The sequence below is a fragment of the Urocitellus parryii genome, chromosome 5 (assembly GCF_045843805.1).
Source record: "Urocitellus parryii isolate mUroPar1 chromosome 5, mUroPar1.hap1, whole genome shotgun sequence".
Classification (NCBI taxonomy): Eukaryota; Metazoa; Chordata; class Mammalia; order Rodentia; family Sciuridae; genus Urocitellus; species Urocitellus parryii.
Genome location: NC_135535.1, coordinates 19,770,211 through 19,831,158, shown reverse-complemented (window position 1 = coordinate 19,831,158; position 60,948 = coordinate 19,770,211). Strand labels below are relative to the sequence as shown.

The 60,948-nt window shown below is 37.3% G+C and overlaps 1 protein-coding gene across 1 annotated transcript; it reads right to left on the bottom strand.

The window, feature by feature from the left end:
- Positions 1 to 1,328: 1,328 nt before the first annotated feature.
- On the bottom strand, positions 1,329 to 43,781 carry Slc5a8 (solute carrier family 5 member 8). Its single transcript, XM_026398365.2, has 15 exons — positions 43,431 to 43,781; positions 38,163 to 38,228; positions 36,151 to 36,202; positions 29,813 to 29,880; positions 28,697 to 28,851; positions 25,690 to 25,830; positions 22,725 to 22,854; positions 19,903 to 19,991; positions 18,914 to 19,026; positions 17,388 to 17,455; positions 10,465 to 10,551; positions 7,594 to 7,799; positions 5,054 to 5,157; positions 1,765 to 1,844; positions 1,329 to 1,454 (listed from the first exon to the last, which is right to left on the bottom strand). Exons 1-15 carry the CDS (start codon positions 43,779 to 43,781, stop codon positions 1,329 to 1,331), a joined length of 1,836 nt encoding a protein of 611 aa, XP_026254150.1.
- Positions 43,782 to 60,948: the final 17,167 nt, after the last annotated feature.

Sequence of the window (60,948 nt, the reverse complement as noted above, 5' to 3'; positions counted from 1 at the left end):
ATCTAAGTATTTCTCTCATTTTTAAAAAAAAATTGAAAAAAAATTAAACTTTTAAACAGTATCTAATATGGGTAATGTAGAAAAAATAAGTTATTGATGAAATCATGTAACCAGACATAGCAAAATAAACAGCTAAGCAAATTTGAAACTTGAAATTTTAAAACATAAAGCAAATGACATATGGTAAATCTAGAACTAGATGGATGAGATTCATAGCTTAGAAATATAGTCATAGTTATCTATAAGTTAGCTTTTTAACTATACACTAGAATTTTGAGATTTCTAAGCATATGTGCCTTCGATCAATTTAATTGACTGCAAATTAGTTGATACTCAAAAATTCAAAACTTAATAGCCTGAAGTGTAATTATCTAACTCCACATAATTTAATCATTTTTAAAAATATAACATTCTCAGATTATCAAATCCCAAAGTACCTATGTCAAATGTACTTTAGTCAGTACCAGGCTCATGGGGGTTTATAATTTATAGGCTAGGACTTTGTGAACTGGGGGCTGGGGTGACATAATTCATGTTAGGTGTCTCAAGATATGTCCAAGCCCAGGACAATAGAGCCAACAGGAATCCAGGAAGGCAGGCACCAGTGACGCCACCAACAAAATCACAGTCAGAGCTTCAGAATCCAAGAGCTATAGTTTAAGAAAAGCAATAGAGAGAAGTAGCCAAAGACCAGGAATCTCAGAAAGAAACCCAAAGGCACAAGAATAGATGCAAGAAGACCTTGATCACTGGGTCCCTGTTCTGTCCCAGACAGGTCACTTCTTGATCACCTTCCTGAGCCAAAATCAGTTCCAAAGCTACTATGAGCTCTGGGCTGAACCAGGATAAAAAGCAAAGATTTAGACAAGACAGATTTATCACTTCATGGCTCTCTACAAATAGAGTGGTAGAAGGGAGAATAGTTCTTTTCAATATTAATTACGACTTTGGTGAATCCAAAGCTTACATGCTAGCACCAAAGGCACGGAAAATATTTTCAATAATGCCCCAAAAACATGCCTTTGGCCAACAAGTAACACAGGTACATGTGTGCATTAGCCTTCCAGCCTATATGTAGTCATAACTTTCACAACCGTATCTTCATTGAAATAAAAGTGAGAAATGCTGATGCTGAAATTCTGGACTCCAGAGTAGCATCAATGAATCAGTATGGAAAGAGAAGAAAGTTAGGACTTCTCTTTAACAAAAATGCATTGCCCCACAACCTGACCGACAAAAGAAGGACAGATAGATCTAAATCTGATCTAAATATCCTAGAAAACATAGAATCGAGGCATCATTTCAAATCTTCTTGCTTTGGAGGTGTTTCACAAGCGAGTCCCATTGACCTTGCCCCGCTGATCTGTGAAGTTCAATTCAATATGGTTGAAGGCAGGATTATCAGTTCCAAGATCCTCCACTGGATGAGATTTATAGCTTATATCATGCTGCTTCTAAAAGAAAATGTTGACATGGTGATTAGGAAAAACAAGAAACTTCATTTGTTTAATGACAAATCATTGTTACTACGGTTTCTATTTCTGTAAACCAGCTTTGTAATCTACCGAGGGAGAGATGTACAACAGATATAAACCAGCAGATGACACAATGACACAGACACACAGAATTGTCAGAGGATAAGATAAATACCTTCCCTGTCCATTTCTGTTAAAAAAAAAAAAAAAAAAAGAGGCTGAGGACTAGTGTTCTATTCAGGGGATAAAGCCCAATTTTCTAATTTAAGGTAAATGAAAGACAACTTACTTTTTTAAAAATATCAAAATTGGATAAAAAGTCCTGTTTGGTTAGTAAGAATCTGGGGTCTAAGTTCTGTTTTCTTCCCCCTAGAGGGAAAACAAAAAACATGATTACATTGCTAAAATGATACCTATAACTACACGTTGATATACCGTCATACAGGCATTTAATTTATATACATTCAACTCTGTGGACTCATAAAAAACATGAAGAGAAAAAGAAACTTTCAAACCATGCTGAAGATTCAGCCCACCGTTCCCCTTCAGTGTCTCACTGTGATAAATATGGGCCTTATAAGGTGAGAGGCTAAGAGAGAGGGAGGGAAAGAGGGAGAGAGAAAGAAATAGATAACTAGCTCTTAAAATCAAGGCAACTGCTTCAGCTAGTGCTCAACAAGAGAGTCATCTGCTCCTATTCTGACAGGAAAACTGGCTTAAAAGTATCCTTCATGATCCACCAATAAAATATCAAACCATCTGTCTCTGCTTGAGCTAGCAGAGCTGCCTTTCCCCAATTTTATGGCTGCAAATACTGATGTGTGAGAAGAAATGCAGGAACAGACTGGGGTTGTGGCTCGGTGGCAGAGCGCTTGCCTAGCATGTGTGAGGCACTGCATTCGATTCTCAGCACCAAGTATCAATAAATAAAAGTCCACTGACAACTACAAAAATATTTTTAAAAAAAAAAGAAATCAGGAAATTATGAACTGTTGAATAATTAACTGAAAATTGATATAATTACTGATGTTTAATTTAAATCCTCTTCCCTAAGGTTTTGCTTCATGAAAAATAATTCTTTATTTGGTATTTTATTTATGGCTCAAGAGGATGCATTTAAAAACTGTCTATGGTTCTCAAATAATCTCTATCCAAATCATCTAGTAGATGTGCTTAATATGCAGATTTCCAGACTCCAGTCTGGACTGACCAAATTAGAACCCCTGTTGCCAGGGCCACTGAATCCTGATTTCTGCCAAGTTTCCAAGATAATTTTTATGCCCTTTAAAGTGTGCGAACCACCACTTTGGTATAAGTACTAGACTTTTAATTATGAGAATCTATATTTTTGGAGATAAGATGAGCTTTAAATTCATCCATTCAACATTACTGAGTACCTACTATGTGCTAAGATTCTACTAGCTGCTGCAGAGACAGAGATGAGTAAGACAATCACTGCCTCCAGGGTTCGTGGGCTATTTACAAAAATATTTGTCCACATTTAACTGATGAACAGTATGTTTTAAAATATATTTCCTAAGGAACTTTAGAATTATATGTTCCCAGGTTTTTCCAAGGTGCTCACTGCTGGTGTTGAGTAGGAATAAGTCATTTATGAAATTAATGAAGGTATTTTTTTATTATTGGATGTCTGCTCACCTGGATAAAGTATTAGCTTTTAAAATAAAATACATACCTGTGTACAGTTATCAATGTATTTAAGGTGAGGAGAGATTCTGTGAACAAAATCAATGTATTTAAGGTGGGGAGGGAATATTCAAAGGGAGTATTCTGATATTCCATTTCCTTTTTTAAAAGTGAGGGTAGACTAAAGTTCAAGGTCAAGTAGTATAAGAAGAGAGATACGTTTATTCCAGGTCTGAATAATTGTAATTAGTAAGAAAAATTTAAAATATGTCTTAATAAATATCAAAAGAGGTAAGGAATAAACCTACTGTGCTAGTGGTTTTTACTTAGAAAAAGCACAATACTTTGGGAAAAGAAAGAGAATACTTTAAAATAATCAAGGAGTAACAAGAAGTAACAAACTTTATAATTAATACAATGTCACAGAAGTTTGAAATATAGTGCTATCCAGGTGTCAAAAAATAACAGTCAATAGTATGTTTTAAAAAGTGGCACAGCATTGGCAGCTTTGTAGCATAAAGCAAGCAAGACATCAGACAGATCTGGACAGAGTATAAGATTTCAGAGTATTTATAACACCTTGATAAAGAAAGCAGTGCAGGCTTCCCCTAATTTGGGTGCTAAGGATGTACATGTGGGTGGGGATGCGGGGAATTAAGGAGCCCATCCCTTTCCAACTACCACCCCAGCCAGAGTCACTGTGATGTCTCACCTGGATTACTGCAATAGCCTCCTGCCTGCCTCATTCCCCACAGACTATTCTCAAAACTGGAACAAGTGTACCTTTGAGAATTACTGGAAAATTAATTGAAAAAATTCCACATAGTAGACCTAAAAGACACAGAGATAGAAAATTGGAGAGAAAAGACAAGAAAATAAGAGGAATTGTCCATCTCAAACATTTGACTAACAGGAGTTTCCAGAAAGAGAAAACAGAAAATGGCAAGAAATTACAAAAGAAATAAGACAAGAAAATACCCCAATTGAAGGACATGGGTCTTCAGATTAAAAGGGCCCTGCTGAGGGCTGAGGGCAAGTGAATAGTTATGAAAATGGGTCACAGGCAAAGGGTCAGAAGTAGTGAGGCATTAGCAAGCCACAGAAGACCAGTCACCTACAAGAAAATTAAGACATTCTCTCAGAACACAGGTGAGTTATTTTCAATTTAGTGGGTTTTTTTTCAGACATGCAAAGTTTCCAAAACCTCTTCTATTGTGCTTATTTAATTAAGGAAGTAAATAAGAATTAGAACTAGTGGGATATAAGCACCAGCGAACCCAACATAGGAGGGAAGCCAAGAGAATTCACACAATGAAGACAAAATAAATTTCCAGGATAAAAGCTCCATAGCAATTTATACTCTGTGTATTATCAGTTGGATTTTTTAAAAAAACATATGTAGTTTTTAAAGTCTATGAACATTTTTTGGAAGCTTTTATACTATGCTTAGGCATAAAGATTATAATTATTATTCCTTCATGTTTATACCTTTTTACAGCTTACAAAGAACTGGTATGGGACAATGAAAAGATTCTGGCATAGGGTTGCTATAAAAATAATGTACAGAATCCTTTTCTTTGTAGTAGCTACTATATAGTTTTCTTCAAACACTTTAGTTTTCTCTCATAGCAATCTGTGAAGTAGCCTGGTTAACTATTATCCTCATTTTGTACATAAGAAAGCTAAGTTTCAAGGTAGTTATGTGACTTGCCTAGGTTCATGCAGCTACTAAGTGAAAGATCCAAAATTCAAACACAAATAGTCTTTCGATTTCAAGTCTGGGCTCTCAAATTTCCCATGAGTAAAACGGAAGAAATAATTAAACTAGTTGTTAGCAAGATCACAATAAGATAACATTAACAGTTATAACACAGATACAGGAAAAACTGATACACAGGCAAATACACGAATACTAATGTTAAGATAATTACCTGTTGATAAACTGATAAGCATCCCCACAATTACCGTTGTCAAAGTTCCAACAGTGCTGAAGTACAGATATGATAAAGAATACCAATTATCCATTAGTGGAGTCCTAAAAGATAGCAAAAGTATATCTGAGGATTTCATGTAGGGCTGGGGATGCAGCTCAGTTGCAGAGCACTTGCCTAGCATGCACAATGATTTTATATAATACTAGTAGTAAAACCTAGTAGGGTTATGGTTGGATATGAGGTGTCCCCCCGGACTGTGCTAATGCAGGGATGTTCAGAGGTGAAGTGATTCAGTTATGAGAGCTGTAACCTAATCAGTCCATTCTATTTGAATGGACTGACTGGGTGGTAACCGTAAGCAGGTAGGCATGGCTGGAGGAGGCAGGTTGCTGGGGGAGTGCCCTAGAAGGGCAATCTTCCCTGTAGCCCCTTTTCTTCTCTTTTTCTCTGATTCCTTCCCTCACCATGAGCTGAGTAGTTTTCTTTCACTGGGCCCTTACCCCCTGATGTTCTGCCTCATCTCTGGCCCAGGGCAATAGAGTCGACCATCTGTGGACTGAGACCTTTGAAACCATGAGCCCCCAATAAACTTTTCCTCCTCTATATAAAAGTGATTATTATGGTACCAGTCACATATTAAGCCTTGGCTGGTTTATTGGTGTCAGTAATCCAAATGACCATTCTGCCTTAGACTTTTAAACTAAAGGAGATACTTACAGAATTGAGGAAAATGCTAAGAGAAATTCAGGATGTCCTCTTCTTTAGCTTCCCGCAGTCTCACTCTCTTTCTGACTCTAGTGATTTTCCCAGCTCCTCCCATTAGTGCTTTCATCCTTGTCCAGACGGCCTCCCAAGTTTTTTGCCTCTGTCCACATAGCACCTCATTTTGACAGCTAGATGTGCCCCAGACTCTGGAAATACCTTTTCTCTATATACATGAAGAGCTTCCCTGCCTTGAACTCCCCTGGTAGTCCCATTAGCAAGCATTCTCATAGCTGAATTCCCTCCATGACAAGAACGGCTTTGCTAATAATGGCTGTGTGGCAACGTTCTTTCTTCCAGGAGTGGGTCCATTTTAAGGAGACACTTTATCTAGACACTTAAGCAATGATTCTCTAATATTGTTATTTTATGCAAGCTGGCACTGTGGCAACACTTTGGGGACGGTGGCCTTATTTTTGCATTCCTCAAAATTATCCACAAGATTTGTGCACTTTAAGCCTGTACTTTTACAAATTCTTGCCCTTACATTGTTGACTATTCAAATAAGACACAGTGTGTATTATTTCATTAAGTGTTCATAGGCTCAAAAATATACTACATACTCAGCGGCTTAGGAGGCAGCGAGTTCAAAGCCAGCCTCAGCAACCGCAAGGGGCTAAGCAACTCAGTGAGACCTTATATCCAAGTAAAATACAAAATAGGGCTCAGGATGTGGCTCACTAGTGCCTCTTAGTTTAATTCCCGGTACCCCCCCCCCAAAAAAATACACACACACCTGCATGCACACACACAACTAAAAACTCCAGCAAGAAGGTCACAGCTGTAACTCATTGGTAGTGTTTTAAAGATTCACAATCTTTCTTTAGTAAGTAGATATTTTAGGCAGCATTTTTGCTACTATGACCAAAAGACCTGATAAAAACAATTAGAAGAGGAAAAGTTTATTTGGTTTCATGGTTTCAGAGGTCTCAGTCCATAGATGGCCAACTTCATTACTCTAAGTCTGAGATAAGGCAGGACATCCTGGTGGAAGGGTGTGGCAGAGGAAAGAGGCTCAGAACATCTTATAAGGAAGCAGAGAAAGACTTCTGCCCTCACCAGAGACAAAATATATACCCCAAAGGTACACTCCAATGACCCACCTTCTCCAGCCACATCCTACCTGCCTACAGTCACCACCCAGTTAAATCCCTATCAGAGGATTAATGTACTGAGTGGTTAAAACTCTCATAATCTAATCACTTCACCTCTAAACTTTCTTTAACTGATTCACACCTGAGCTTTTGGGGGGCAACTATCTAAACCACAACAGTAAAGGATCTATTTCAAAGATGCATAAACAATAATTTTTTTATAATTGAGTTTTTCATTGTAAAGTTTTTCAAAGAGAGATAATTCTTTAACCAGCTAGAGATGGTGTTTGGTAGAGTTTATCCATAATAGAATTTTTAAATTAATTTTCAAGTCTGGGGCTGAGGTTGTGGCTCAGTGGTAGAGTGCTTGCCTCATACATATGAGGAGCTGGGTTTGACCCTCAGCACCAAATTAAAAAAAAAAAATAAACAAAATAAAGTTATTAGAAAAATATTCAAGTCTCTTTTAGATCTTTCAATAAGACAGAAATTGTTGTACAAATAAAGAAAATATCGATTTTTCTTTTGCGATTGCTGAATAACATGTTATAGCCAGAAAGCGACATGGGCTATACCCATTTCAGAATCAGAAAAAAAAACCATGTTACAGGCAAGACAAAAAGCAACTGGAGTTCTCTATTTGTCATTTAAATTTTAAAGACAGATTTTAAAACTTAGTACCTTTCAATGTTGTGTACTTGAAAAGCACTAGTAGAAAATGGCATTGCAGTGGCTGTCATCAAATCTGTCCTATTGTACGTGCTGTTGCAGCCATAGGTTTCAAGAGGTAATGGCAGAGTTCTCTCAGGAAGTGGAGGATAAAGTTGAGCTCCAATTCCAACCCATAAGGAAATGGCAAATCCAGCCAAGAGTCCCAAAAGTGCTCCCTAGAGAAAGAAAATGCTTTTGAAAGAAAAATACAGAGTGCTTTGAAATGGGAATTAACATTAAGAAGTTAAGTTCAACATGATCCAAGCCCAATTCACCAGCTCCCTTTCTAAAACTCGACTTCCTCGCAGGATTGCTGCCTTTTGTCATGGGTACCATTGGCCCCTGGTCCCTCAGTCCAGACCCTTGTAGACTCTGTAACCCCATTCCCTTTTCCATATCACTTTTAACCAATCATGAATTCCTACACATTTTTCTTTTCAAATGTCACATACTTTCATTTTTTCCACTATTCCCATGGCCAGTACTCTTCTCTGGCCTTCTCTTTTTCTCATATCCAAAAAATGAAAATAGTCACATAATTGGCTGCAAGGTAATTGTCACCTGCATTTCATTTAATCTGAGCAAATGGCACTCCACATGTGCAAAAAAGCATATCAGGTTTATCTTTACATTTAACAACATGCATGATTGTTACTGAGCTGTAGGACAACTAGGGAGAAACTAGCAAACAGTTTTTACAAATGACAGTGATAGTGCCTTCAACAAAACCAAGACTTTCTAAAGGTAAATGGAGACAGACAGGTGAGAATTTGGTCAGCTGTGCCCTCTGAAGTTATAAGACTCAGGTATCCCCTTTTCACCAGAAATCCAGTGGTTCTGTTAGCTCTTGAATGATTTACGCTCCAGTTCCAAATGACAGGGTAAAAGTAAACCCTGAGCTGGAAAGACCTTCCCTCTGTAGTGAGATTTAGGAATCATGATCAGTGAGGGTGGCCTGAGCCTTAGGCACTACATGGAGAGGAAAGGCAGGAGCACCTGAAGTTAGGGGAAAAACAAAAGTGAAATCACAGTGTAGGAAACAGAATGGTGTGTTGGTAGGAGAGTGGGAGGGTTGTTGATCAGATCAGGAGATTCATGTTGCGGACAAGGATTTTCATAAGGTCTTTCTTTAATAAGATGAGATTAGCATAGTTGGTGGCCATCTGTGGACAGGCCAGACTTAGCTTACTCTTAGTGGGATACATGGCTTGATGTTATATTTTGGATATAAGGTGTCCCCCCAAAGCACCTGTATTGATGCAGGAATATTCAGAGGTGAGATAATTATATTATGAGAAATATAACCTAATCAGTCCACTCCAGTTTGAATGAATTAAATGAGTGATTAGGCAGGCAGGCCTTGCCTAGAGGAAGTAGGTGTGCTCCAGAAAAGTTTAAATGCCCTACAGTCCCTTCCTATTCTGCTTCCTGGCTTCCATGAACAGAATGGCTCTTCTGCCACACATTTCTGCCATGGAACTTTGCCTCACCTTGGGCCCAGAGGAATGGAATCAGCCATCCATGGACTGAACCCCTGAAACTGTGAGCCAAAATAGACTTTTCCTCCTCTAAGTTATTTTTGTCAGACACTTTGTTCACAGCAATGAATAGCTAACACCCTTGATCAAGGATCCACAAAATTATAAAACTCATGAGGGCAGAAATATCCAGAGCTCTACTCCCAAGATAGTGTTCAGCCAATTAATATTCACTGAATAGGGGAGGGGGCTGGAAGAGAGAGAGAGAGAGAGAGAGAAAGCCTCTCCAAAAAAGGAAGGTGGATAACCTATGGTAAGAAGAGATACTTCTGTAGGAAGAAAAATAGTATGTTATTCTCCCCATCTCCTCCTCAAAAAGGCAAATAGGACCTAGTCATCTACAGCTCTTTTGGAGGACATTTGTGGTAGCAACAAATGTCAAGAACCAAAAGCTGATCTTTCTTTTTTTTTTCTCAGACACTCAACAAACCATTATTCATTTCATAATGCAGAGACTCTTATAAAGCTTCAACTTTCTGAGACAAAATACTCTTTAAAAATTGTGTGAATTTCTACCAAACTAGCTTTTTCATGACACTTCATTGAGAATTTTGTTAAAATTAATAATAGCCCTTATTAATATCTGTCAATTGCCCATGCCTTATAAGGAAAATATAATTCTGTATGTTGAGTCATAGTCCAATAATCACTCTATAAATATCTGCAATAACTACACATACATTCTTATTTTTTTCTTGAACTTCATCATATAGCAGAACTGAGTCAGTGAACTTTCTCCTTTCAGAGAAGTAGCTTTAAGAGAAATAATGTGTATTTTATTTATTCCAAATAAAATTGAGATTTCCAAAGCCCAGATATGACTATGTAGGAGAACAGAGATATTACCTCTTTCTGGATAATATTCCTAATTATAATCACCTCTTATGAGCTAGACACCATGTTTTGATGGTAGTTTTAAATATCAGGTGTACAATCTTCATGGTAAAAGTGGTGAAAATCTTATTACTTCTCTTTCCTGTATTATGGCTACTCACAGGTATCCTCAGTTTTATTGTCCTTAAAACTCTCATGTCTAAGCCTACTGATTTCCTTCCTTAAATCCTATGATTCTTGAAGTTTCCATTCAGCTTTATACACACCAGGTCCCAATGCATAGCCCTTCATTGTACCCTCCATCAAAGCATCAAAGTCAAGTGAGTAATTTAAGTCATCAAGATAAGTAACAAATGACAGATCTCAAAGCAACCATATATTCACAACGGGGGTCCGGTAGAGCAGTATGTAAAACTGCCTCTTTAGTTGGAAAAGTAAACTTTACACATATTCATTTTTTTATACTTACAATTGAGTTGGCAAAGGGAACCAAAATTCCCAAAGAAAACAAGCCCAACAGTGGTCCACCAACCATGCCAAATATGCTGAGCGCTGCCTACAAAAATAATATAAAGTTAGCAATTAGCAGCTTCAAATCCAAACAAAAATGTTTCAAAGTAATTTTATCACGATGAGGATTTGAAGTATTCAACCCCTCCTGAAAATCAGAATCGGATTCACGGCAGCCTTGTCATTGGCAAAAGGTCACTGGGACTTGGAAACTTCTGCTTCTCAATTCAGTTGTCCACCTCTTCCTTCAGGCATCCTCCAAAAAGGCAACAAAAAGCAAGAAGACAGAGTCACGAGACAGTGGGAGCCCTCGAATGGATGCCCAAGTCACAGATTATCCTGTCGTAAGTGGCTTCATCAGAACAGGATGTTCTGATGGCGGGCAGCGGTCGCTTTGCTCTGACAGTCTCAAAATACTCCTCAAAGCAAGACTGTGGATAAGCACTGCTGTTGAGCAGTAATGGGGAGGAAACTCATGTGCCATTCTTCATCTGGTTCCCTAGGGATGGGACTAGAATGAAAAATATGACTAAAACAAAGATGAACCAAATGAGGCAGAAATATATTTAAAATCTGGTTGGATAACTGTAACATTTCCTTTGATGTAGAGATGCTAAAACCGTGAGAGTGAAAAAGATTGACAATGTGAAGCATGACGACATGCAAAAAACTGAAGCTTCCAAGACATACATGTCCCCAATAGTGTTTCTGAGTAGGGGGGAGGGAAGAATAAGGAAAGGTTGGTCAGTAAGCACCAAATTAGAGTTTTATAGGAAAAATAAGTTCTGGCATCCTGTGGCACAGAAAAAGAATGATATGACAATGGACTGTATATTTCCAAAAAGCTTAGAAGAAATGGTAAATACTTGAAAGGATAAATATATTTACCCTCCTTTGAACATTACATAATGTGTACATGTATTGAAACCCCATAAGTAGGTACAACTTTACATATTAATTAGAAATAAAGAATAGACAAGACCATAAAAGGAAGAACTGGGGAAATTTTGGTTTGTTTATAGGAAAGGAGAATTAAAGAAAAAAAAAGACTAAATCAAAGAGAGAAAAATACCAAGTCAAGGAAATGCTAAAAAGATATAGACTGTAGTCTTTGATTAAAGCAAATTTTAAAGACTGTCTTATGAGATAGAGAAAGAAGGGTGGGAAGTGATGAGAGAGAAGTGGTGTTTGTGAGGATATGGACTCAAGGAAGCAATCAGAAATGGGTTCACAGCAGAATCCATTAGGCTGTGAGGCAGACTCCACTGAAGATGCGAAAGATAATCACATAACCCACGAAGCCAGTTATGACAGGATAAAGGCTGATATTTAAATAAGAATCTGATAGAGGAATAAGATGGTGGTTTGCAATGAATTCAGGAAGAACTGGCTTGGAGTTATAATGATTCTGCCACATCATCTCACTGGATACAATCAGGACAGAGCCAAAAGTACTGGAAAAAATGGGCAACGCAATAAGAGCTCACAGCAGTAATGCTGGAGAAAAGCACACTCAGAATCAGTTTATTTCATTATGGTTAGGTGTGCTGATAGGCCTGGAACTTCTGTACCAATTCATTTTCTCATATAATAAGGGACAAAATCAAACTATTTTTGACAACTTGTATGCTCAAAGCAGCAACCAATCAGAACAGACCCTGAGGATTGAAGCAAGATTCTGGAGGGCTCCAACTTTGCTCAGCATTTACCTTTGTTTCTAGATCATAAAGAGGTGCAAAAGTCCCAGAGGAGGAGCCCATAGAGTCAAAAAGTACCCAAGGTGATCAGAAAAGTGGGTCTTTATGTGCCAATAGCTAAATAGGTACATTCTAGCTGAATTTGCTAACTGCCTACTTTTTCCTGGGCACTGCAGTAGGCACCAGATGTCCCATACAATGGTGAATAACAATGATATAATCCTCCCTCTCATGACATTACAGACCACTTAGTAAAACAAACGTCAAATACATACCTGCAATAAAGGATGATAATGGAGATGATAAAGGAATTGCTGGCACTCTGGTCACATTTAGCATAAGCAAACTCAAACTTAGCTGGGTAACAGAAAAGGTCTGTTTGAATAAACAACATTTAAGTTGAAGGATAAATAACACTTAAGCAGTTGAGATAGAAAGGAAGGTTGTTCTAGGCAGAGCAGGGGGCCAGTGCTGGGGCACATGTACTAAAGATGGCAAAGTACACACCAAGCTCACAAAAAAAAATTCCAAAGATCAGCTATCTTCTCCATCCCAACAACTCCCCAGAAGCAGGAGGGAACTTTCCAACCCAAAATAATTCTCCATAAGAATAAAGCTAACAAGGTTGGACTCAGTGGTACATGCCTATAATCCCAGTAGCTCCAGAAGCTGAGGCAGGAGGATTTTGAGTTCAAAGCCAGCCTCATCAAAAGTGAGGTGCTAAGCAACGCAGTGAGTTCTATCTCTAAATAAAATACAAAATGGGGCTGTGGATGTGGCTCAGTGGTTGAGTGTCCCTGAGTTCAATCCCTGGTACCCGCTCCCCGCAAAAAATAAAGGTAACAAATGCTGCAGGAGGAGAGGGACCCTTAGGTTACAACAAAACAACAACAAAAAGGAATATAGGTTTTTTCACTTCCAAGAAGATAGAGTGGACATATTCTTTTCTATTCCACTTGCTAATAAAGCTAAAAATCCTGGACATTATACATAAACTGAACATAAGAAGAAGAACATGAAAGGAATCTGAAAAGTGAGGAAAGGCAGACAGGCTACCTCAGGGTCTGACAAGCAACCTGGTGAATTCTCTGGGTTTTCTTTTTGCTTTATATACCCAGTTTTAGAGCTGAGGAAATCAGCCAACACAGAAAGAAATCTAGGTACAGGGAAAAAAAAAAAAAACTCCAACAAACTCCTGCCCTCTGTAAACACAAGACAAGAAAAGGAATAGCCTAGAAAGAGAAAACTTAGACACCAAGAGCTGCTTTCCATCCAAACACCACAGAATAAACTGTCACCCCACTCACAACCATACCAGTAAAATCCAAGTAGGTTGCCTATAACAGGGTGCTCCTATGTTAAATAATGACACAGATAGCCTAGTGGAGAATCAGGACTTTCACCAGTGACAGCAGGAACAAAGCCAACTCCGTCATGGTTTCAGTGGACACTACCCTAACCTATCATGTTTTGGGGTATTGGATGGTCCTAGTTCACCAGCTTCCCTGAGGCTGACTGCATTGTACATTAAAGATGAGGTTCAGGAGGCTGAGACAGGAGGATTGCAAGTTCAAAGCCAGCCTCAGCAATGCGAGGTGCTAAGCAACTCAGTGAGACCCTGTCTCTAAATAAAATACAAAATAGGACTGGTGATATTGTTCAGTGGTCAAGTGCCCCTGAGCTCAATCCCTGGTGCCCCTCCTCCCACCAAAAAAAAAAAAAAAAAAAGATGAGTCTTAGAAACCACCTCAAGCAGTTCATTCCAGCTGCATTCTTACAAGTTAGGTAATGGGAGCAGGTTGGTATTATAGGACAGAAATATTTAAGGGGTCAGATGATTAATTGACCTAGAGGTTCTCTATCCTGAGACCATTTTCAGAATCTGGGGGATTCTTCTCTCTTTCTTATACAAAATGCATTCAGTATAGTTACTAGGTATTTCTTTCACAGAGGAAGTTGAAGCCATTCTTGCAAAGGTAACCTTTGTTCTAAGGTTTATAAAAGTTGTATTTGCTGAGGGGATTTTGTTTCTTGGAAATCCCCAGGCCAGGTTGCATCATAGTGCTAAGTGACACATAGTGTTAATCCTGCAAGACACTTGAGTGGGCTTATGGTTGTTATTAAGCCACGATAAGTCTCATAGTGTACTACATTCCACCTCCTGACCCTGAAGAGGTCAATAACTTAGAAAGTACCTGAACTTGAAAGTATACTCCATGGCCACTCAAATCTCAAACATATCTGCTGTTAGCACACTGAGGAGGAGTCAGTGGCATCCTCAGAATAATCTGGTAAGAACCAAACTGCATGATCAGCAGAGGGCATAGAGTAGGTCCAGTGTCCAGCTGAACAATTAAGATAAGGAGAGGGGAGTTCAGCTGTAGACCTAGGGCAGACTCGACAATGGTGAGGGAAGTTTGTGGTTCAAAAGTAGTTTCAGGGCGTGCATGAGTGGCAGAAGGCCAGTGAAGTCACATGTAGCAAGCTGAAAGGTTGGCCCCTGTTGGTGACCAAAATGACCCATGGCGGAGGATGACAATAACTTCAATTCCAAGTGATCAATAAACAGTCTGGGAAGGCACAATTAGATATGAAACATCAGACTGCCTGGAACTGGAAAAGGCAGTGGGCACACTGGGGCTTGGAAAAATGGCCACATGAGGACGTAGAAGGAGTTGAACAGACCTAGTAGTAGCAGGCTTGGAACTGCTTCATTACAAAGCAATGGCAAGTGGGAGTGAGTCAGGAGGATTAAGAGGACTTGAAAGCAAGCAGTAAGGTCTGGAGATACTGTGTGTGCTGGGGGTGATATCAAAGATGCTTGATCTTGGGTATGGTCCAAGCCAAAGTTTGAGCCTTGTCCATCTCAAATGGCTGCCAGTCTCAACAGCTGTTTACTTAGGAGTTGGAGGCTATGCAAACAGTGGTGGAGGAGGCTCAAGAGACTACTGGGCAATTACACCAGTAAAGGCCTTTACCAGGTGGCAATGTAGTCAGGGTTGATGGGTTGGTCTGTGCAACCCTCCCAGGTATAAGGCAGCAATGTTATCAGTGAAGTCATCTTCTAGTAGATGGGAAAATTGGTGCTCAGCTGTCTGGGTCGGTGGGTGGATGGACCCTGTCTGCTTAAGTAAAATCAGGAAGAATTCATGAGGTCTGTTGGAGATGAGCCAATCTGGGAGCACCCTTCAACATTTTGCTGCCAAAAGACATTGCTCTGTCCTTATTTCACGTGGCTGGATGGGTCTCCTTCCATGGGCAATGGGCCTGGGGAGGCCTGGAGAGTGGACCCTGGTGTTATAACTCCAGCTTCAAGACATCCTGCTGGCATAAATACCATCCTCCTCTTTGGAGACTGTCTGCCCTTACTAGGGCCAGAGTGGTCTTAGTAACAACAGTGGCAGGTTTTGCCTGGTGGCACTTTCCACAGCAAAGGCATGCACAGGAGGCAGCAACAGACCAGAAAGCAGAATAAAAATCACTCACTGTGAACGTTCCACAGGGTTTCACAGATGTCTTGATCAGAGACAGTACCCAGCTACTCTTTCTTGATTCTCCCATAGAAATGAGTGTTAGTACTCACTGCTCACTTAGTTATTCCATCCTAATTGCCAGTGGGTAGTCCTAGTTAACCCACTTCTTCAAGGGCGAGTTCTCCCCTCCTATTCAATTTGCCTTAAAGATGGGTCTTAAGTACTCTCTTACAGTGCTATTTTTTTTTCTTTTGAGGACTTTTTTACTAGTAGTGAAATTCACCATAATACACATTTCCTGTTTACACAGTCTAATTCTTTTTCATGTATAAATACTAAATTTGAAGTTTGGGCCTCTTTTTAACCTTGTTAGGTAGATAAAATGAAATATGTCACTTACACTATTTTTCAATTGGGATTCTATTGAATAGGAATGTTAAGAATGCACAACTTGATCCCCATGATCTCTTTTGTTTGTGACTTAAATAGTGAAAAGACAAGACAGGTGATGAAGGGTTTTACAGTGCTCTTACAAGACAGCAGGGAAAAAAAAAAAAAAAAAAGCAAAAGCCAGCTAGTGGCATGGGCCAGATACACTCAGGCGTCAGACCAATTGGGAGAGTGTCCATCCAGAGACCCTTCTCAGAGTCTGGGGGATCCTCTCCCCCTTCTTATATCTGTCTTCAGTCTGGATCATTTACTGGGTGTTTCTTTCACGAAGGGAGTTTAAGCTATTCTTGCAAGGGTAAGTTTTTTCCTAAGGTTTAGGAGAGTTGCATCTGTGCTGAGGTAGCCTTGTCTGCTGGAAGTCCCTGAGCCAGGACTGGAAACTCCCAGGGACAGGTTGTATTACACTGTTAAGTGACACATAGTATCCACCCTGCAAGACACTTAAGTGCCTATGGCTATCTTTAATCTTAATGCCACCATATGCGTATGCTTTATGGAGCATACACACCAGCATATCAATGAGCTCCTTCCTGAAGAGCCAACTGGGCCAAGTGGGGAACCTGGACTTCTACCTCCAAGTGGCAATGATGCAGTACTCTCCCTCATGCTACTGAAGTGGTATCAGGGAAAGACAGCTGAGACAGACGTTGTAAGATCCAAAGTCTCATCACATAGTACGAAAATTTCCAGGTTTCTATCAACATTCACTTTTAAGACCAAGAACCAGGAAGATCTCAGAGGATTACAGACAATACGATTTAATTTATACAACATTCTCAACCTAACAAAATTATAGCACTGGAGAACAGAATGGCGATTACTCAAGGTCACGGAGGAAGTGAGATGAGAGAAGTAGGTGTGGCTGTGAAGGTGACCCCTGTTGGAGGGGTCCTTGTGGTGATGGAATTGTTCTGTATCTTCACTGTACCAATGTCACCATCCTGGCTGTGATGTGGTCCAATCAAGAAGTTCCCATTGCAAGATGTTTATGCAAGATATGACCATTGAGGGAAACCCAGTGAAAGATATACGCAATCTCTCTGAATTATTTATTACAATTATATGTGGATCTGCAGGTATCTCAAAATAAAAAGTTCAATTTCAATTTTTTTATTAAATAATTTAGTCATCTCTATCCCTGGATACATCCATGTGTAGATATATATTTGGAGAAAAGTCTGGAAAGATGAACACATGAACATTTAAAAAAAAAAAAAAGAATTTAGTGATTAAGATTTTAACCTTTGGGGATCAGCTCTTACCTGTAACAAAGTTCCCATGAGTGAAGCCAGAGCAGCCATTCCAATACACAGAGCTCCATACAGCACACCTAGATGCATGATTTAAGAGGCAGGGTAAAATTTCGACCCAGATAACTTGAATTGTCAATAAAATAGGCTACTGCATTTCTGAATCAAAGTGAACAATAAGACTAAGGAAAGATGGGCCACACGCCTTGGATCCAGCAAAACAAGGAAAGAGGTATTTTCCTACAAGATCAGCAGGGTACAAACAGGACCAATAAAGCCCTTCTATTGTGTCTCAGGATTAGGATTATATCAGTAGATTACATAAGAAAAGAATCCCTAGAATTAACTACAGGGATTTTAAAACTAAGAACTATTGTGTTATTTATTTAATCCTCCATAAACATTTGTCTATAAAGAAAGGCTCAGGTTTCTGTGTTCAGCCTGCCAGATCTCTGATCCAGACAATAAGGCAGGAGAGGAGACTCATAAAACATCAGAAATTGGACTCTGCCGACCTTCGGCATTCATTTCTCCTGGGAAGGGGCAATACACACCAGGGGATTGAAATCTTAGGCCCCTATAATCTCCATTAGCATCCCCAAGATTTTCTTGTTAAACTTGCAAAGCAAGGTCACTTCAAGAAAAATATATTTCCTCTTCGACCAACTTATTTTTATCTAAACTTCTTTATGGAAATTCTCCAGCCACCACCAGTTGCGTCAGACTGTGTAGACCATGGGATTTTTTTGTTCTTATTTTGATTTTTGGTATTTTCCATATTTTCTCCAGGTACATCTGTTGCTTTGAGAACTAGGAAACTATTATTCCCTCAAATTTCTTATTTTGAAAAATCCATCCAGCAAAAATTACCTGAAATTACCATATAATTTCCCATGCTCAAATTCAAAATATAGAAAAAAATGAATGGGAAATTTCTTATCATGTAAAATGAATACATTCCTTATGTTTTGTTATCCTATCTTATTTATACTAGTACCCACTCCTTTGCTAAGTACATTAATTATCTGAAAAGAGTTTCTATTGCAATGATTTTTCAGTGCCTCTCAGTCCTGATATAAATAGTATTTCCAATATGTTTAGCTTTATTCTTCTCCATTTGATAGGTTATGAACAGTCACCATTATGGTCAAAATTATTGAAAAAACATTCAAATTATCTGTCCTGTTCTTGTTTATGATGTCCTTAAAGCTTATTACCAACATAATAAGTTCATAAAACCATTAAAAATGAATGTTTGAAAATCTGACATATGTTAGCAAGCTGATTTGTTATTAATCATCATCAAGGACAGCCAAATAGATCCCTGGGAATTGTTCTGGATGATCCACCAACAATTAAACCTTTGAAGTATCTCCCAAATCTTGGTTACAAATATGGTCATGTCTTCATTAAGCCATAGGAAATACACACACACACACACACTCAGAGGTACTATATTTCTTCAGAGGAAAAGAATTTCTAATACCTCAAAAAAGTCATCTCTGAGCTACAATGGAATTGTGAATATAAAAACTTACTCATTCCTTGGGAAATCCAAGACAGAGACCTTTCTGAGAGTGACCGGAAGTGAGGCTTGATCAGATCTTCCACAGTTACGGCTGCTAAGGCATTAATACTGGAAGACACTGTGCTGAAAGGGGAAAAAAAACCTTTTAAGTCATAATATTTTAATTTTGAAAAATACTTTTGGTGGGAATAAAAAAGAAGGAAGCAAATTGACACTTCTTAAATGTAACCAGATTGCCAAGTTATCTTCAGTGATCACAGCATCCTCTTTCTGGAAGCTGTTATCATCCAAGAATGATTCAAACAACAACCACAGGCTAAAGAGTAAAAGAGAAAGGATAAGTTAATGTTTCCTCTACTTTCCTGTTAACCCTCTGTCTATAAAAAGAATTGACATATATCACTCAGTTTTATCTTATAACAATATTAACATATATTTTTGTACATAGAAAAGACTGTCCTCAATCCTCAGTAATATATGCCGTAAATATCAATCTTATTAATTTATTAACATATACTGTACATGTTGATGATAACAATCCCCTGGAGCAAACATAAGAAGAAAGTGCAATTAGTAAGTTCAATAACAAAACACAAGAGTATATATACAGTGAATATTACTCAACATGTGAGTAAGAAATCTAATTCTAATTTGTTAGTTGACTATGCTTCAGCCACATGCATGTTTTAAACATGACTATAGGCACCCATATTTGATGATCAGTGAAAGGAACCTTCAAGTGATCATTTCTGTGACCCTATAGGATATGCTACGGTATATTAGAGATCAGAAGCCGGGTTGGAAGTGGGGTCTGATGACAAAGGGTGCTACTCCACAGAGATAAGAGAGTCAGACCAACAAGAGAGGATACGTGGAGAAGTTTGCCTGTTTGGGGTCATCTGTGTCATGTCTAGAATGAAGCTTTTTCACCCAAAGTAACCGACAAGAAAAGAAAGATGCCTATAGGAAATAACATGCTCACAGGGTTATAGTTCATACCTCAGTGTTCCACTGTAAGCACAGGCCACAAAAAGTCCAGGAACTCCCGGATAATCTTGCAGAATATCCAGTACCAGATATGGCATGAGCTGAAAAATTCCAAAATTTATGCCTACAAATTATTTGTTATTGAATAAAATCAATGAATATCTGATATATCTGTGTTTTTTTCATAAATAGAAGGAGCTACTTCACATAACAAAAATTTTCAAACACATAAAACTTTAATAGCTTTAATTGCTAACACTTAAAGAAACAAAAGACAATAGTTAAGTACACAAGCTATGGAGTCAGATAGACATGGTTTGGGTTACTTAATTTCTCCGAACCTAGGTTCCGCCATTTCTAAAAAGGGTAATATCATAATAACGCATAGAGATACTGTAAAAGGTAAGTTACATAATCTAGGTAGATCTTTTAGAATAGAACATGGAATATAATAAATGCTCAATAAAAGCAGCTCTTAGTTTATGAAATAGTAAGAGACATTCTTAAGGAAACATTTTACACATGTCTGTGTTTAAGAAAGTAGCATCCTCTTTGTTTGATACCTCAAGGCTATTTAATGAACTTCAATCACTGCTCAAGACTAAAGACAAAATTTGACTTGCACATAGTGATGGGTAGAGTGTGACCTCGAAAATCTCTGAAACGTGTTCTTTACAGAAAGTTCTTGATACCAAGTGCTTTCTGATAATGTAAATGTTTAAAATAAATATTAAATAAGGATGAACAGGTATGTGACTTTAGGACTATATTTATTACTTGGTCATCTTTCTGAAAAATTACTTTTTTAATCAAAAGAGTCCTAAGTGGACAATTTGATAGAAAGTATCCTTCATTTGCATTGAGCCTTTATTGATTACTTGTCCCACAGTGCAGAATAGAAGTCATGCTCTATCTTATCAGCTTTTACAGCCTCTATGGTTTCTTTTAGCAACAGTGTATGGATGGGATATGGAAGACCTTTCTCCACTATTGAAAAGATCTCTGTTATTTTAGGAATACTTTCTTCACCTTCTCCAAAGCTTATAAATTCTTTATTCTCAAAAAAAAAAAAGAAAGAAAGAAAGAACTTCTTCCCAAATGAAATCAAGACCCAATTTTCCCAAGATACTCTTAAAAGTTTAACTTTAATGAGTTTTACTCATTAGCAAAAGTAAAATATCTATCATTAGTATCATAATGAGGTCCAAAATTTTTTACCTTATGATCAATTTTCCCCAAAAAATTATCAGTATGATCCCTTCATACTCTGAATGACTCCCTCAGGTATAGGTAGAATCGATGAGATAAGGTTGCTAGGCAAGAAAATAGTAAAATTAAATCTAGGCACTAGCTGTGCTTGCCCAGGCTGTGGACCATCAGCGTAGTGGAGACATATCTTTGCACTTCTGAGGATAACATTGATCTGATCATCCACTGACTCTGTCTAATTAGTATTGTGTCCTCAGTGAATGTCCTAGTTGAATTCATTCTTAACTAATAACACAGTACTAGAAGCATCTATTGTGGTGTTGGTGGTGGGAGAGGTGGTCTCATCAAGAGTTCTCTAGATGAAACAAGCAAGATGCTTTGAATACAGTGCACAACAAGGAGTCTCAAAGGTAAGGTGTTTTGGAGTTTTTTGTTTGTTTGTTTTTGTTTTGTTTTGTTTTGTTTTGTCCCAGGGTAAGGGAAATGCATATTGAAAACATTCTTTAAATCCTTGTTTGTCTTCGTGATATAAACCATAGATGATAAATACTGACAAAAATCAAAAAGTTCTTGATTTGAAAGAACATAACAAAAAAGTGCCTCCATCTTCAGGGTATATGAGAACTTCAGAGGGAATGTTTACCAAACAGGTCAAGTTAAAATGGGGTTGAGACATGCAGCTTCAAGAGGCTGTCATTTAATCATCCCACAAAGATGCATTTTTCTTGAACTAAATAATGCATTTGCATCCACATAAAATTGAGTCTGTTTTCATCCTATGAGGCCCCTGGATGCTGGATGTAAAGCAAGTCTTAGTAATTTTGGCAAGAACACAGGCTTTTTGAGGTCAGGTACTCTTGAATTTGAATTCTAGCTAAATTCTTTGAAAGACAATGCATGGCACAGAGGTTCACAGGACTCTGGTGGCAGCCTGTCTGGGTTTGAATCCTGGCTCCAGATTTACAAGCTAGTTACTTTAACTCCTCTCTACCTTAGTTTCCTCATCTTTGAAAGGGAGATAATATAGTCCATAACTCAGAACACAGTTGCGAAAATAAAAAAATTAAAATTTATATAAAGCACCCGTGATGGTACCTGGCCCACGGTATCTGCTAAGCACTCCTAGTTATTCTTATTTATTAGCCTCTCTGAAATTCATTTTATCATATATAAAATTAGAATTACAGGCTTGTGAGAATTAAATGAAGCATGTTAGTATTCAACCCATGTTTACTTACGAGATCTGTTTCTCTATGATTTAAAAACCAGAAGATAAATTGGTTATAAGTAAGCAATCTAACATCACCCACCAAATGTTCCACAGGACCACAGTTTGTGTATAGACTTTTTTTCAACTATGTTTACATTTCTACTCCTAGCCCTGAGTTATTTCTATTTAACACCTGGCCTAAAATTTTTCCAGGTATTTCAACATTTTAATGTTAGATTCAGCACTCTTCATTTTTGCTCTATCTGCTAAAATACATTTTGGCCAAATGCTTTTGAAATATGGTAAAATTGTGCCCATTTGCTCTTTCCTATGAAGACAAGGACTCTTCCTCCCCCTGACAGATATGCTTTTATAATGTCTCTAATGCATGTGTGAAGAAGACATGGCGTCAAACCTGGTCTGCTGCAGACACTTTCTTGGCTGTCCAAGGGTCACAGTCATGGTACCTGGAATACAGGGCAAGCCCACAAAATACTGAGCAGACGAGGATTATCCAGAGTCCCACAAGATTGATGTAGAGAGACCTAAAGAAGGGAAAAACAGAGCCTTAAATTAAAACTGTAATTTCTATTCCCAAGATTAAGAAAACTGTTGCTCTAACAGAAGAGAGCTTCGAGATAATATTCAACAAATGTACATTACTTTTTGGTGAACAAATTCTACTTTTAAAAGTTTAGGCTGATCTTCTGCTTCAACATATATCTGGAAATATTTATAACAGTTGATGTTTTCCATTGAATAAGAGTTGACTCTTAGTTGGAATTCCATGGGCATTGGTAGCTTTATAATGGTATCCAATTATACTAGTTTGGGTCCTCATGTCATGAAGTAAGTATTTTAATAGGCAACAGAGCAGTAAAGGTTATGCATTTTCCCTTTAAAAGTAATGTAATTATAAACTACTAAGTATGGCTAACATTTATATAGCTACTCACCAAACTTGTTTCAATGTAGTTCATAAGACCACCCATTTAGGTATGAAAGAAAACCTTGTATTCCCTGAACAGGTTCTTCTCAAGTCAAGTTCAGCATTATAACTTTTACTGCGTGCTCCAGAAGAGTTTATACTCAGCCCTGAGCATACACACTGGCTCTGCATATGGGATCTAGAACAAGTAATCTAGACTCTGTGATCCTTAGTTTCTTCCCTTACATCTAGAGATACACTGCCCCTGTCAGAGAGCTATAAGATTAAACAAAACAGTATACTTCATTTAGCACAACACTTGGCATATAATAAATACTTGTTAAATGGTAGTTATGGCTATTAATGGTGTAAATGTCATTGAATGCTTTGTCTTAATAATCAGTTGACTAGTAAGCATTTCTCTCCTCAAAGTTGCTATGTTATCTTTCCCAATGGGTCTGGAATGGAAAATATCATGAACTACCTTAGCCTGAAAGTAGGTATGTGCCTCATAGCCATGCCTCCTTCTCTTAAGGAAGTCTGTGCCCAATAACTAGAGGATTCAGAGGTTTAAAGGCCCAGTCCCCTCACTCTTAACTTGGGACCAGTCTGAAGTCCCCAGGTCCAGAGCTCCCCTTGTGGCCTCTATTGAGACTGCATTACAGTCTACCCTCTCCCTCTGGCCAATCCTGCTTCCTGCCTTCCCTTATTTAAGTTGCAGCTCCCTAATAAACTTTTGCATGTTAACTTTCATCTCAGAGTCTGCTTCCTGGAGAACCTGCTGCAATAGGTACCAAGCAACAGATTGCTAGCTTTTTCCCTTAAATTCACTAGTTTCACCATCTTTCTTTTTTGTCTAAAAAGTGCAAGTAACTGTATCTTATCTCCAAATCATCAAAATTATACTCACTCTAATGTTCAAACACCTCCCTCTTTCATATCTGAATTTAATGCTGTTAGAACCAAATTGTTTTATTAAACTTGAATAATATTCAAATAGTTTGATTATCCACGTTATTGTTCCTTATCAATCAACAGCAGTAGGCCTCGGCACCAGTATTAGAAATCAGTGGAAACAGGTCTCCTGGGTCAGATAGTCTTCTTGTTTAGGAGACTTATTGGGTTATCTGAAGGAAATTGATTCAGTTATAAAATTGGTTTCATATTCAAAAAGAAACCAAAGAGGAGTCTGTACACAATTACTTTAGGAGAAACCTTGGCTCTAACACAGATTAGAAGTCCAACAGACTATCATATGTATACATATAAATTATATCATTTTAAAACTTAAAATGCCAGAATTCCTAAGCTCACCTTTGAGGAATTCCCTACCCTGTTATTAAATCCACATTCACATAGACCTTTCATTGTGGAGTTTTCCAAAGACTTAGATAATTTCTAAACTAACTTACTCTGAAAAACTGACTCCTGACCTCATACCTTTGAGTAGAAATAGAATTGCCAGGTTTTTTTTTTTTTCCCCAACTACACTGTATTCTTAATCTATTTGGAATTTTTAGGTCCCTAAATGCATGTGAGAAAATCAACCTTATTTACCAACATGGGGAATGAGGGTCACCAACCTGATCTGAGGCCAGCTGCCGTCCTATAGTCTTTGCTCTAGACAAGATGGAAGCCCTGGCCCTGCTGGCCTTACTACCCTGTGCTTTTGTCCAGATCCCCCTATCTACCTGTAACACCTTCCCACTCTTCTCCACCTGCCCAGATTATGATCATCCATTCTGCCAAGCCAACAGGAATCTCCACCCACCCGCTACCTTCACATTAAAACAGCTGAAGTAGAAAAAGGAATTAACACTTACTAGACCCCACCATATATGTGCCAAGTACAGTATTTTACAAAACTTTCCATGAGAAGTATGGTATTTCTTACACTCATTTCATAAAATTAGAAACTGAGACTCAGAGAGACTAAGTAATTTGTCCAGGATCATTCAAGCAGCCAACAATTCGAGAAGGGTTATAAAGTCATGGCTGAGCTTGAAAATAAAATATAAGTTACTATATATATATATATATATATATTTATATATATATATATATATATATATATATAGGAACATTTCTTCTGTTATATTGTTTCATGGAACTATTATATCTCTCTAGTATTATTTCATTTTTATATACTTGATATTATGTTCCCTTATGACAAGGGCCATATATTTATATTTTATCCCCTATACATCCTTATAGAAATGGATGCATAAGAACTGCTTATTTATTTGATAAAGTTTGTTTTATTTAATAATTGACATAAATACTTTCAAATATCTACCACTTTGTTCTGCTTGGTCCTTTTGTAATCAAGTATATAATTTATCTCCTAGAATTTCATGACACTTAAGATTTAAACTTGAGCTAAATTTGACTTATGAAATGAGTTCCCACAATTAATAGCTATTAATGATTCATACACCACAGTTTGGCTTACAGCTTTGCCTGGAATCTGCTTTTACAGGAAATGTATCTCTGTACTTGTGACTGGTTGATACCGTAGATGCTGGTCCATGTGAAAGTCCCTCCTATAATAATTGTCCAGAACGTGTGTCTTTGCAGAGGGTTAGGATTAAAGCTAAATGAAAAGAAGCAGAAAACAAATTTGAACTATTGACAAAGGACTAAAGAAAATCTTTCTAGATTATTTTTGGATACATATATCTCTAGACATACACAAGGTTGTACAAATTTATTAAGTAATATAAAAGAAAGAAATATTTCTAACTTAAATTCCATGAAATAAAAATTGTTGTTTTAAGAGATTTGGAAATTCAAGGTAGGATTATAGAGAAATGAATGTTCTGATCATTCTAAGCATTTAGATAAGTTTTTCTCCCGTGGTCTTAGTAAACTATTGTAAATGAAGTCTGCCATACTGCAATCACAGCAGAGAGACAGAGACACAGAGAGAGGTATTCCTAAGTGCACCACAGCAATAAATATAGTACTGAAGTGAACACAAAACTAACAGATTTTGTGTATATAATTCCTCTTTTAGTACATGTACAGTCATAGTTTTAGTTTATATTCATGCTCAAGAAATACAGTTTAAAGATTTTCACTTGCTAAAAGTAACATATGTCATTATAATCATATTTTCTTAAACTATTGTGTGCACAAGCTAAATATTAATAGTTTAGAACTACTTAATAACATGTACATAAGTCCAAAATGTTGTTATAAAGAAAGTTTAACCATGGGGCTGGGGATGTGGCTCAAGCGGTAGCGCGCTCGCCTGGCATGCGTGTGGCCCGGGTTCGATCCTCAGCACCACATACCAACAAAGATGTTGTGTCCACCGAGAACTAAAAAATAAATATTAAAAATTCTCTCTCTCTCTCTCTCTCTCTCTCTCTCTCTCTCTCAAAAAAAAAAAAAAAAAAAAAAAAAAAAAAAAAAAAAAAAAAACAGAAAGAAAGCTTAACCTGGGGCTGGGGTTTTGGCTCAGTGGTAGAATACTTGCCTAGCATATGTGGGACACTGAGTTCTATACTCAGCATCACATATAAATAAATAAAGATCCATCACCAACTAATAAAATATTTTTTTTAAAAAAGAAAGCTTAACTTCTTTGTTTGAAATATCTCTTAAACCTTTTAAATATATTATCATGGAGGGATTCTGTTCATTTGTGACATATAATATAAATTTTAAAACTTTCTTCACAATTAGCTTTTATGGGTACTTCATGAAAATTATAAAATTCTGCAAATCTATTTCAAATCTTACATTTGAAATCAGTTGAGTAAAGCATTGTGACTTTATACATATTTGAGCATTTCTTTGGAAATGTGAGAGCCTCTATTCTGTTGTCTAACATTTAATATCAAACTCTAAGAACATTGGCCCTTTCTCCCACAGACCAGCTAATTATTTCTCCCACAGACCACCTATCATTAGGCAACTAAGAACCATAACTACTTTAACACCTATTATTAGCTAATGGAAGTCAATACTCAAAAGGAGTCAATGAGCTATCTGAGTTCCCTCAAGATTTTCAACACCCAATTCTGTGATTTTCATCCTTTTCTTCATTCATCTCAGAACGACATTTTGTCCACCATATTCTCAAAACAATTCAGAATAAGAAGGAAAACACTTGAGAATTCTGAATTACAATAGGGCTTTTCATTATTACTTAATGGTTGGCAATCTTCCAAGTTAAGGTCACCAAAACATCTAATTTTATTTTTAAAAATCTCATATTGAGGGCTGGTGCTGTGTGGCTTAGTGGTAGTGCCCTTGCCTGGTATGAGTGAGGCACTGGGTTTGATTCTCAGCACCTATATAAATAAATTAAAAAAAATTTAAAAAAATCTTGTATTGATGTATAAACTATCACTTCAATGGCAGAGATGTGTATTCTTTGCATAAAGTGACATTTATCTTGCAGAAAATGATTGGTTTCAGCCTGACCTTCTAGGAAGAGGTTCAGGAATAATCAAATCTCCTAAGTTGCCATTGTTTCCAGCTCCTGGCCTCCATTCCCCCCTCTTCTGGTGAGCACAACCCAGGTTTACTTTGGGGAAACTCTCATTTCTCCATTGTAGTCTAAATGGCTATCTATCAGTCAAAATGGCCATGTTTTGATTTGAGGTTGAAATATCTTAATTTTCCATGCTTCTTATTCATGTATGTATATATGCTTCTGGGGATCAAACCTAGGGCCTTGCACATGCTATGCAACTGTTCTGCCACTGAGCTATAACCAGCCCCTTAAAAATATTTTTGAGACAAAGTCTCACAAAGTTGTCCAAGATATCCTTAACTTGCAACCCTCTTGCCTCAGTCAGCCAGGTAACTAGGATTATAGGCATGTGCCACTGCACCTGGCTTCCACTTTTTTTTTTAAACAGCACAGCTGTTTAAGACATATTATATCCTGTGCTACACAGTCACTTGAGGCATCAGCCATAACTTTTCTAATCAATTTTCAGAAATAATATACAAGGGCACATACCTAAAATAATAATATATAGTAATAATATGTCATATTAACATACTACATATTGCCAAGATAATTCAAAAGAGAAATCCTTGGCAATGTTTGAAATGAAGAATGATCAAAAAGGAATCGCTGCCTTTTAGTATTTGTCTCCCAAGAGACATTATTTTCTTATTTTTCCAATATCTTTTCCCTTATCACCTTATTTCACTTTTCAACCTGTTCCAGACTTTGGTTGTCTGCAAGAAAATAATTTCTTTTTTATTTTCAGAAGGAAGTATTATCCTAACACCAGGCAACTAAGAACCGTATGACTACTTTAACCATCTATAAAGCTGGTGGGATTCTCACACATTTACTCACCAGTTTCAACTTGCTGCATCACATCATTAGTTGTTTGTTAGCTTGCTTTCTAATATAAACCTACTATTTCAATAAAGGGAAAACAAAAGGTATATTCTGTTAACTGTTAACCAAGAGGTAAATAGCAACTTACTTCCAGAAGTTTAATCTTCCACCATTATAGGCATCATTTAAAATCCCATTGATGCCACCTTGAATCACTGCAGACTGTATAATCACAGATGCAAATCCAGCTATCATGATTCCAACTTGAAAAACATCTGTCCAGATAACTGCTTTAAGACCACCCTTCAAGGGAAAAGTGTATTGGGATTAATGCTTCTGTAAAATATCATTAAGTGTCTACATACTTATACACTGTGCTGTACAAAAGTGAAGCAAACATGGATCATGAACAAGAAATGCACTCAAGAGAGATGATCAGGTTGGGAGAATCTTTAAAATTAAGGAGCTATTTAAGCCAAGCTTTCAGGCATAAGCACATGCAAAGATAGAAAGTTCTCCCGTTACAGAAAATAGCTTGGGCAAAAGCATAGACTGGTCATACTACATGGCCTGTGAATGTGGGGAGATATGTATTTTAGAGTGAAGTGAAGTGGCATGGGCAGATTGTTAGGAAGCAAATTCAGAGTTGAATTGCATAAGTCAACATTGTGGAATTTATCCTATAAGCAGGGCTGATTTCCAATCAGTATGCACCCATATTGGTTGTTGAAATACTAAAATCTTTTTTTCACAAGCCTTTCTAGCTCCTATGACCTGAGCTTCATAAGCCCCTGCCTGAGGACCACATCTTCTACAATATCCAATAATTAAAGGGTTGATACCTAGAATACCAAGATCCCATTAGATTTGCACCTGTGCTAAGGATCAGCACCTGTGCTAATACCAGTGTCCTACCATAAAGTTTTTTTTTACATATTTTGTCACTCTTCCCTATGGACAATGGTAAGTTATCATAGTTTTCTGTGCTGAGAAAAGCTATAATTTAATAGCAGTAAGGAAGAATCAGGAGATAATAGGAACCAATGCCACAGGACATATGAAAGAAAAAATTTTCAGTTTAATCCATGTTCTACAAAGAATCAAATTTTACCTCAAGCCAATGTTTCTAACCAAAGTTAGACTGGGGTACTCAGGAACAAAAGAGTAAGTATGAACAACCATATTGCAGTACACAACTACTAGAAATTTCAATTTTGCAAATCAAGTAAGTAGATTAAAAGGGGAAATAATATATTTGACATACCAGCGTGCAGTAGAATGTGCAGACCACCCCAGTTGCCACTACCGCGCCCCACAGATCAAATCCTGTGACTGTAGAAGAAAAGAGCATGCATACATAACTGAAATATGCATAACAACACTTTTCAAAAATTATCATGGAGGAACATGATCTCACTGACTGAGAACCTACCTCTATACCCACTTGTCTAAAACTAGAAAAAAAAATCTCATGTCACACAAATTATATTTGATGAGTTAACGGACATGGTTGTAAATTCTACTCTCAGACACCATACCCAGATCCAACATTTGCTAAGTTTAATATGTAGAAAAGCATGTATGTTGTATCTAATCTAAGAAACTGATACCGTGAAGTATCTTTTCAGACTGAAAGGGGTCAAGATATTTACTATCTTTCCCCAGTAGACGTGGTTCAGATAGACATATGATTTTGCCAATCCTTGAAAGATACATGCTTATTAAAATGGGACTTAGATGGAGAAAAGTCTATATAGTTTGATCCTATTTATCTGAGAAGTGAAGTCTTTGTTACATTTTTGAAATGGAAGGATAAAAATCTAAAACAAACAGAAAAATTAGCTACCAATGAGAGAGGAAGGAAACTGGGTAGAGGAGACAGGAATATAAATAAATTTAACTTCTCTGAACATATTTTGGTGCGTAGATATAACTTTAGAACCGCATACATATTCTGTGTAATTATTAAAAAATGAAATTAAAAAATAAACTCCTTCAAAGTGAGAACAAAATGAAATAAATCGAACCTAGTTATATATCAAGTTTGTAACATAAACACACAAGACTTTAAAACACAGTAATTTTTATAAATCCCTCTGGGACACAAACTACAAAGAACAAAATTTTAACCATTTTTTCCATCATATTATTAGTTACAATATTGGAATTTCTATTCATCCTCAATAGTTCTCAACTTTGCACAATAAAATCACCAGAGGAAATTTGTAAATCCCAATGACTGGGTCACTCAATAGGCCAATTAACTCAGAATTCTGGGGTTAGAAACCCAGGCATAAATATTTTTAAAAGCTCCCCAAGAGTGTGCCCAATGCATAATCAAGGCTGAGAAATCAAGAGACAACCTGAAGAGGCCTCTGCTAAAAAAATTGGGACAGTATCAGCATCAATAATAATACCAATCCATAATGGTATGAAATAACATCCAATCTTTAAGTCATAAATTCATAATGATAATATTTTTTAAATCTAAGCCCTTAGGAGGATAGTAGGAAACCAATTTATTGTATTTTATTTATTTGGGGATGTTGGGATTGAACCCAGGACCTTGTACATGCTAAGTATGTGTTCTACCATTGAGCTATACCCTCAGCCCTGCAATTTATTAATTTTAAAATTGATAAGCAAGTAATAAGACATTTTTCTGCCTTTCCTGAACAAAGTATTTTTCAGAATAACCCAATAAAAAACAAGATAAAGTTTCTCTTTAGATAAGTGTTTCTTTTAATTAATAAAGAAGAAATAATAGAATTAGAATGTCCCATTTTATAAGCCCTAATTAACTAATAAAACTATGGTTTATATACATCACCTAGGAAATACTTTCAAAAGGTTGCACTGCAGTCTAAAATGCAAGAAAAGCCAAGGACTTGAGACACATTAAACCTGATATGTGAGCAATCAGTAAAATAAAAATCCTGGAAAACTTGATAGAACAAATAACATAGTTTCTGCAAAAGATAAATATCAAGGGGATAAAAAAGATGAAGTAGGTTATTAATTAGAGAGACTTGAAAAAGAGCTTCATACTCTATTCAGTAAAAACTGACAGAATGGGAGAAATAGAAAAATCAGTAGCTATATTTCTAAATTTGAAGTAATTGACAGAACAAGTTTTCAAAAATCTGCTAAGATACAGAATATTTGAAAAACATTATTAACCAACAATCACACAATATACATTTTCTTTTCAGGAGCACGTGGAATGACAGAAAGAGAAACCATATTTGGGGGCCATAAAGCAAATTTCAATACATTCCAAAGGAATAAAATCATAATAGTTCTCTCACTAAAACAGCATTAATTTAGAAATCCATAACAAAATAATACATTATAAAATTTCCAAGTATTTGAAAATCAAGCAACACATTTCTTAATAATTCATTGATAAATTGTAAGAGGAATTAGAAAATACTTTTAACTGAATGATACAATAAGAATGTAAGCTTTAAAAATCTGTGGGATGCAGACAAAGCACTGCTTAAAAAGAATGCAAACTTTAAATTGTTCACATTATAAAATAGGAAAATTTTAAAACCAGTGACATAAATTTCTACCTTAAGAAGCTAGAAAAGTTAAACTTGAAATAAGCAAAAAAAAAAGATATATCCAGAAAAATTATTAAAAATGTGTCTTAACAGTCACAGGAATAATTAGAATGGCCATTACTAAATATATAAGCAAGGATAACAAGAGGATATTCCAGACAATTTAGTGACAACTAAGTTGGTAAATTAGAAAGATGAATGAATTTTCTAAAAAACACAACTCATCAAACTTTATTCCTAAGAATTAGGAAGCATTAAAAACTATATTTAATAAAGAAATTGAATCCATAAACCAAAATCTTTCCACAGAAACAAACAAACATCAGGTCCAGATGCCTTCACTGTAAACTCTATAAAGCATTTTAGAAAGAAATACATAACTTTATAAAAATTCATTCAAAAAATATAGAAGGGAGCCAGTCATGGTGGGGCATGCCTGTAATTCCAGTGGCTTGGGAGGCTGAGGCAGGAGAATCTCAAGTTCAAAGCCAACCTCAGCAAAAGTGAGGCACTAAGCAACTCAGCGAGACCCCATCTCTAAATAAAAATACAAAATAGGGTTGGGGATGTGGCTCAGTGGTTGAGTTCCTCTGAGTTCAATACTTGGTACCATCCCCCAAAAAATATATAAGAGGGAACACTTCCCAACTCATTTATGAAGCTAATATAGCTGATACAAAAATCTGACAAAGAGGACCGGGGTTGTGGCTCAGTGGTAGACTGCTTGCCTAGTAAGTTCAAGGCCCTGGGTTCGATCCTCAGCACCACATAAAGATAAATAAAATAAAGTATTGTGTCCAACTACAACTAAACAAACAAACAAAAATCTGACAAAGACATTATGGGAAAAGGAAACTTCAGAGTTCTCATGAACTCTAAAAATCCTTAACAAAATATTAGCAAATTGAATTCAGTAATATGTAAAAGGGACAATACCTTATGATCAAGCGTGGTTTATCCCAAGGAGGCAAAACTGATTTAACAATCAAAAGTTAATCAATGTAACTTCCAACATTAACAGTGCAGTAAGAAAAGGAAGAGAACTACGAGGCAGAAAGATTAGAAAATAAGTAAAAGTGCTCTATACATGAAAAACATAAAAATCCTAAGAGATCCCAGCAGCTTGGAAGGCTGGAGAAAAGTATTTGAAGTTTAGAGCTAGCCTCAGCAATTTAGCAAGGCCCTAAGCCACTTAGTGAGACCCTGTCTCAAAAATCAGAAAGTTTTAAAAAGGGCTGAGGATGTGGCTCAGTGGTTAAGCACCCCTGAGTTTCATTCCCTGGTATCAAAGAAAAAAAAAGAAAAAGAAAGAAAGAAACAGAAGCAAAAGAAATCCTAAGGGATCTCCACAAATGAACTTGAATTTAAAAGTAAATTTAGCAATTTCTTTTGATAGACCATAAAAATCAACTGCCTTTTTATATAATTGCAATAAATAGTTGAAAATTATATTATGAAGCATACTATTTGTAATAGTATAAGAATCAGTTACCTAGGAATAAATCTGAAATCTATGCCCAAGATCTAAATATCAAAAACTACAAAATATTACTGCAAGAAATTTTAAAAGACCTAAGTAAATTGTTGGATCACCGTATAACCTATTGAAAGAATGTCTGCTTCTGTCAAGTGTCAGTTCAAGTTTTCTGTCCATCTTTTACTAGATTATTTGTCATTTTAAATTTATGAGCCAATAAGCTCAACAACAGTAGTCATCAGAAAAAAAAATACAAACTAAAACTACAATACAATAACATATAATACCTACTAGAATGGCTAAAATGAAAAAAATTAATTCCAAATGTTTGTGAAATTCTCACATAGTGTGGAATGGGATGTAAAATGGTACAAACATTTGGAAAGCTATTTGTCAATTTCTCCTAAATTTCATACATATACCTAACCTGAGTTGGGTCAGAATAGATATATGTTTAACTTTACACCACTTTCACGTATTTCTTTTCCAATAAGAATGAAAATAGATGTCTAAATACAAAACAAAACACACACGCACACACACACACACACACTCACACAAGCACATGCCCCACACACGGTGCCAGAATGTTCTTGGCATCCTTAAAACTGGAAACAATCAGATGTCCATCAGTTGGGGAGTAAATAAACAGATTTTGGTAGATGGAATACCACTAGAAATGAAAAGGAATGAACTATCAATACATGAAGCAACATGAATTAATTTCAAAACATTGTGCTAACTGAAGAAAACAGATACAAAAGGGTTCTATATATTTCTACTCAGATAAAATCTAATACCAGGGAAAAGTAATTTATGGTCATAAAAATCAGAGAGTAGTTGCTCAGTGGGGTTTATTAGAAAGAGGCAAGAGCAAAATTTCTGGGATTCAATGATGAAAATATTCTAGATCTTGAGCTGGATGGTAGTTATGGAACTGTGCACAACTGTTAAAATTCACCCAACTGCATACTTATGCCCTATACATTTTATTACATATAAACTCTATGATCAGCTCTGGACATGAGAATGCTTTATTAAGCTGGTTTTCAATTTTAGAAAAAAGATAAATTCAACAGATATATCAATTAATTGCAATTATACAAGCTTATTTGGATCCTGATTCTAATAAACACTGAAAAAAATCAGGGAAATCTAAACACTGACTTAATATGAAATTAAGAAATTAATTTTAATGTTTTAGATATGTTGATGGTACAATTCTCTTTTAAAAACAAGCCCTTGTTTTTAAAAGACATACTGAAGTATAAATGAAATAAGATTTCCATTTACAGCAAAATAATCTAATGAGGGAAATAGAGAGTGAATTAAAATTGACCATGAGCTGATAATTATTAATGTAGGGTGGTGGGTACATTAGGATTCAATGCATTATTCTCCCTATTTTTTTTGAAGCTTTCATGTTTGAAGCTTTCCATAACACCAAAAGAACATTAAAAAAGGTTTCATCTAAAGAATATTGAATTTCAATTCAGTTAAATGATTTTTTACTTAGCTTCTGTTGCACACCAAATACTGTGACTATGTCTTTAAAACTCTAACATCTTTAATTACACTTAAAATCAATAGGTAACTTATAAAGTTTATAGCTCAGTTCTTGACATTGGAAATAATCCATTCCTGATGTGGGTAATATTGACACTGAACATGCCTGGCATTCAGAGTTCAAGAGCATGTTCTATAATGGAACTCTTCTTTTATATTGATACTGTTGCACTTTGTAAGTGTAGGTGATAATAACTATCAGATTCATTATAAAATAAAGAAAACACAAATAGGGAGTTAGTAGGTTTCCTCTATATTATATTAACTCCAGGAATTGCACCACATTCTTAACCATCACAGGGTCCACTTGTCCATTTCACAAGGAAGTTTTAGAGATAAACTCACTTCCAACTGATAAGAATTCAAAGGACATGGGGTTTCCCCCAAAGCCTTTTGAAAATATGAACCTTTGCTTTAATAAACTCTCCCAATCTCTCTGTTTTTGTCAACTCAAATCTAGAGTCTAGGGAATCTGTTGATCAATATGATCTTCACAGGTATTTTATGATAATACTGTAACCGTCTGTCTTCTTGTCACTAGGAACCCGATATTTCAAACCACAGAGCTTTCTTTTCCAATATGGACCATATTATGAGTAGAAAAGCTGCTCTCCCTGACAGATTTTACCATGCACCTGAGCAGTACACTCTTGGAAATGGACGCCAGGTAATAGACACAAAAGAGAGAGTTCAGTCATTCATGATGTAACCTATAGGGGGCGTTTGTTCTGAAGAAATGGCTGCTGGACACATCCCAGAGTGACACCACCCAGTGCCAGGCTGCCCTGTTACTAATTATAGACATTCTGGAGATATTCATCCATAAACCCAAATAAGCTAGTATAGGCACTAAACCACCCTACTCCTCTCATAAAGCTAATATGGGAAACTGGAAATATTTCTCCATCTCTCCATCTTCCCAAAGAGAAATTAGGGCTTACTGAAAATGAATCCTAAACTGGGAGTTATGTGATTGGGTGATCCAAAATGTACCTTGATTCAAAGCCAGGGCAGGAGCATAAATAACAATTCCAGTATAAAGGATCTAAGAGGGAAAAAAAAAGAAACTCAAATGAATTATATATTAACTACAAAATAAAATATTGATTATTCCTGTAAAGTCAATTATGAATTAAAACAGCAGTTTCAATATATCTAATAAAATTCAAATAACTTGAAAAATGTTAAGTAAGTTTGATTGTTCTTTGGTGGTATAGTCACACAAAAATCATTTATGAGCAGATTTTTATAAAAATACAATTTTTAATGTGGTGATTTGTGCAAATGTTCACTGACCCACCAACTCAAACTTAAAATAAATTTTCCTAGGTTTAAAACAATAACGAAGAAAAACTATAACTTTAGAAGAGCTCTTAATCTCCAAACTATTGTTAATCACCATCTAATTAATGTTTTAAAAAGTAACATTTTTAAAAAGTATCCAGTTTAAAGTTTTAAGTTTGTGTGTTCTTTAATTAGACCAAGTGTAAATTTGCACTAAAAACTCTGAAAGCCAACAAAAGCCACAATCCATCTTTTTTATATTATTTTTCATTTATTTGCATTCAACTTATATTTATTGACCTGTGTACACTTGTTGGGTGAATTCAGTCTTTCTCAAAATATCAGTTTCATTGCATTGATCTTTTAAATATATCACACACAGGTTAACACCAAGAGTATTCCATAAAAACACATTATGGTAAAAACATATTATGTACCATCTGAATGTTTGATCATACTGCATGTAGTATATGGAAATAAGTCCTATAAGTGGGAAGTGATAAATATCTCTTCTTTTTGCAAGACTGAGCCAGTTTTCCAAAGTCATTATTCTGTCCAAGCTGAAGATATGAATGAGACAGGCTGTCTTCCTAATAATGGTTCCCACTTCTTATTTCTGTTGACATTTTAACATAAATACATAGAAGATTTCAGCAGTTGACAAATGCAAGCTACCAGCCTTCAGCTCTGTATCAGAATCCCTGCTTGATCCTAAAAAGCACTCTTTTACTCTGCAAGTATTAAGAATGGATAAATTCTAAGTGACATAATTTGCAAAGATATAAAATGGAATGGAGTTAAATAACTTAGAAAGGCACTCTGAACTACTGGAGCAAATGCTTCAGAAACGTTTGATTGGAGAAAGAGTATTGTTATTAGGAATAAGAATGAAAACTCCTTCCTCAACCTGGATGGGCGAACTCAGGCTTTAAAGTGCTTAACTGCCAAGAGGAAGATGGATGTAAATGATGAGACAATGACTATGAAAATCCTCCAGCAACCGGATGTAGAGTAGGAAGTAAAAACATATCACTGACTGCATGGCAAATCCTTGCTTTCCATTTGTGTCAACCAGTAAATCTATACTTGCATAGTCTTGAATTACTGGATTGTGTATCTGTCTTTAAAAACTCCTCCAGAGCTTGTGATTCTACTGCTTTGCACTCTGAGGGACTGCTTCAGTTGGGTCTTATAGTACAATATTTTAAAGAGCACTGATCCTTTTCTAAAGTATGCTTTCAAACAAATAAAATTGTTTCCTAATGTCTTACTATCAGTTTTTTTCATATTTATTGCACAACATGTTGAAAAAAAATACTGTGAGACACAAAACTTGTTTTCCCTTTGTTAGAATTCCTACTGTCACTGACCACAGCTCCCTCAAATATCTTTGCCATCTAGTAATGCCCTTACTGTCGGCTTAGTTGAGCAGGAAAGGGGAAACACGTTTTCCTAAAGCAATATAGCTGTTGCTTGATCAACACAATATTTAAATTCACTTAAGTCACTCCCATTTTCACAAAGTAAAGCGTTTGCTGCAACACCGTTTAATAATTTTTAGGTTTAATATTGCATACTAGTAAAGTTTTTTTCTTTTTCATTTTCTCATATTTTCAACATCTCTTTATTCTCATGTTTCCTGAGTAAGGCTCACTCAAATGCCATGGATAAAAATATTTTATATGACAAGAGAGAAAATAAATTAATGGAGAGCTACTTACTGTTTGAACAATGAAAAGGACTGTTCCACAAAGTCGAACACATCTGTTAAATCGAAGTTCTAAATACTATTGCCAGAAAAAGAAAAATAGTTATTATGTGAATCTTCTGAACACTTTTTTTAAAAATCAGCAGCTTAAGAGGTAAAGAGTTAGACATCTGAAGCAAATTTATGATGACATTTGTATTCTGTGTTTTTATTTTATTTAATATTCTTTTCATGAAGCAAAATTAACTCTTGGTTTAGAGTATAATTCAATGGTTTTTAACACATACATATTTGTGTGATCTCCATCATAATTGGAATAAAAATAGCTCTATCACCCCCAGAAAATTCCCTCATGCTGCCCCTTTATGGTCAAGACCTTCCCAAATCTCTAAATTCTGTTAATCATTGATCTGTTCTCCATCCCTAGTTTAGCCTGGAAAGATTATAAAAACTGTCACTAAATGAAATATATTCTGTTGTTTTGTTTTGTTTTAAGAGTAAGGAATCTTGTTCTCTCCTTTCTCTTAGCATCCGCTCTGTACATTTCCTTTGATTCACTTGGGGAATCAACCCTTTCCTATAGTAGATAAAAGTGATGGATCTGTCAGTTAAGGTCCCCAGCCTCTTTTGAGCAAGAAGTCACATGATGCCACTCCAGCTTCTGAGATTCTCCTCTCAATGGAAGAAGGTAAGATACAAAGACTGAAAGTGATTGGAGCAGACTGATCCTAAGGGTGGAGTGGGGCCAATGGCAAAAGGAACCTTATGTTTCTGTCCTTACCAAGACCTACTTACTCTTGTTTTTTATTCTGTTTAATGAACTACCCTCATGTCCTTGTGCACACACACACACATCTTTTTTTTTTACTTATAGCACCTGTCAGATTCTGTTCAGAGCCAACAAACAACCCTGCCAATTTCTCCTATCCTCCTTGAAATCTACTATATCTTATAATCTGCTTATTTCCTATACTATGTAGTATATTACAGAGTTATAATGCAGAGCCGAAGTCCAATATATTTAACCTAAATAACATGACTACACACAGAGACAAGTTTAAGGCTGACAACAGTCTTATATTCAGGGGTAAAAAGAGAAAGGAAAACTAGCATTAGATAATAATCAGAGGAAAGACATCTGAGATTTTTACTCCATAATCACAGCTAACACTACAGAGACTTGCTATGTACATTTTCCTCCCAATAACTCTGTGAGGCAGGAACTATGTATAAGCCCATGTTAGAGAGGAGGACGCTGGGGCTCAGAAAGGACACCAAGACTGCGACCTAATTATTGACAGGACCAATGCACAAATTTATAGTCCTCAGTGTTGGGATAACCACACTAAGTAAGCAATCTGACCGGGTGTTTAAGACTTCTAGGTAAATAGGTGACACTGACAAATAATAGGACCTTTTAAAAGGTAACAAATACACAGCTCATGTGCAAGGACTTTGGGAACAGAGTTCCAGCTACTGATCCAGTCCCACTCCTAACTCATGAGCTTGAGGCAAGCACTTTCCAACTTTCTGGTTCTTTCTCTTGAAAATGAGGATTATAGTAACTATTCTTTCCTTTATTAGTTTGTGGGGTTTTGGAGACTATCCAATGATATAAATGGATGGTGAAATAACTACGCATTCGAAAATAGTATGTTAAGAAGCTAGTGGAATCTAAATCCATGAACTTTGTCAATTACATGTATCAAATTCATTCAAGGACTTTTTAGAAGACATTTAGAGACGGGAAACAGGGCAGCATTGTTTCTTCAGAATTCTTTTAGTAAATCTCTTATGTGTAAATCTCTTATGTGTCTGTGTGTGTATGCACGCACACACACACACACACACACACACACACACACACATATATATATATATAAATAGATATAATTTTTCCCCTAAAATCAGCTGATCCCGGAAAATCAATATGCCCATATAAGATCAACTCAAGCTGAGCACAGTGGTGCACACCTGTAATCCCAGCAGTTCAAGAGGCTAAGGCAGGAGGATCCCAAGTTCAAAGCCAGCCTCAGCAACTTAGTGAGACCCTGTCTCAAAATAAAAAATAAAAGGTGCGAGAGATGTGACTCAGTGACCAATTCAAGACAGAAACAAGAAGTCCATCAATAGTCTTGGTCAGCCACCAGTAGGTTACTAGACTGCAGAGGAAATACCTGGAGACCCAACCAGGAGCCCAAGTCACTATGCAGTAGGCTTAGAGAATTGCTCTAGGGTTTCCAGACTAACTCTGGACACTATGACTTCTTCTTTTTCTTTTCTTTCTTTCCTTCTTCTTTTTTTTTTTTTTTTTTTTGGTACTGAACATTGAACTCAGGGGCACTCAACCACTGAACCACATCCTCAGCCCTATTTTGTATTTTACTTAGAGACAGGGTCTCACTGAGTTGCTTAGCACCTCACCATTGCTAAGGCTGGCTTTGAACTTGGGATCCTCCTGCCTCAGTCTCTTGAGCTGCTGAGATTACAGGCGTGTGCTACCATGCCTGGCCAACCTCTTTTAGTAGAAATAAATGATAAAAAACCAAAATAGAATCTAGGACACTCATATTTAGCTAGATCCCAAAATATACTAAAGTAGTGATCGATTGAATTAGATTCCTCAAATGTACTTCTTGCTTGTCTATGGTTCTGGAAGTTGCTAAACACCTATCAGGTATATATTTTGAAGGCAGTGATAAAATAGAGATTAGAAATGCTTAGTAACAACCAATTTTATCTATAGAAATATAAGTAGGGAATGATTTCATATCTGAGCAAGAATGCCAAGGTAACCATCACTCAGTGTTACACTGTGCATTCTGTATAAGTAACTCCACCTCTCAGCATTAAACTAAAAAGTATTACACAGGAAACCTATGATGTGATCAATTGATAGGAGCACAGCATTTTGTCTAACTTACCTGTCCCTGATTGCCTAGTAGTGTGGACACTCACAATGTACTCACTAGTTCATGTGTCTTGTATTGCTTCCCTGGTTCTCTCTGCACTGGTATAAACCCTGCTCAGAGTTATAACAGACCCACTAGAGCCTGCAGAAGCAGCCAGTAAGTATGCTTCTAGATGTGTGTCCACTTTGTTTCATACTCTCTTACTAGCTTAACTTACTCTGGATCTCTGTCTGCAAAACAGAGATCTGAGAGTACATCCCTTGTAAGAATTTTTGGAGTGTTGAGTCAGATAATGTATATAAAACATGTAGCCTAGTGCCTGGCAAGAATTAAACATTCATAAAAGTTAGTTTTTGTCATTTTTTAAGCTGGAATCCCTGCTCACTTAGCTTCTATCACTAGAAATGTGTGGGAAATCTGTTTCTGGTTGAGTTAACGTTGTAGCCCCAAAGAGGCATGGGTCAGTGATTATGAGAGCAGCATTCATCTGCCAAGACAGAAATCCTCTTGCCAGATTATTCAAACCGTTTCCAAGTTTTCAAGTTGGTTAACTACAGGTCAGAGCTCACAGATTTGAATGTGAAAAGGTACCATCAGGCAATACACATGAGTGACATAGGCCAATTTTTCATAAGCTTAACATTCCAGAATATTCTTACATCTTGAAGAAATAATGCACTTTCATGACTCTATTTGAAAACAATACCTTTGTCATTTTCTCTTTTTAGATTTTTGATAAAGACATAAATGCAGATAAGAATTTCTCTACCGTAAGAAAATAACTGTGTGAACACAAAAAGGCCTCAGTATAGAGAATTAAGAGAATTAGAGCAATGGCTGCGTACTGGAGTTCTTGTGGCCATAGGGAAGGTCCAACAAGCATTATCAGTCTTCTGAAATTTCAAAAGAATTCAGAATCTGGAATTTATTTGAATTCTCCTTCATCATTAAATGCTAACTTAATTTTTAAAACAATATATACACAAACAGAGGACTGAATTTGTCCTGAGGCTGCCAGTTTGTCACTTCCCAGCAAAACAGAAAGTCCACCCTGCTCACTTCTGGGATGATGACTGAGCCCTTTCAGCTTTTCCAAACACAGTGACCACAGAGAGTAGGCTACGCTCTCCTGGGGTGCTTCACTCTGGATGGCATCCCTAGAGCTCAGGCAGAATTTGTCACCAACACTTCTTGTGCCATTGGGGCCCAGTCCCAACACCAGTTGAACCAGCCTCACTGAGAAGTCACCTTCCAGAAATCCCAGGTTGGAGCAAACACTTCACAGATTCTAAGACAGTAGAGGCCACTAAGAGATGCCAAGCTCTTTGGATAATGGCTTAGCAGAGAAGAAACTTCAGCCTTGTCCGTGGCACTGAGGGTCAGTGCTTGGGTGAAGGAAACCACTGAAGGTACTGAACTGGGTCCCACCATTCCCTTGAGATTTTATCCCACCTTCCATTTAGTTCTCTAACATAAACCAACATTCATATTTTTTGCAGAACCCTTTCCTATAGACAATTTAAGAAAACCTATACCCAGGGGGTTTGTGAAATAGAAGAGATGGTTTTCCTTAATCACTTTTCCATAGACAGATTGCAAAGCTGTTTAAAACTCTTCCAGCTATATTTTTTTTCTAGTGATCCCATGAAAACTACCACCACCACTACCAGCACCACATCAATTATGGCCAACATCTCCCCAGCACTTACTCTCCTCTATTCTGAATGTTACACTTTGCATCATCCTATTTAATCCTTCCAACAACTGGATGAAGTGGGTGGTATTATTTTCTTTTTGAGATGAGGAAAGAGTTATAAGAGGCTAATTAAAGAAGTGGCCCAGGTCACCCGGCTAGTAAGTGGTAAAATTTGGTCTCCTTGCAGGTACTTGGACAAGAGTTCACAGGACCTTAACAATTTGACTACCTTCCTCTCTGACTTGGTGTAAATTCTCTACCAGTCATCCTGGAAAAGTGAATGGGGGCTGAACGAGGATTTGGAACTAGGAGATTTATTTGAACTTGGAGGAGCTGGGACTTTACCAACTTAATCTCCCCAGCCTTCCCCCACCACACCCGGCCCCAAAGAGTTTTAAAATCTTTCCCCTTGACTGGGAATCAAAGACGCTGAAGGTAAAGAAGGACCCTAGGGAGCAACAAGTCCAATCATTCCGTTTACTTTGGAAGGCTCTTTTTACATTGAGCTCAGGAGAATAAATCCCAAGGTTTTATAGTCATGAGGACACTTTTCCCTCAAGGGAAAGGTGACAGACAGGTGATGAGACAAGGAAAGATTCCGATGTGATGGTGACCATTCATCCCCAAGAAAATTCCTCCAGGAGCCTGAAAAGTCCCCCACCTTCCCCTTTACCTCGTAGGTGCTGGTAATCCCCAGTTTGTAGAACACAGGCAGGAAGACCTCTGCGCTGAGGACCACCACAAAGAAATAGGTGATGGCGAAGATGCTGTACATGATCCCAAAACGGTAGATCTCGGCGGGGGTGCCCAGGACCGTGACAGCGGACATGAAACTGGCGGAGAGGGACAGCGCCACGGGCACGGCGGTCATTCTGCGGCCGCCCATCAGAAAGTCCTTGGAGGTCTGCTGGCCGCCCCCCGCGAAGGCGTAGTAGATGCCGATGGCGGCAGAGATGAGCAGCATGCCGGCGAAGACCACGTAGTCCCACACCACGAAGGTGCCAATGTCCCGCTGCGCGCCCATGGCTTGGCGATGGCCAGGGCTCTGCGCGGAAACTGGTGGCCCCGCGACGCGCAGCCCGAGCCCAGCGTTTTAGCTCAGCTGCCGGCGCTCGCTTCTATTTCCTGGGCGCCGCAGGCGTGGTGCCCTAGGGCGGTTAGAGGCGTCCTCCAGGTGTCTCCCGCAGTCCGGAGCCTTGGCGCAGATGAGAAGGTAAGCGGAGGTACCAGCTGGTAATGGTCCCAGCACTCTCCACTGCGAGCTGCGCCCCGAAGTCTGGGACTTGGGGAATCTGCCCACAGCGCTGAGCGCTCACCAGGTGCGCGACCGACCAGGTGGCCAGGACAGCCGACGCACCAGGGAACTCGGGCAGGTGAGAACTGAAGAACTGGAGCCTCCTGCCCTGCCGCCGTGTCCAGCGAATCCACAAGGAGCGCTCAGCACAAATTTTATCAAGTGACACCTGAAGGGACGCACCATTTAAATAAGCAGGGGACGGGTCGAAGGGCAATTGTCACGCCTTTAGATTTAGTTCAACAGTCCAGATCCTTACTGGAAAGTCTGCCTGGAGATTTTAGATTGTCTTACTTGACAGGTTAATGGGTGATGCGGTTGACAACTGCAGTGCGTGAGCTGAGATCATAGTCCTTGGACAGGTAAGCAATTATAAAGGAGAGGAGGAAGTCTGTGAGATGGGTCACTTGCGTTTTTATTCAACAAACACTTCCCATCTCCGTGCAGCCTGTAATGGAAATGGTAATTTCTGCAACATTAATAATAACAGCTGTTTAATGAGACTTAGGATATGACACATGCACGCCTGAAACCTTTTCCATTAACAAGTGTAATTTTTACTATTACCCTTGAGATAGGGATTATCTCCACTTTTCAAAGGAGGAAAACTGCTTTAGAAAGGTGAAGTCACTTGCCCAAGGAAATGGTGGAGATAAAGATTCTTAATGCAGGTTGGATTTCAAAGCTTGTTCTCTTAATCACAATGCTATACTTTGTACAAAGTCCACATGTAAATATGAGTTAAAGGTAGGCACAAATGTGCACATTAAATGAAGACACCTGAGAGCATATGGAAGAAAATATTTGTTTGGGTACCAACACTTGGAACATATTTTAAGTACCTTGCCTTGAAAAATTGTTAGCATCACATGTGTTAGATCATAAAGAAATATGACTTGGATTTTCCTCCTATAACAGGCCCTCCAGCCAAATGTGCCCAGTCATTGATCTATTTCAAACAGTCCTTGTCCATTTTCATACATCTTTATAATTTAACATTGCAAATCAAAACTACTCTAAGATTTCATTTCACTCCAGTCAGAATGGCTGGATTGATCAACAATCACAGAATGCATTTAGCCTAATGTAGTGTGTAAAGAAATCTGTATCAAATTCTATTTTTTAATAAACTGGCATTTTTTTCTATATAATTTTCAGAAGGAAATAAAGAGGGAAATAGAAACTAAATCCAAGTAATCCAATCATTTAAACAAATATGTGGCTTGGAATTATGTCCCACCTGTGTGAAATTTACATACCTTTAAATATTTACTCTGTGTGTGGGTAAGAACCTGTAGGAGTAATACACAGAGAAGTCCAGCTCAACCCTTATAGAAACTGAATCTGCTTCTGAAAAATTCTTTAAAGCCAATAGTCTTAAGTTGGAGCAAATATTTTATATACTGTTGGACACCAAGCTCTCTGGATAATGGCCTAGTGGAGAAGAAACTCCATAACACTGAGGGTCAGTGTTTGGATAAAGGAGAACTGGGCCCACCATTCCCTTGAGCTTTTGTCCCAATTTCCCATTTAGCTCTCTAACATAAACCAACATTCACCATCTTTGCAAAACCCTTTTCTTCAGGCAACCTATATCCAGGAGATCTGTGAAATAGAAGAAACAAAAATTATCTTCTTTTGGACACTAGTACTAAGGGCAGAGTCTCACACAGCTAATGACCAATACACTCTCTGATCATTAGAGGCCAACTAGCTTAAGGTTAAACCTGACACCCTGGTTTTGCTACCTATTAGCCATATTTTGAGCAAATGCTTACCTCTATTTCTTGGTTTCTCTTATCTAAAATGGGGGTACTGATTCTCATCTCACAGAGCCATAGAAGGTTAAATAAGATGATACATGTGTAGTCCCTGACAATGTTGAGTGCTGGCATTACATATTTAGCTGCTTTTCCAATTTGTTGAGAATAGGGTTGGTATAACTTATAGCTTGGAAGTACTAATGTTAAACACAGCCTGTGATTTCCCTAATTATTTTCCCTTTGATTCAAACTAAAAAGCTGCTTCTCAGCAAAAGAAACAATCAGTGAGGTAAATGGAAAACCTACAATTTGGGTGCAAATTTTTACCATACACACATCAGATAGAACACTAATCTCTAGGATATATAAAGAATTCAAAAATTTTAACACCAAAAAAAAACCAAATAACCCAATTAATAAATGGGCCAGATGCTTCTCAGAAGATGACATACAATCAATCAACAAATATAATAAAAAAATGTTCAACATCTCTAGCAATTAGAAAAGTGCAAATCAAAACTACTCTAAGATTTCATTTCACTCCAGTCAGAATGGCAGCTATTAAGAATACAAACAATACAAACTTATTAAAGTGTTGGCGAGGATGTGGGGGGAAAGGCACACTCATCCTTTGTGGGTGGGACTGCAAGCTGATTCAGCCAATATAGAAAGCAATATAGAGAATTCTTGAAAAACTGGGAATGGAACCACCATTTGACCCAGCTATCCCATTCCCCAGTCTATACCCAAAGGACTTAAAAACAGCCTACTTCAGGGACACAGCTACATCAATGTTTATAGCTGAACTGTGGAATCAACCTAGATGCCCTTCAGTAGATGAATGGATAAAGAAAATGTGGTATATATACACAGTGGAATATTACTCAGCATTGTAATTTTATATTATTATTATTTTATGTTTTATATATTATGATTACTATAAATTATTTCATGTTATTTTGGAAGAGATTTTATTTGTAGAAATACAGGACTTTTTATGGATGTCCTCTTTAATTATTTTTAAAACAAAGGAGTTAGAAGGAGAACAATGGAAATGGACTGGTAGTTGGTCATAACTATTTCCAAGTGGAAAATGGACTAGGTTGTGTTGATTTGTGCCATAGCTCATGCAAGAATAGGATCTGTCTTAAGAGCTCTTACTTTTTTAGAAAACAGCCATCTCCACTAATTTTATTATTCTCCCCAATATTATTTTTAAATTAATGTTCTCAACCTTTCATGTAAGATAGATTCAATTGTTAAAATTTTTCACAAATACTTTACTATCCCTAATCCCAGCTGCTGCACAACCAGATGTACTCTCTCCCCCTCTTTGAGTCCCCTTAGCATGTTTATAGTCATTTATTGGCCTTGATAGTGAGATAGTATTACATTTGTTTTAGGGCTGAGAATGTAGCTCAGTGGTAGAGTGCTTGCCTAGAGTACCCTAGACCTTGGGCTAGATCCCCAACACTGGGGGGGGAAAATATCCTTTAAAAGTACTTGTTGGTCATCATTATACAAAGTACATGTATGAATATTTGAATTGGATGTCAACATATTTTATATACAAACAGAAATACAAAAAGCATGATATTTATGTGTATTAAGAATTATAATGCAAAAATAAATAAATAAATAACATTACCTTAGATTAGATTAGTAGAGGGAAGTGAAAGGAGGGGAAGGCAGGGGATGTGAAGATAAGAAAAATACATTATTACTGTATGTATGTATGTGACTGTAGGACCAATGTGATTCTACAATATGTACACTCAGAAAAATGAGAAATTATATCCCATCTATGTATGATACATCAAAGTATATAAGTGCATTCTACTATCATGTATAACTAATTAAAACAAATAAAAAATAAAATAAAATAAAAGTACTTGTTTGAAGACTCTTCATGTGGGATTAACTCATGGATCTCTGAGGCCAAAAGCAGAACTTGAGAGCCACTCTGTATGCCTGCTTCATCCTTCCCTCTGGATTTCCAGATGGCTTTTCTCTCCATTACAATTGATGTATGGACAGAAATGCCCAAGTCAGTGCTTATGTTTTTTAATTCAGTGGACAGCAGAAGCTGATTATCACTTTAGAGTCTAACTCTAAATCCTTTGGAGAAGAAATCTGGTTTCTTGATTTGGTTTAAGTCACATGTTCATGGACCACTAATCAAATTAGCAGTGGCCAGAAGGAGAGAGCTCTCACTGTGGCTGACCAGATTGACTGTGAGGGTGGGGAAGCGGGATGAGGTATCCAAGTAGGAGGACGATGAGCTGCAAGACACTGAGAGGTGTCTCTGTTAATCACTGGTATCATTTTATCGTCTCCTGTGATTGATGAGAAACTCCCTGGGAAAGGGGACTGATGCTTGCTCATCCTTTTAAATCCCCACATAGTAGCAGTGTGTGTTGCCACAACCTATGAAATTGAGACATTCCCAAAGTTTCTAAAAGCAAAATTTGGAAATCTGAGCGTGATCCTATTGAGTTCTATATCTAGGCTTTTTTTGTGCTTTCCTCTAAGGAAAATAAATAAATAAATAAATAAAAAGCCTCTTTTGTCTCACTTTGAGAGGAAAATTAAAGAAAACATACTCCCCAAATAACCCCCTATTGTCACATGCCTTACCTAGAAATCATGTGTCTATACATGATTGGCACATGGTCATAAATGTCCAGGTCATTGTTTATATATCCTTAATTCAGTGGACAGTAGAGCATATAAAAACATAGGATTGTGATATATCTCTTTCTCTCTCTCTCCCTCTGTGTGTGTGTGTGTGTGTGTGTGTGTGCGCGCACACAAGATTTGGCACAAAGTATACATAAGGCTTACTAATAGTATTGATTCCTCCTCTTCTCTCACGTATCACACATAACTCAAAACAGACCATGTTGGCTTTATATTCAAAGTACAACTGCGACATTACTATTTCTCTCTGCACCACTGTAACCCTGACTCAAGCTACCTTCTGTCAGTTGAATGATAGTCTCCTAATTTATTTCCTTGATCTACAGTCTGTTTTTGCATAGGAATCTGACTGTGTCACTCCTTGCTTGAAATATTCTACTTCCAAAGTACTCAGGTCTTGAGCATAACAACCAAGGTCCTCTGTAATCTAGCACCTGGCCACCAGGCAAGCTTCACCTTCTTCCATTTTGTCCTTCCTCACTGGGCCTTCTCACACCAAAATTCTTGCCATTACTTGAGCAATCCAGCAAGTTCTGTCACAGGGCCTTTGTACTTTCTGTTCTCTTCCTAGAATGCTTTCTTTCAGATAGTTCCAGTGGCTTCCTCTCTCATTCACAGTTGTCCTGAGTGTCGTTTTGATGTCTCAGGCCTTTCTTTTCTCTGATTATTCTGTATAAGATATGCCTGTCCTCATTTTGCCCCATCTTCTTTATCTGGTTAATCTTCCTACCACTGTCTTAACTTTCCTTTACACTATTCAGATCTGCTCTGGTAGGAGTGTGTGGGAGGGGGTCGTTAAGTGATACAAGAAATTTGTCAAATCAGTTGACTTCATACCTCAACCTAATTCAGGAGGTATTCTTCACATTTCCGAGGAGGGAGTTGGACTTCCTGGGCTCAGGAGGCCATGGAGCACATTTGGCATATGTTACCATGCATACTAAGTATAATATGGTTGCTCTGGGAATAAAGACGTAGATCCTTTGGTAACTACAGACCTATGAGGTAATTTTCACTCTTTTAATGTGGTTGGTGTTGTTTCAGGATACATGGGTGTTGATATGAGGGTTTGAGAAGAAAAAAATACATATATTTTTCCTGTCAAAATTAATGTTAGGTACATTTTTAGCCTATGAATGGGGCCTTTATTCAGAAACAAATTATCCTCATTAACAGGACAGCATTATTCATTACATCTTTATTTATATATCCTCTGTCTACTCCACAAGAATATTAGTCCTGTAAGGATAGTGACACTGTTTTATTTTAAAATATTTGGTGCATGTAGATGTTCAACAAATAAATATGGATGAACATTAAGAATTTACTTAAATTGTCAGTGAGAAAAACAACTTTTGTTTCCAAACCAAATAGAAATGTATGGTTAATGATCATGGTTAAGCTAAATGTATGAAAATAAATAAATGTTGGAGGGAAAAATATAAAAAATAATAATATTTATTGGAAGGTGGTACATGTTTGATTTTGCTAAAATTTTTTTATTTAAAAAAAATAATTGCATTGTTTCATTTTTTAATTTATTTTTACTAAGTAGCCGAGCATGGTAGCACATGCTTATAATTCCAGCTACTCAAGAGGCTGAAGAAGGATCACAAGTTCAAGGCCAGCCTTGGTAACTTAGTGAGACCTTGTCCAAAAATAAAATATTTTTTAAAAGGATTGGGGATGTAGTTCAGGGGTAAAATGCCCCTGGGTTCAATCCCCTGTATCAAGAGACAGAGGGGAAAAAAAAAAGTAAAGCCATAAATGAAAGCATGTTGAACCAGAAGTCAAAACCTGGATTCTCATACTGCCTGTTGGGTGACCTTAGGTAAGTTTCTGAACCTTTATTTGAGCCTCTGTGGCCTCTTTCATAAATAGCAGGTCATTGGACTCTTCAGCTCTAATGTACTTATTCTCCTTTCCTTGCAACATCAGTTGCTAATAATCCTTCCCTCTGTGGTTTCTCCTCTTCCCTCTGTCATTCTAGAATGTCAGCAGGCCAATCTAAATAGGTGGGACTGTTTACATTGCCTGTAGATTTTATGATTATTTTCTTTAAAGCAATAGACTCTGTTGTCGTTGCAGCGACTGCTCTCTTTACTGGTTGTGGTGGTGGGACCTCTTCTCCAGATTTCATTTGTTCTGGATTTCAGGGACAGGTCAGGAAGCCCTGAGTCCAGCTCGTGGGAGAAAGAACAACATATTCCATCACACTGGCCTCCTGCTCTTCTGGTTTGGGTGGGGTGATGGGTGGCCCTGAGTTGGTGCTGACTTCTCTTGGCTTTCCTTATGTGTGACTTTTGTTTCCCTGGAACAATAGAGAATACCAGATGGGGTAAGCCAGCTTCTGCTGCCCATCTGATGGGAAAATCTACAGAGCTAAACCACCAACCCCATAAAACTTGTATGTCACAGGCTGTATTTCACTTTCAATAGAGCCATTCCTTCCAAGTTTGCATGTGGGATCACTCTGTGCTTTATAAGATGATTTTGTTAGGCAGGAGGTACTTTGAGAATTCCCATCTAATGAGCAAGTTTTTTTCATGTCCCACGGGCAGTGGCCTCTCAGTTTCAAAATCTCTAATCAGAAAAAAAGAGTTTCTTTAGTTCCTCTGCACCTCAAGTGTGATACATACAATTCTCAATTTTGTGATAAAGGCACCACACCTTTGTGCCAATGTATCAACCATTTCCTGAAAGTATTTCAAATGAACATACAAGTGTTACTGCACCATTCTGACTAGGGTCATAGAGTAAGTATGTCAATCCGCTTGCACAAAATCAATAAATAACCAGGTGTCTGAACACAGGATGAGTTTTGTAGGACAATGTTCACATATCTGTGACTAGAAAAATACATTTTAGGATGAAATGAGCTAACATGTATCAGTTGCTTAAAGCGATTCCCAGTATATAGTAAGTGCTTGATAAAAGTTAGCTTTTCTTGTTTTATTAATTACTATTATTATATTTAAATGCATATGAGGCTCCTTTTCCCTCTATCAATGGAGAGTATTATTCAGGACAGAGATTTTCACCCTGCCTAATCACTGTAGAAAATTGATAAGTATACCCTAAGTTAAACCCAGGTTTCTGTGATATATATTCATTTTATTTTATATAAACAGAGGAAGGTATTTATAAATGTCATCAACATGCACTTTATATCAAATACTTACTGTATATAAGTTCTGGGATAGGAACTGAGATAAAAAGAAATATATCACACAAACAATACTTGACTTTGAGAATCTTATATTCTAGATGTGGAGACAGGACTTATGAGGTAAGTTAAAAAAAATTCTATATTAGCAGAAAAATCATCCATAAGAGTAATTGTTTTGTTGTTTTCGTTTGTCTTTTGTTTTAGTTAGCATATATACTTAGCCCCTGAATTTTTGTTCTTTATAATACATATCTGAAAAAGATGTATTGTATATTAAATTTTTAACATTCTACTTTTTTAAAACAGTGTGTGTCGGGAGCCACTCTGGATAGGAGCTATGTATGTGGCGAGCCAGCCATGGGCTGTGTGTGAACGATAAACATTGAGCACACAAAGTGGACTGCACTGACATTGCCTCTCTGTTTGGGCTGGCAACCTATGTGTCCTTTCGCTCTCTCTGCCTATGATCCCCACACAGCACATGAGATGGGCATGGCCTTCCAAGATGTCAGTCAATCTGCTGACAGCAAGACATCACGAAGCTAGACTCAACCCCCTGAAACCTGACCCCTTGCCTCATTTGAATGGCTTCTCTCCAATAAAAGGGTTCAGCACTTGTTCCCCCACTCTCTTTCTTGCCTGCCTTGCCACCTTGTGGGAGCTGCAGCTGAGGAGTGGTCTTGAACCCAAAGAAAAGGTACTTTCTGTGTTCATGTTTTTATTTAGTCCCCAAATTCACTTGGAGGGACCCTGACTGGTTTAGTTGTGTGTCACAACAAGCGTCATGTGGATACACCCAATGCCAGGACCCACCAAGCTGCACTCATGCACGCACATACCAAAGTCTGGTCATATATTCATCCCTTCTTCCTCCTCCTCAATCCCCTTCCTCTACTGTACTGATCTTTCCTCTATTTTGATAAGATTCCCTCTTTCTTTTTTTCCTCTTTTTATCACTCTAATAATTTTTAAGAGGTTTTGTAATGAAGCCTTGTAAAGATTCCTTACCTGTTCTTTCATTTAATTTGTGATTCCGTTTCTGCATTTCAGGTGTAAGGTAAGTTGTGCTTCTACAGCACTTTAGACTAAGAAATGCCCGAGGGAGTTGTCCTATCAGGGCAACACCAGAGCAGCAAGGATGTGCTTGATTCTTGAGCTCTACCTGGCGTAGGAAGCTGTCTTTGGAGATTCTGGCAAGGGTCCAGTCCCATCCTCTCTGTGACAAAACTAACACGGAACTAACTTTTTACTGCAGCAAATGGGCTCAGAACTTCTAAAATGAGAAGGCCAATGGCAGAGAATGAACACTCAGAATTTCCTTTTCTCTAGCAGTGCAAGAGAAAGAGTGTCTCCCCTCACAGTAGGAGCTCTGCTCACTGGCACAGTGGGTGTCTCTTCTGCCTTTTTTGTCTCCTGAGGGAAGCCACCCAGACCAGGTGTCTGTTGGAACTTTCACTGACTAATGGGCATTTGATGCCAAAGGATAATTGGCTCCGGGTACAAACTTGGAGCAGCACAAATGGAACAAATGCTCCCAGATCAGCCCAGGTTGCTTTTCAAATTCTAGCATTTGGAGGGATTTTGCTACCCAAGTGGAAAGCAGAGACAGACTGAACTGAAATCAGTAGAATTCTCTTTTCCCCCAAAATATGAAGCTTTTGGCTTGACTGAAGAATTCAGAAAGTTTGTAACATTCGATTATGCCAAGTCTATTGTCAATTTTATTTATCTTCCATGGCATCCTGTCTGCTTAATCTGGCAAATCTCTCCCCAGTGCATGCCATTACCATCCTCTCACATCCTTGAAAGGAACAGTCCAAAGAAAAGAAGGAGGTTTGAAGTTCCGTAGGAAAGGGCCCAAGAGGCCTTAGTTCCCATGGTTATCTCTAGGAAAATTGAGCTAGATAGATCTAGAAATGTCAGCTCTGTAAAGGCCAGATCTAAGAGGCAATGCAGTTCACTCAAACAGGTAATGGGAAAGAGCTGAACAATGGGGTAAGATGGGAAAGCAAGGCTATGCCTAGGATCCTAAGGCAGATATCATACCATTATTGAATATGAAATACAGAAAGTCCCATCCTTTACGAACAAGTTATGTTCCTAAAGTTTACTCACTTAAATACTTATATGGAACTAAAAATATAAACCAAACCCTGCCCCCAACTAATTACCTTTTGCTTTATTATTATTATTATTATTATTATTATTATTTAAATGTGATAGTTTGGGAGTGATCTTAGTTTTGGGGGACTCATGATTTTATGAAAATTTTAGTTATATTAAGATAATACATGGGCCTGGAGATGTGGCTCAGCGGTAGCGCGCTTGCCTGGCATGCGTGCGGCCCGGGTTCGATCCTCAGCACCACATACCAACAAAGATGTTGTGTCCGCTGAGAACTAAAAAATAAATATTAAAAATTCTCTCTCTCTCTCTCTCCTCTCTCACTCTCTCACTCTCTCTTAAAAAAAAAAAAAGATAATACATGTACATGAATTTAAAAGCCCATTCATTGACACTGTAAGACTTTTAGCTAACACAATAGTGTCCTCACCTCTGATTTCTACTCCCCAGAGAAAATACTATATTCTTTTAGCTATTTCTTCTAGTATTGACCTCCATGTTTCTTTTTTTTTTTTACAGAATATTTTTTTTATTGGTTGTTCAAAACACTACAAAGCTCTTGTCATATCATATTTCATACATTAGATTCAAGTGTGGGTTATGAACTCCCATTCCGATGTGATTCTGCAATCTGTATTTGGGGTAAAAATGGGACCTCCATGTTTCTAACTAGCTACTCTTCATGTTTTAAAGTTTAGGTGTTTTCTTTTTATATTTTTATTTTTTAATTATTATTTTAATTGTGCAAATGTATGAATGCCATGTAATAATCTAATACATATATATAGTGAGCAATAATCAAGTTGAGGTAGTTAACCTATCTCCTTAAACATTTAAACATTTTTAATTAACACATAATAATCACACATATTTATGGGGTACCGTGTGCTATTTCAATACAAGTATGCAACATGAACTGATCAAAACACAGCAATTAACTTTTCCATCTCCTTATCACTTTGCATTTGGTGCCTTTGAGCCCCTAAACACTCAGATATTGTTCATTAACTTCCTATTAGGATAACTAAGAATTTAGATCTCCTACCCAGCACCCTGATTTTCCTACCTTCATACATACGTATACACTTCCCATTCCCAATATCCTCAATAGAGATTTTTTTTATTGTTGGAGAAAATTTCTGCATGTATTTCATTTTGATTGCAGAAATATTACTCACAGTTAAGTCACAGAGTGTTCTAAGAAGAAATTAACTTTCTTAACCTTTTGCATTTCTTAGAGTTAATAATTCTTTCTCTCTTCTTTTCCATTTGCTTGTATTCTTTGAACCTCTTAGCAAGTCTTTCATTTTTAATGTCCTAATTATCCTCAACCCACAGGCCACGACTCAGATTTGCCGAAGCAATAACAATTCTCAACTTTCAAGTTTAAAAACCTCACTTTTTACTCACTGAAATATAATTCCTGATGTTGGGAGAGGGGAAGAATGGTTACTCAAAGAAAGCCTAAGTATTGAAGAAAAAAAAAACAACTTTGTTGACAGAAAGAGAAAAGGTTCTTTTTGGTCAAAATTCTTCCATTGATATTCTTTTAAGGAAAAGTAACTCTTCCATATTTAAAATAAAACTGGAGATTACTGAAAATACAAAGAAAAATGAATTTCCAGGGAAATTCATGTTTCTTACAGAAGGTGTATTGTGCCAGGAAAACACTGAGTAAATAATGAGCTTTACTAAGATACTTGAAATGAAAAAACCTGTTCTCGTGCATTACAGCCTCAACTTTCTCAATTCTATAAACCATGTGTGTGTGTCGCTGGTATTTTACTGCTTGGGTTATAATGTAAAGACAGGTTGTCCTTGCTAGATAATGGTTAAACAACAAAGCCATGAGGAACTAAGGCACTGCCCTAAAAAAAAAAAAAAAAAAAAAAAATCTCATGCCTTTTCACCACTGTAGCCAGAGGAAACAAAGTTAGGGCCAGGGCCTCATAAACCAGTCTTCAGTGGGGGAATTTCCCTTTCACTTGTGGTAATAGAACCTTTCTATTTTTCCACATTATGTTCCTTATGGTATTTGAATAAATACCACAGTTGATCCAACTAAAAAAAAAACAAATATTAAAAAAAATAATTGATCTGGCTCATATTAAATAAGTATAAGTTAATGTTCAAAAGTTTCCAAGGAACTGTTTCCTTGCTAACTTAAAAGACTGGAGTCAATATGCAATAAATAATGAAGGCTGAGGAAATCCACATACTTTTTATGCTTCTTACTTGTTATTGCATACTTTTTCTTGCTGATCATGTTATTAAACTGACAATAAGATAATGTGAAGTCTTTTTTTTTTTAAAAAAAGGAACCTCATAATTTAGATGTGTGATTGAGAGCTATCTCCTTCAAGATAGTAGAGACTGTATTCTAATTCAGTTGTGCTCATGATTCAAAGTGGTTTCAGAACCTGACTACTGCAGAAGAAATTTCTAGAATTATGCTCAGAACCAGACAAATACAGGTGCTCAGTGAAATGGGAATTTAGTATAAGCCTGGGAAATACTCATCCTAAAAAATATTTTTTGTTGATTCTGAAATTCAAATTTAACTGGATATTCTTGTTTTGTTGTTGTTGTTGTTGTTTTTCTTACTGGCAACCCTATACCCAGGCACTTCTGAATAAACAACTTGAATGATGTCAATTTTGTTTAGAAGGTGGCTGTGATTTTAGACACACTTTAAAACCTTTCAAAATGAAGTCTGATGCCAAGAAGGGTAGAGTCGCTTTGGGTTAAAAATAACATTATAAAGTAAGCAGACAGGTTTTTCTGATGGGTCTTGTGAACTGGTAGCTGACAGAAGTGCTTCCACAGTTTTCCAAGATAGTTTTAATCAGTGGCAGGATTTGAAAGAGTATTTAGTCTCTCGTAATAGTGAAAAAGATACTCAGATTCAGAGCAGAAACTAACAAAAGAGAGCCATAAATTTGTCCGTTGTATACAATGTGTCACATTAAAGACTGACATTCAGCAAGCGAACCTTTTACATATTTGGCTCTGCTTCCTGGCTTGGTTCTATCATTTGCATATAACCTTACAAAGCTTTTTGCAGAGCTTCGGAAGAAATGCATAAGAAAGGAAACTTCTCCAGAGATAACCAATTAATTTATTCCCTAGTGAATTAATTTTATTTCCACAGAAAGTTTTGATCATTTGTGACACTTTTCATGACACCTCTGATAGGCAGTACTCCTCAAGATTCTGTTTCATACTCATTTTTATTTGCCAATGTTCTTGGCAGTGGGCTACTCTATAGAGTACTGGGGCATCATGGGCACTGTATCATCTCATTGTTATTATTGCTGGCATTGTTTGCCTAACAGCACCATGATATTGGCATGGCAGGGATTATTCTCCAATTGCTGCAGATGCATTTATAGTGGATCAGAGTAAGGGATTTGCCATTAAACAGCATTAAATATAGGCCCATTATATTAAATGGATGTTTCATTATTTAGGTTGTCTCTGGGGAAAAAAAAAAAGGTTGGGGGAAAAATTTTTTTTAGTTTCTTCTAAACAGGGGAGTTGAAGTGACTCCAAAAAAAAAGAATAAGACAAAAAACAATGTTTTACTAAAATGTAGCAGCCCAAGGCACATTTGTTGATTATTGATTTCTACAGAAATGAGAAAACCAAGACTCCTACAGAAGAAACTAAAATACTAACTTGAGAAGTCACCTGGACATATGTCACCAAAATATCACCGAGGTATGATGAAAGATCACTGGAATTAAGTTTTCAATGATTTCTTAAACAGAATACACACACAAACACACACACACACACACACACACACGGCCCCACTAAACATAAAATGAAAAAAAAAATAACAGATGATGTTAAAATCGAGAACTCTGTTCATCAAAAGACATAAGTTTAAGTGAAAAAGCAACCATAAAGTTGAATGATTTTCAATTATAGTAGATAAATCTCTCCTACCCAGAATATATGAAGAACAACTACAAATCAAAAAAAAAAGGGGGGGGGGATGAATAAAAAACAGAAAAAAAAAAGGAAAAAGGTACTCAATAGAATGATGGTCAAAAAACAAAAAAATTCAAATAGCTAACCAGTTTATCAAAAAAGGATTCCTCTTCTTCAGTCATCTGGGAATTACAAATTAAAACCACAAAGTGATATTAATACTTAGCTAAGAGGGTTGGGATTGTGGCTCAGAGGTAGAGCACTCGCTTACCATGCATGAGGCACTGGGTTCGAGCCTCAGCACCACATAAAAATAAAATAAAGATATGGTGTCCACCTGTAAGTAAAAAATAGTTTAAAAAATATTTAAAAAATATTATCTTACTAGCTAAGAAAATGACTAAAATACATAAAAAAATATTATCTTACTTAGCTAAGAGAATGACTAATGAAAAAGATCGAAAATATTAAGTCTTGACAAGGATATGCAGTAACCAGAATCCAAATACACCACTTGTGGAATTGATAGAACCCCCTGGAAAGCAGTTTGGCAGTATCCACTAAAGTTTAACATATTCGATGCCCAAGGCCCGGCAATGCTATTTCTAGATAAACACCCAACAGAAATATGCACACATGTGTTCAATGAAAGACAAACACCACCATGTTTCTAGCAGAACTCTAAATAATAGCCCCAAAGCAAATTTCCCAGATGCCCACCCACAGTAGACTGGATCTACACAACGAATGCTATCTAAAAGTGCAACCAACCTATAACAACAACAACATGGATGAACCTTAGAAATGTGATGTTGGACAAAGAAGCCAAACACCAAAGAGAGCATGGGGTATTGTTCTCTTTGTGTAAAATATAGAAATAGGCAAAACTAATCAATCCTGGACCATATTTATCCTTGATAGAGGTAGAGGAATATGGATAATGACTGAAAACGAGCACAAAGCAGAGCTTTTGAAGTGTTCTTAGTGTTTTTTGACCTGACTGCTGATTATAAGGTACAATTTAGTTAATAAAATTCACCTACTGTACTCTTATAGGCAACATTATAATAGTAAATAGAATTGATTTATTTACTGTAGTAATAAAATTTTAAGTCACTGGAATTATAAAGAAATCTATATTCTGCATTTATCAAAATTTCTCTTGGATAGAACTGTGTACACAGTTGGAAGTAATATTTTCATGTGTTGAGAGCCACAGCCGAAGGGGCCCCAGCAAACTTCCAGCTGCCAGAAAACTTCCAGCTGCGGCTGATGATTGGCTCACAGCGCCCCAACAACATCTAGCTGATTGGCTCCTCTGCGGTGATGCTCATTGGGCTGTTTCCCTGCCCTTTCAGACCACGGAGCTGCTCATTGGAGGACTTTTTTGGCTCCGCCCACACGACCCAGCCAATCGGCCTCAAGAGCAGGAGGATTGTGGGAGGTGGAGAGGCTTGTGGTGGGGTGAGAGGCTTGTGGGAAGCCTGTGGTGGCAGTTGGGCTCTGAGGGTTTTTCCTGAGGAGCTGTTTTGTTTGGCGTGTGTGGTTCTAAAAATAAAGTTAGTTTCTTTTGACAAGTGGCTCCTGAATTGTGCCTGGCCAGACTTCGGCATTTGGTGGCCCGTACAGGGAAACCCGCGACCTTGGCGTTATCAGCACCAAGTTATCATGAGATTCTGGGAAGAAAGTAGTATAATAGACAGCTGTTGTTTTGCCTTCCTTGTATACCATCTTGCTCTTTTGAAGACAAAATAACAATTTTTGTTTGGATAGCTCTCTATTATATGATGAAGCTTACAAATGTAATATCCTTCCTCCTTGCCCACTATATGGGTAGGCATGCATCTTAAGTCAGTCATTTTTTTTTTTTAATTTTTTTTTTTTATTGGTCGTTCATAACATTACATAGTTCTTAATACATCATATTACACGGTTTGATTCAAGTGGATTATGAACTCCCGCTTTTACCCCGTATACAAATTGCTGTATCACATCAGTTACCCTTCCATTGATTGACATATTGCCTTTCTAGTGTCTGATGTATTCTGCTGTCTGTCCTATTGTCTACTATCCCCCCTCCCCTCCCCTCCCCTCCCCTCCCCTTTTCTCTCTCTACCCCTTCTACTGTAAATCATGTCTTCCATTTGTATTCTCTTGACTTACCCCTCCTTACCTCTTATATGACATTTTGTATAACCCTGAGGATCGCCTTCCATTTCCATGCAATTTCCCTTCTCACTCCCTTTCCCTCCCACCTCTCATCCCTGTTTACTGTAAATATTCTTCTCAAGCTCTTCGTCCCTACCCTGTCCTTGTTTACACCCCTTATATCAAAGGAGTCATTTGGTATTTGTTTTTTAAAGATTGACTAGCTTCACTTAGCATAATCTGCTCTAATGCCATCCATTTCCCTCCAAATTCTATAATTTTGTCATTTTTTAATGCAGAGTAATACTCCATAGTGTATAAATGCCACATTTTTTTTATCCATTCATCTATTGAAGGGCATCTAGGCTGGTTCCACAGTCTTGCTATCGTGAATTGAGCTGCTATGAACATCGATGTAGCAGTGTCCCTGTAGCATGCTCTTGTTAGGGCTTTAGGGAATAGACCGAGAAGGGGAATAGCTGGGTCAAATGGTGGTTCCATTCCCAGCTTTCCGAGAAATCTCCATACTGCTTTCCAAATTGGCTGCACCAATTTGCAGTCCCACCAGCAATGAACAAGAGTGCCCTTTTCCCCGCATCCTCTCCAGCACTTATTGTTGTTTGACTTCCTAATGGCTGCCAGTCTTACTGGAGTGAGATGGTATCTTAGGGTAGTTTTGATTTGCATTTCTCTGACTGCTAGCGATGGTGAGCATTTTTTCATGTACTTGTTGATTGATTGTATGTCCTCCTCTGAGAAGTGTCTGTTCAGGTCCTTGGCCCATTTATTGATTGGGTTATTTGTTATCTTATTGTCTAATTTTTTGAGTTCTTTGTATATTCTGGTTATTAGGGCTCTATCTGAAGTGTGTGGAGTAAAGATTTGTTCCCAGGATGTAGGCTCCCTATTTATCTCTCTTATTGTTTCTTTTGCTGAGAAAAAACTTTTTAGTTTGAGTAAGTCCCATTTGTTGATTCTATTTGTTAACTCTAGCGCTATGGGTGTCCTATTGAGGAATTTGGAGCCCGATCCCACAGCGTGTAGATCGTAACCAACT

Excerpts from the sequence above, each read along its gene's own strand:
- Slc5a8 (XM_026398365.2), bottom strand. The coding sequence starts at position 43,781 with ATGGGCGCGCAGCGGGACATTGGCACCTTCGTGGTGTGGGACTACGTG. Across the intron at positions 19,992-22,724 it reads AAGTGTCTGCAGCAGACCAG|CTCATGCCATATCTGGTACT; the intron begins GTTTGACGCCAT and ends GGAATTTTTCAG. Across the intron at positions 10,552-17,387 it reads TCATGGGAACTTTGTTACAG|GCAGCGCTCAGCATATTTGG; the intron begins GTAAGAGCTGAT and ends TTATTTTTGTAG.